A 72,089-nucleotide genomic window follows, 5' to 3' on the forward strand; every position below is an offset into this window, starting at 1 on the left:
ATTTGACCATTAGCAAACCAAGAAGAAACTTACTTAACTTGAAAATATAATGTTTAGAAAGCACAACAGAAACTGACTATACATTCCAACCTCAAATGTTTTCAAAGATAACTTCATCCTTTTCATTCTTACATTTAAAAAAATCTATTGTCTTAAGATAAAAGAGCCACAAAACCCCAAGATGTAATCCCTGCTTCGGGCTAATGACAAAAAATATTTTTTATTTTTAGTTCACATCCTGAAAAAAATTCCCTTGACAGAAAATGTTCTGAACTAGATTCTGAGAGGCAAACATTTCCTTTACTAAAGTTTTTCCGGATGACAAAAGGAGAGAAGAGGGGTCAAAAAAGAAACATAAAAGTTCACCTAAAATAGATCAGCTTCAAATGTTAAAATACTTTTTAGTACATTAAACAGCTTTTAAATTTCAAATTTTATACTATAAATACTTGAATCACAGAACACCTTACCCTGATACACCCGGCATTAAAATAGTCTCATATTTATTTCTAATCATGTCACTGAACTGCTACTGTTTCCTGGGCTGCAAATAAATGATTTATTCATTATAGTGTGACACAGTTATGTATGATTGATTGGTATAAAATAGAAAGGGACTTTGTCCTCCACAGGAGTTTTGAACAGGGCCTGTCCAGTGCATGCTGTCTGTCCATCTGGAGCTACCCAGCTAAATTACTGCTTGCCCTTCTGGTAATGGACTCAGTGGATTTTTCACAGCATAATTTCCATTCTGCAAAAAATTACTAATCCCAATTGATTCTGTTTTAAGGCATTTCTAGATTCTAATTCATTATAATACAACGACCTCTACCTTACCTTAGCCTTTTCAGAATCTCATCACGGTTTTTCAAGTTCCAAGAAAAAAAAGGCAGGCAGGCAATTTTTGTTTGTTTGTTTCTTTTAAAAAAGAAACTACTACTATTGACAAAACAATGATAGAATAGAAATCATTCTGACTGTAAATACCTTAAAGCCTTTCCTTTACTTTTCCTCCCATTTCAATAATTAGGCCAGGGAAGGAAGAAAGGAATTTCTAGGCCAGTGGTCATGCTCCACATTCTATGATTTTGTCGCTGTTTTTCCCTTAGCGTAATAGCTCCATTAATCAGCAGAAAATTTTGCAGCAAACTATCTATACATTTTAATATTATCCTCAGTGGAGTACTGAGAGTTAGAAAGTTGCTTCTCAAAGAACTTGAGTTACATTAAAGAACTATGGTGGCAAGCCACAAACCTCAGAGCAGTATCAGTGTTACTTTGGGTTAGTTTGCATTTTGATCATAGTTAAGTATACGGAAAATTTAATGACTTTACTTAATGAATGGACATTTGTTGAAAAATTGCCTTTCTGTATAGCCAAAGTCTTACTTCCAGAGTAACTGAATTCAGTCTGAGACATATTTTTACCCAGATAAGTTCAGTTAATTTTCCTACTTATGAGTTTTATGACTAATTCTTAAAAAAAAAACCTAAAAAAAGACTTAATCTACTCCTAATATTTTATCTTGATGTGCAGTTTAGTTTCACACACTGTGATTTCTATCGATTGCTGTATTTCCTTTGTTTCAGATAACTTGTTCCTTTAATTACATTGATTCTAATAGTTCAGTTATTTTGGCTGGTATCATACGGATACTGCTTTCTATTACTCTACTATGCAGTGCTAAAATAATTATTTGATTATACGAAAATGAGTTTAAATCTTAAATTATGCATTTTAAGCATTTTAAAATAATAAATGTACTGAACCTTCAGTTTTATTCTCAAATTCAATGCATTTGAATACTGATTCTGTTACTGAATATTTAATCTAGATATTCTATATGACACACATGTGAAAGAACAGTTGTATCGGTAGCAGTTTATTCTGCATATATGCCATTGTGTTAGTAATTCAAATAGTGCCCGATCTCTAGTTCGCATTAATATTTTAGCTACGAAACCAATAATGGGCAAAAATTACTGGTAAGTGGAAAAGGCTTTATGTGTAAATTCTGCATATTAAATATATATAACAATAGAGATTCACAGGACTTAGAATGAGGGTAGACAAATAGACTAAAATAAGACAGAACTGAGGTCATGACAAATCCCAATAACCATTTCCCACTCTGTATTTGCATATAAAATAGATTGCAATTCTCTGCCACCATTCATTTTTTTCTTCCTAAGCAAAAATAATTGATTACTAATTTCAATATTAAAAAAATAAAATTAGAAATTACCTTTGAAAATTGCAAATTATTTAAACACATGGCAATTGCTATATATCCTGAAGGAGAGTGTTTCAACTTTGCTAATTTCTGAAAAATGAGGGTGTTAACATATACAAAAAAAGCTATGTCTAAATAAGACTTGCTCTGAAATAAGACTTGCTGAGGCTCTGCTCTGAGATTTAGATAAACCTAAGTATTCTACCTTAACATTAATAGACAAATGAATTCAACTACAACCACAAAAGAAAGCATGGTTCTAACATTAGCCCTCACTATTTTGAAATATATCCCCAAGTAAGTTTTCTTCCTTTCCCTAACCTACTCCAATCTAGGGCCTTGTTGAATTGTTGCAATACACTTTTATTTTTATTTGTGATTTTTAAAAATTTCCAGAGGTTATTGGGGAACAGGTGGTATTTGGTTACATAAGTTCTTCAGTGGTGATTTGTGAGATTTTGGTGCACCCATCACCTAAGCAGTATACACTGCACCCAATTTGTAGGCTTTTATCCCTCACCCCCTTCCTACTCTTTCCCCGAGTCCCCAAAGTCCACTGTGTTACTCTTATGCCTTTGCATTCTCATAGCTTAGCTCCCACTTATGAGTGAGAACATACCGTGCTTGGTTTTCCATTCCTGAGTTACTTCACTTAAAATAATATTCTCCAGTCTCATCCAGGTCATTGTGAATGGCATTAATTCATTCCTTTTTAGGCTGAGTAGTATTCCGTCACATATATATATATATATATATATTCCACAGTTTCTTTATCCACTTGTTGACTGATGGGCTAGTTCCACATTTTTGCAATTGCGAATTGTGCTGCTATAAACATGCATGTGCAAGTATCTTTTTCATATAATGACTTCAGGAGTAGCTATTCTTATATCAGTCAATACACTTTTAGACAATAGACTTTCTGTCTAGTCAGAAATGGTAACAGCAGAAAGATAAGCGATGTTGGAAATTTGGTAGCAACACTAAGTATGATCTAACCCTAACTACTACACTGTTTTCAGTTGCAGTGTTTCAGGCGACCAGAGAAAATGCATCCTGATGGCTGTTAAGGAGATTATATACCTCATTATCCACTGGGGATTCATATCCCCATGGATAATTTGTTTCCTTATAACCAACATTGGCATTAACCAGAAAATGGCTTCAGGTGCCCCAGACTTTATGGGCACACAGTGAAAAGTAGGAAAACTTTTACACATGAAGGTCCTCAGAGGAACTCTGTCAACAGACATTTTATGATTAGAGAAGAATTACAATGAAAGCAAGCACCTTTGTTAGTGGAAGAGGCACCAACATAACTGGGCCAATAAACTGAATGTTTCTTCCTATGTGTGTTTCATTGGACCCAAGGTAAGCTACAACAAAAAAAATGAAAAGTATAGTGTATCAGTCCGTTCTTGCATTGCTATGAAGAAATACCTGAGACTGGGTGATTTATAAAGAACGCAGGTTTATTTGTCCCATGGTTCCGCAGGCTGTACAGGAAGCATACTGACTTCTACTTTTAGAGAGGCCTCAGGAAGTTTCCAATCATGACTGAAGGCAAAGCGGGTGTGAGACATCTCATATGGTGGCAGCAGGAGCAAAGTGGATTAAGTGCTATACACTAATAACCAGATCTCAGGAGAACTCACTCACTATGGCAAGGACAGTACTAAGAAGAATGGTGCTAAGCTATTCATGAGAAACCCACCCCCGTGATCCAGTCACTTCCTATTAGGGCCCACCTCCAACAGTGGGGATCACAATTCAACGTGAGATTTGGGCGTGGACACAGATCCAAACCAAATCATATAGATTAGAAAGAATAGGACAGCTTGAGGTTCAGGGGCATATAAGAAGCCTGGGAGCACGGTATCTACTTCTCCTTTTCCTTCCTTTTAGAAACAAAATCAAACCACAGAAGAACTCTTAAAATTTGAGTAACAAGACAAAAATCACCTTAAAGGGCTAACACACCATTTCTAGATATTAACAATTTGAATATTTCAAACCTCATATTTTCCACAAGGATCTGTTGTAATATGTACCACTCACATATGTATCACTAAGATTTGATTCTAAGATATTCTGATCAAATCTCAGATGGCTGATCAATTCTCTGTAAGTTATTTGCTTTCCTGAAGATATTTCTGTGCCAATGTCTGAAAAGAAAACATAGTAATTACTCACGAGGAAAAGTAAATTCTTAATAAAAGAACTACATAAAATATACCTAAATTTAATATGACAGTAAATTCTGGGCATTTCTTAATTATATTTTTGAATGCTTCTATAAAAAATATAAATTCGAACATAACTTATTGAAACATTTTTGAACAAGAAAATGGTTACATAAAATAAACACGTAACAACATGCAATGTATCAAATTAAAACTACATTTTAAGACAGTTTAAAGCTATTCGTGCCTTTCACTAAAATAGAGTATAGCAAATACTGTGTTCATTTTATAAACAACCAAAGTAAGAGGTTAAAGCAATTTAAAGTGCTCCTACACAATCTGAAAATACGTTTCCAATAATTGAATTCAAGGTTTTTGAGATCATACAAATATGCAATAAGAAAGTTTTAGGATCAAATATAATAAAAGTATAATTTATGCCTATCAAAAACAAAAAGCTTTTAAGGCATTATGATAGTTAAATTTCCTTCAGTGCATTAATCCTCTAATAACAGTTTCAGTCAAGGAAATGTTATGAGGTCAGATCTGAAGTTTTTTTAACTTAGTTTGAAATCATACATATTCTCTTTGAATATAATTTGCTTCGTGTAGCACCTAACTCTCCAGGAACTCAAAACACTTCATAGATTTATATCCTGATCTTAGTTATCTTCATTACTGCTTTTTTGTTTTTTGCAGCGGGATGAAACACTAGTTCGGTGATTTGTACACCAGTAAAACCAGTCTTACCAGTAGGTAAAAAAATGCTGAACAAAAGTTAAACAATCAATGATATCTTACCAACTCTAAAAATTCTATTTCTGTTTGGAGAGCTTCATAAACACTTTCCATGTCATCTTCCTTATAAAGTTCTAATTCTTTTTTAAGTCTATTTTAAAAGAAAATTTCACCTATTAGTTTAATAATAAACTGTAATTTTATTACTGTACAGAGAGGGACAAGCTTATAGCTTCTATAATCAGAATTTCAAGACTAAATAATTTGCATATTTTAATTGTCTATAATTCCATGAAGACTATATAAAATTTTGTGGTAAAAATTTTCATAAAGAAATTAAGGTAGATTGACTAATAGACATTTAATATTTTTGTTGTTGTTGTTTTTTGAGATGGAGTCTCGCTCTGTCATCCACACTGGAGTACAGTGGTGTGACCTCTACTCACTGCAACCTCTGCCTCCTGGGTTCAAGCAATTCTCCTGCCTCAGCCTCCCGAGTAGCTAGGATTACAGGCACCTGCCACCACACTCAGCTAATTTTTGTACTTTTAGTAGAGATGGGGTTTTGCCATGTTGGCTAGGCTAGTCTTGAACTCCTGACCTCAAGTGATCCACCTGCCTGAACCTCCCAAAGTGCTGGGATTACAAGCATGAGCCACCATGCCCAGCTGACATTTAATAATTTTATCATAACTAAAAGAGCAACATGAGCTGGTGGATAGCAAATATATAGTACTATGTCTTAACATCTGTTTGAGTCCTGGCCACTAGCAAACTGAATAAGCTTAGTTGAAACATTTAGCTTCTCTGAACCTCACCTGAAAACTTTTAAGTGTAGGAAAAAAAATGACCCTTGAGCTTTTTTCTTGATGTAAAATTAAACTATAACTTTATAATATACACGCATAATTAAAATATACCTTAATTTGGGAGTGAGAAAGCAACATCTTTCTTTTCCCCAATTAAGTTTCCTTTCTCCAATTAAGTCTTTAATTTTTTGAATATTTTGAATTTTTTAACATGAAAAAGAACATAAATTTTATTAACATGCATTGGGAATCACAAAAGAAAAGGTTGGTTAGAACTGAAGAGGTTAGATTCAGGTTTATTACCCTCTTAATGAAGGAAAGAGGGTTTGGAGTTGGTAAAGTTTACGAGAGACTGTCGTTTGACATGATCAAACCAAAATGGAGTTTCTGGAGCTAGGTGCCACGTGATCTATCTTGAAAATGGGTCAGTTTCCCAAAAAATAGGAGATTCATAGCAAACAATCTAAGGGGCTTGAATCAACATAAGGCAGTCTCCTCTGAATTATGACTGTAAGAAATTAACTTTGAAATGATTCTAGAAAAATCCAATTAAATATTTATACTGATTTTTTGTATGTTTGGTTTTTCTTTTTTATCAGACTTTTAAAGGAACTACACTATATGGAAATATATGGGTGTAGTAATGGACGATAAGGGCTATTTTTATTAAAATCTATTTATGCATACTCATCTTGGTATTGGCTCTGTCTTCAATGGTAACAGTAATTCCTCTCTCCCTGGTATTAAGAGTGTCACCCTTCTCATGCCTTACTTTTAAGCAGATAGAGCCTAAAAGGGTAGATAATTTTTCCTGTATTTATTGAATATCAATTGCCAAGATAATCCTTAAGAAAATGTGGCATAATTTCAGGGTGGTATATTCTGGTCCCTTCAAAGCAGCTCCGATAGGCAATAGAAACAATAAGTTTAAACAAAGAGTCAACAATTGTACTAATATCATACAAGTTTGATGAGTACAAATGTGCTCTGGAAATTTATTGCCAAATCAGCATGGACTTTGAGGAATTTTTTAAAAATTATTTTATGCCTGTATTTAATGTGGAAAATAGTAAAAATAAGTCTTCCATTTTTGCCATTATGACTAACGTTTTTTCCTGAAAAGACAAACATAAAAGCTAGGAGCTGTGATTGAAGAGGTACAAAGCTAGAGGCTGGAATTGGGCAGCTAGGAGGTTAAAGCTGCCCTGAGAGGAGATATGAGGAACATTGCTCTCCCAAACCTAAGCAACTCCTGGGCCGGCAACAAGGTGAGAAATATAGATCGACTTGAACCTTTGCTGAGCCCTGACCCTCAAGGGGAAGCGGAAGGAGTTGTAAGATCAGTGGCATTTCCTGGATACCAGCAGATGCAAAAGAAAAATCTCTATGACTGCACAGTATTCCATGGTGTATATGTGCCACATTTTCTTTATCCAGCCTATCATTGATGGGCATTTGGGTTGGTTCCAAGTCTTTGCTATTGTGAAGAGTGCCGCAATAAACATATGTGTGATGTGTCCTTATAATAGAATTATTTATAATCATTTATAATCCTTTGAGTATATACCCAGTAATGGGATTGCTGGGTCAAATGGTATTTCTAGTTCTAGATCCTTGAGGAATCGCCATACTGTCTTCCACAATGGTTGAACTAATTTACACTCCCACTGACAGTGTAAAAGTGTTCCTATTTCTCCACATCCTCTCCAGCATCTGTTTCCTGACTTTTAATGATCACCATTCTAACTGGTGTGAGATAGTATCCCGTTGTGGTTTTGATTTGCATTTCTGTAATGACCAGTGATAATGAGCTTTTTTTCATATGTTTCTTGGCTGCATAAATGTCTTCTTTTGAGAAGTATCTGTTCATATCCTTGGCCCACTTTTTGATGGGGTTGTTTTTTTCTTCTAAATTTAAGTTCTTTATACATTCTGGATATTAGCCCTTTGTCAGCTGGGATGAGTTCATGTCCTTTGCAGGGACATGGATGAAGCTGGAAACCATCATTCTCAGCACACTAGCACAAGAACAGAAAACCAAACACCACATGTTCTCACCCATAAGTGGGAGGTGAACAATGAGAACACGTGGACACAGGGAGGCGAACATCACACACCAGGGCCTGTCAGGGGTTGGGGGGCTAGGGGAGAGACAGCATTAGGGGAAACACCTAATGTAGATGACGGGTTGATGGATGCAGCAAACCACCATGGCACGTGTATACCTATATAACAAACCTGCATGTTCTGCACATGTACCCCAGAACCTAAAAGTATAATAATAATAAGAAAATATTCTCTAAAGGAAACCTTAACAAATTTAGACCCACAGGCCTCTCATAGATTGAGAACAATGAGTTTGCTGCAAAATTTCATGAAGCACCCAACAAGGAAAGTCATTATAAAGTAAAAGCAGAGACACGAAGCAATAGATTACACCCAGGTTATTCACAAAACTACAGATTATTCACAAAATAAAATGTCCAATGGCTAATAAAAATAGGAAATGGTATTAAATTTCATTCTAAATCCAGGAAATACAAAGAAAAGCATAAGGAAATACCATTAAACATTGACCAGAATAACTAAAATGAAAGATAGACAATATCAGGTGTTGATAAGGATATGAAGAAACTACAACTTCCAGACCAGTAGCACAGGATATTGCTTTCCATTCTTTTTTTAACCTATCTACATCTTTATATTTAAAGTGGGTTTCTTGTGGAAACCATATATTTGTGTCTTACTCTTTTATCTAATGTAATAATCTTTTACTTGGTATATTTAGACCATTTTCATTTACTATAGTTATTCATATGGCTGAATTTAAAATATAAGATTTTTCTAATCATTTTCTATTTGTTCTATCTGTGCTTTGCTCTTTTCATTCCCTCTCTTTCTACCTGCTTTTGGATTTTTTTAATAATTGCATTTTATCTCCTCTATTGACTTATTATTTATACTTACTGTAGTCCCCCTTTATCCATGGGGGCTACATGCTCCAATACTCTCAGTGGACACCTGAAACTGTAGACAGTACTGAACCCTCTATATGCTATGATTTTGCCTATACATATATACCTACGATAAACTGTAATTTATAAATTAGGCACAGAAAGGGATTATTAACAATACCTAATAATAAAATAGAACAATTATGACAATATACTGTACTAAAAGCTATATGAATGTAGTCTCTTTCTCTCAAGATATCTTATTGCACTGTAGATCTTAGCAACCTCAGCATACAGTTTTTTTCCTTTCCTTATTAAGTCAAAAACTTTCATCTTTTCACTTACAGGAAGCACTTTACACCTTCTTTTGGGCATATATGCATTGCCAGCATCACTACTCCCGTGATTTGGGCCCATCATTAAGTGCAATAAGGGTTACCACAAAGACTGTGATTGCACAACAGTCTATATGATAACTCAGATGGCTACGAAGTGACTAGCATGCAGGTAGCATATACAGTGCAGATACACTGGACAAAGGCATGATTTACGTCCAGGGCAGAATGGAGCAGAACTGCACAGGAGTTCATCATGCTACTCAGAATGGTGTGCAATTTAGAATTGTTTATTTATGAAATTTTTCATTTAATATTTTGGAACCATGGGTGAATGTGCATAACTGGAAAAAAAGAAACTGGAAATAAGGGGGGACTACTGTATTTTTTAAAAGTTGTAATGCTTGCATTTGGGTTAACACACATCTTCACTTTATTGCTGTATACTTTCAAATAGTGTAACACTGCTTTACTTGGCCGGACCACAGTGGCTCATGCCTGTAATATCAGGACTTTGGGAGGCCAAGGTGGGCAGATCACTTGAAGCCAGGAGTTCAAGACTGACCTGGCCAACATGGGGAGAACCCGTCTCTACTAAAAATTCAAAAATTAGCCGGGTGTGGTGGCACACGCCTGTAATCCCAGCTACTAAGGTGGCTGAGGCATGAAAAGAGCTTGAACCCCACAGGCAGAGGTTGCAGTGAGCCAAGGTCGGGCCACTGCACTCCAGTCTGGGCGACAAAGAGAGACTCTGCCTCAAAAAAATAAAAATAAAATAACACTTGCTACACTTACAGGATAAGAAACTTAAAACAGTTTATTTCCAATTTCTCCCTCCCATTTTTTGTTCGGTCACCATCACACATTTTTCTTTTTACATATGCTATAAACCTAAAATATATTCCTTTTTGCTTTTATCATTTATTTGTTACATCAATTAAAAGTGAAAAAGGGGCCTTTATATTTACCTTTTCATTTTCAATTTTATATTTATCTTCATTATCTTTAATTAATTAATTTATTTTTAAGTAGAGATGGGGTCTCTCTATGTTGCCTAGGGTGTTCTCAAACTCCGGAGCTCGAACTCCTGAGCTCAAGCTATCTGCCCACTTCAGCCTCTCAAAGTACAGGGATGAGAGGTGTGAGCCACCATGCCCGGCCTATTTGAACCATTTCTGAAGTTTTATTATTTCTTTGCATAGCTCCAAATTTCTATCTGGTATAGTCCTTCTTTCTGAAAAACTTACACAGCCCTTTTTTGTAATGTAGTCCGTTGGCAAGAAATTCAATCAACTTGAGTTTGTCTAAAAATATCTGTATTTGCCTCCATTTGTGAAGGAGATTTCACTGACAATTCTGAACTGGCAGCTCTTACTTTCACTCTTTAGGATGTCATTCCCTTATCTTTTGGTTTGCATGATTTCTGATGAGAAGTCTTCTATATTTATTATCTTCATTCCTTTGTATATATAATGTGTCTTTTTGTCTTTTCTCCTTCTGCCTTCCTTCCAGATTTTCTCTTTATCTTTGTTTTTCAGAGGTTCGAATGTGATGTGTATAGCTGTTTGCCTTTTTTCTTTAATGCTGCTTGGGGCTCTCTGAGCTTCTTGTATCTGTGCTCTAAAGTATTTCATTATTTTTGTAGAATTCTCTAACATTATTTCTGATATATGAAACAACATAATCTCAAATACATTATGCTAAACCTAAAAAGCCAGACTGAAGAGGATACATAGCATATTATTCCATTTGTATGACATATTGGAAAAAGCAAAACTAGGAAAACAGATCAGGGGCTGGGGCTGGAACGCAGGCACTGAGTATAAATAGGCAGAAGGGTACATTCTGGGGTCATCAAAGTATTCTATATCTTGATTACAGTGGTGGCTACATAACTGAATATTTTTGCCAATTCACTGTATACTAAAAGGTAAATTTACTGTATGTAAGTTTTTAAAAAGGCAATGACAGAAGTCAAAGTTCTTATAAAATAACAATTAAATTTTTTAATTTAAAATTTTTTAATTAAAAATTTTTAAGTTTCCAAAAGGAAAAATAATGTAAAAAAGACCTCTCAATACGAAAACCAAATAAAACCACCTATAAGTTATGTATACAAGCTAAGAAGGAAATAGAGGATTTTGCAAAACTTGAAATTACATGTAAGTAGGGAAATAAACATCCAACTTCAGCTCTGAAGCCTACACCAACGCAGAAAGAGTTAAGTAACAATTCAATGGTAGAGAGAAGAACCGAAAAAGGGTGCCTAAGGGTGATGAAATACAGATTAAATGACCTTCAGAAAGTGAAAGTCCTTCCCCGTGTGGGGAAACACTGAGAAAAGGTCGGAGGCCTCACAGTTGAAAGTAATGGCTTCTGCAGGGCGGAAGAAGTTTGTTTCAATCAATGGCTCTCTTATCTTTTGGGGAGAGACAATTGTGGTGTTTTGTGGTTTAATGATGTTCTTTTTGTCTTTCCAGTGCTTTTCGTTTCCATTTCTTGATTCCTCCTTGTCTTTAAATGTCACAGCCCCTGCAAATTTGTCTATTTCTCACCCAATAACCATATCTGAAATGAAGAAAGTTTTTGTTCTGTTTTGCTGATGAAGTTTTTTAAAAACGGTATTATGAACAAAAAGTAAAACTACTTTGAGACACCAGATAATCCAAAAACTATATAAATTGATCTAAAATATAAAGATACAAGGAAAACAGTGAATTTCTTTTCCTGAAGCATGCATAACATTGATACCAAACTTGATCAAGTTAGTGAATACATATACACACACATGCACATGTCTATGAATACTAATGCAAAAATTATAAATAAAATATTAGTAAAAAGAATCCAATACCACATTAAGTAAATAATATACTGAGATCTATTAGGATTTCTTCCAGGAATTAATGTATGGTTAAATATTAGAAATTCATTAACATAATAGGCCATATTAATATTTCCAAGGGAAAAATAATATGATTATCTTCAGAGGTGCTGAAAGGGTGTTTAAAATATTAAAACTTATCCCTGATAAAAAAAACTTTCAATAAAATTAGAATTAATAGATATGTTTTTACCCAATAAAAAAATACATATGTCAATCCCAAAGTAAGCATCTTATTGCTGGGGAAACACTAGAGTCAATCTCTTTAAGGTCAGGAATAAGGATGCCCATTACCTTTATTACTTTTTAGTATTAAGTTGGAAGAACTGGCCATTAAAATTAGCCTAGAGAAAATAATTAGAGGCACAACAGTTTGAGAGACAAAATAAAGTTATTTTAATTTTCAGGTAATATGACAATATAACTGAAAACTCAAAAATATCAATGAAAGAAAGCAATTCAAATAAAATAATTTAGTAAGGTGACAAGATATAAAATTAGCATACAAACATAGCCTTAATTTTCATCAATAATAACTAACATGACTTTTTGTTTCATAGGACATCATAAAAATGTTAATTATTTCTACATTATATCAGACCGAATATGATCCTGATAAAAATACAAATTTTTTCCTTAGTGCTAGGCAAATTGATCCTAAAGTTTATATGGAAAAAATAAACATTCAAGTAAGGTTCTTTAACATTTTTCTTTTTAGAAAAGCCCTGAGAAAGAAAAAACAAAAAGGAGTGACTAGCCCCACCAACCACTAAATTCTACTATTTATCTTTTATAATTAAAACAGTGCAATACTGGCATATAAATAGAACAGTGGGATATAGTAGAAGGCAGACAGAGTCAAGTATAAATGGAAATATAGTAGATAATAGAGGTGACACCTCAAACCACTGGGAAAAAGAGATAGACTTTTCATTAAATTGGGTTGAGAAAACTGGATAGTCATTTGCAAATGGATGTAAATGGATTGCCAAAGCTAAAATTGGATCTACATTACACAGCATATATAAGAATACCCTAGAAACGGATCAAAGATTTAAATGTAAAAAATGAAACCATAGAAGGTCAAAGTGAAAGCATCAATAAATTATTTGATAAACTGGGTGTAGGTAAAGATTTTTAAACTATGGCTCAAAACACAAATGCAATAAAAGAAAAGAGTATTAAATTCAATTATGTTTAAAAGGTTGTGTAGCAAAAACCACCATAAGTAAAGTTCAAAGATAAATGACAAGCCATAAGAAAATATTTGCCACATATGTCACAGATAAAGGACTAACCTCCATAATATATAAATAAATTTTCTAATCAGGGACAAAAAAAGGCCAAAAGCCTGATAGAAAAATGGGAAAAAATCATACAGAGGTAGTTAAAAAAATTTTTACAAATAGTCCTTAAAGGCATAAAGAGACACTCAAATTCACTCATAATAAAGAGCTGCAAATATACTACATGGGAATATTGTTTCTCATCTATCACACTGGCAAAACTTCAAAAACTTGACAACAAACGCTTTCGGCAAGATTATGGGAAAAAATTGTGCTCAAACATTGCTAGAGGAAATTCAAATGGTAAGACCTCAATGGAGGAGAATGTGGCAAGATCCAACAAAACTACATTTGCATTTTCCCTTTGACACTGCCACTCCATATCCAGTAAGATGCTGTATAAATATAAAACAACATATACACAAGATTATTTATTGCAGCATTATTTGTAATCACAAAATATTGGAAACAATGTGTCTGGTTGCATAAACTGTAGTACATCTATTACAATGAAGTATTATATAGCTATAAAAGTGAAGATAATCTCTTTTAACTATTATAAATGAATTACAGGATATATTGTTAAATAAAAAACAGAAAGATACAAAAGACTATATACAATGTGTTGACGTTTGTGAAAGAGAAAGGGATATGAGAATATATTATTAAATATCGGTTTATTTTTGGAAAAAGAAACACAGGAAGGATGAATCAAAAACTAGCAAAAACGGTAACCTACAGCAGTGAGTGAAAATGCAGCAGGATAGAGAATGGAATGAAACGTCTCTGGACGTATCTCTTTATATACTTTTGCTCTTGAATTATGCTGATGTTTTACTTATTTATCAAATAAAAATCAATAAAGCTGAGAAAAAGAGCCCTAAAGTTAGATGAAAAGAACACTTGAGTTAAACACAAATAGAAAAGCATAAACCTAACTGCATTTCAAATTTGTAATCACAGGAAAAAATAAAAAAGAATTAAAGTGATTTTTTGAACACAATAGTCTATACACCCTCAGTGGGATGTGTAGTAAGGCACTAAGAATTACAGAGGAATCTCGTATTTTATTTAGTAGGCTTGTTGTTAGTGGGGGTACATGGCTAGTAATTCTAAAATTATTTTGTGATATTTGTAGGAGTCAGGATATTAATAATTACATTGATATAATTGAGAACCAGAGTTTTAACTAGAAAGAAGATACACACACAGAATGGAGGGAGGAGAAGAAAAATCAGTCATTGTGGATTTGAGTTGGGGGAGACTGTGTAAATTTACCATTTAAAAATGGTAATTTTAGTTGTGTCCACTTAAATTGCTTAGAAGCAATGACATCCAGTAGCAATGAGCACATCTAGTACGGTGGTCTGAGTTTCTAAATACTATTCCCAACTCAAAGATAATAGGGCTTCTTGACAAAAATAATTGGTTCCAGGATTGAGGGAGGTCTGTATAAGAAGAGCCTGGAACCCCTTCTTGCACCAGAAAGAAAGTGGTTTTTAAAAAATCACGCAGAAATCAATTTCAGAGGGATTGCCTCTGGCCAAACTTGGGACAATTGGGGTATCAAAAATAATAATAACAGTAATGTTACAGTTACACATGTAACTTTAAAAGGTGCATGAGTACATAATTTTTTTAAAAGGAGAAATAAAAAGGGTGGGGGAAGGAGGGGAAAAGGAAACCTCTTTTTAAAAGAATTTTACCAATAAATAAATAAATAAAGAATGCCATGAGTAGAAATTACCATTTTGCAGTCACCATTGTAATAACTGATTCAAGGAGGAATCATTAGTGGATAATAAATGATAGAGAGAAGGGTTATTGGAGAAAGGATATGTACAAGGTATCAAAGGGTCATCCTATATATTACTTAGCACTACCAATGGAAAAATAGTGCTTTCTCACCAGAGAAATCTGGCAGACACAATCTCAACTAAGGGATCAAACTTAGCATTACCAAAAATGAAACTAGCTGACATTATGTGCCTCCTGATATAATGCTCTGAAAAAGACACAATATCACTTACATGATATTCTTGCCAAAAAAATTTAACTTGCATATAATCTCAAAGGAACAAATAAGTAAAAATTGAAGAACACTGTATAGAACAACCAGCCTTGACACCTCAGAAAAAGTGTCAATTTAATGAAAGGAGAGGAATTGTTCTTGAATAAAAGAGCTTAGAAGAAAACATAATTTGTAATCCTCAATTGGTTCCCAGGTATAAGAAGGAGAGAGAGAGGAGGAAGGGAAAGAAGACAAGAAAGAGACAGAAAAGAAGTGAAAAAGAAAGAAGAAAAGTAACTACAATGAACACTATTAAGATAACAGAGGAAATACTAATATAGACTATTAGGTAACAGTACTGTACCAATGTTAAATTTCCTGTTTGTTAATTTTCTAATTTTTTTTTTTTTTGAGACAGAATCTCGCTCTGTCGCCCAGGCAGCAAGCTCCACTTTCTGGGTTCACACCATTCTCCTGCCTCAGCCTCCCCAGTAGCTGGGACTACAGACGCCTGCCACCACACCCAGCTAATTTTTTTGTATTTTTAGTAGAGATGGGGTTTCACTGTGTTAACCAGGATGGTCTCGATCTCCTGACCTCATGATCCACCTGTCTCGGCCTCCCAAACTGCTGGGATTATGGGCATGAGCCACCATGCCCAGCCTCTAACTTTGTTTTTAATTGACATAATAATTGCACATATTTTTGGGATACAGTATGATGTTTTGATACATGTATACAATGTAAAACAGTCAAATCAGGGTATTTTGCATATCCCCATCACCTCATACATTTATCATTACTTTATCATGAGAACATTCAAAATCCTCTCTTGTGGCTATTTTGAAATATACAATAGAATATTGTTAACCAAGAAACAAAAATGCTAACTATAAAAAATGATTAAAAATGTCAACCACAGCGAAAGTAGGAACTCTTCAACTAGAACAGCCTAAAGCAAACAACAAAACCCCATCAACTTGGAGAAGACATTTTTAATTCGTTACCAGGCAAAATTCACAACTATTGAAAGACCAAATATTTAAAACTTCTGGAAATTAATAGGAAAAAGACAAGTTACTCAAACAATCTAGTAGAGAAATGAGTTACTTTCCAGAAAAAAAGATGCATGGGTCATAAACAAACACAAAAGATGCTCGATCACATACGTAGTCAGGGCAAGGCCATTAGAGACCATGAAATACCATCTTATGTCCACAAGATTGGCAAAAACTAAAAAGTCTTTAAAAAGCATTGACAAGCGAGGAGATCAACAGGAAATTTCATAATGTGCTAATGAAAATATAAACTGGCTTAATCACACTCGAAAATAGTCTGTCATCATCTCGTGAAGTTCAACATTCACATGCCCTACACTCAGCAATTCCAACAGGCATCTATCCTGGAACAACTCTTGCATATGTGCACCAGCATGTACACAGCAGCATGTACACAGCTCTGGGCACACATCTACACTCACCAACGTGGGTAAATCTTAGAAAAAACATTGAATAAAATACAAGTCCCAGATAGTATAATTTTTACACAACTCAAAAACAAATAAAAATAACCAATAGATTGTGCATGTATATACAGATGATAAATGCACGCTGTAAACTATAGTTATATAATAAAGAAAAGTATACATAGACAATAATTCAAATTATATAATGAATCACATTATAGAACGACATGCACAAGAAAATGAAATACAATATAGGACATCAACTATATCTGGGGTAATGAAGGGAGTATGGGATAAAGGAGAAGCCATAGCTAATGCAAGTTATTGGTAATATTCTAGTTTATTTCACGGACGATCATTTTTAGCTCATATTTAGCTCATATTTAGTTCACAGGCGCTCATTATATTAGTATACTTTAGAAATTACATATAGTTTACATATATTATTTTGAGGACCACTGGGGAATAAAAACATAATATTTATAATAAGTGTGGATGGTGAAATACCCTATTCAGTCATAATTGCTAAACAACAGGAATATATTGTGAGAAATGCATAGTTGGTGATTTTGTCATTGTATAAACATCATAGAGTGAACTTACACAAACCTAGATTGGATAGCACACCAGACACCTAGGCTATAGGGTATAGCTTATGCTCATAGGTTACAAACCTGTACCACATGTTACTGTACTGAATACTGTAGGCAACTGGAACACAATGGCAAGTATATGTGTATCTAAACATAGAAAAGGTGGAATAAAAAGTGCAGTCTTATAATCTTATGGGACCACTGTTAGATGTGTGATATGCTGCTGACTGAAATATCACTATGCAGCACATATGTATATTGAAGTTCATTGTGTTCTGTCTGAACTTTTAGGAATTTAATAGTAAATGAGAAATCTAAAGGAATGCTTAATAAGGAAAGATAACAAGTAACTAATTTTAAGCATCAGATATTTACACATGTATAAAAACCCTTGTAATAAATATTTTTAAAGAGTAAGTGGAAAATTAAATGGAGAGTTACAATACACTATGGATGCTGCTATTGAAATGTACATAAACCTTCATTTTAATAAATTTATTTTTCAAATAAAATGGTAGAGATATTCCCACCATTCCATCAACACGTGCTCATCCACCTCTTCAGTTCAAATGGACTACAGGTTCTGTGTGACTTCTCATGCCTATCAGAATTAGGTGGTGACCACTCACCCATTTAGTTAACTAAAAATAAGAATGAGAGACTGCTGAAATTAAGGAGGGCATTCAGAGCAAATTATAGGAAGTATTTCCCGATTTAGCATATAATCAAGCTGTAGAATTTAGATCTGCACTTAAAGAAAAGATTGCTGTTGCTAGCTTCAAAAGAGGCCAGATGATAATAGCATGAATATTAATACATTTGCAGCTAGCCAAAGCAATATAATGGTAAGTAGATCTCACGCTTCAGTGCATAGACTGATTGCCTACAGGAGTCAAGAAGGACTTCCCTCACTCACCGAACTAAGGGCACTTTGCGCTGGTTATTGTCACCTTTCTCTGAGTCATCAAATAATGACCATGATAGGCCAACGTTGCTAATTAGTTTAGAAAAACTTGTGTTCCATGTATTTTTATAATTTCCTGCATGATTATAATTTTTTTTCAGTTACCTCTCAGAGATATAGAAAACCCTTAACAACATACTCATTTTAGCTACAGAATTGTACACACTACTATTTAAAGTAGAAAGGACAGATTTTACCCAAAGTCCTAGTGCTCAAATGCAATACTGTTAAAATTTACGTATATTTCATTGCAGTCTCTAGTTTTCATAGAAGTGATTATACAATTTTGCTTCCTAGTTTTGCTTTTGTGTGTGTGTATTTGTGTATGTGCTCAATGCTATTCTATAGATTTCCCCCAGTTAAATATTAATTGCATACCAATTAATACTATTTAAGATAAATATGTAGTAATCCCAGTGGTTACACCATTAATTAACAATAATCATTTCTTGTAGGAGGGCATTTCAGTTGTTCCTTTTTTTTTTTTTTTTTTTACCATAAATAACATCACTATGAACACCTTTGTGAGCATAAAGCTTCTTCTGTACTTAGCATTGTCTTCCTTAGAATAGAGCTCACAAAAGGAATCATTGGGTCAAATGGCATAAGCATTTTAAGATGCTTATAATAATTTGTATGTATTAAATTTCATTCCAAATACATCTAAGCATGTATACTGCTACCAGCCATGTATAAGTCATCTCTGTAGCACACACTTGCCAGTTTTGATTATGATCATTTGGTCTTTCAAAAACTGACAGAATAAATAATATTTAGTGGTTTTAATTTGCATTTCATTAATCATATAGCTCAATTACATTGTCTTACTCATTTTGGTATCCCCAGCAACTAGCATATTGTACGGTACAAAGTAGGTGTTGAATGCATGTTTGATAAATGCATGGATAAAGAACCATTACTTTAACGTTTTCTAATGGATTTTTATCAGTTGATTTTTTTAACAAGCTGTTATCCTTTATCATAATGACTATAATTTTATTTCAGTTTACCATTTAATCTTGATGACTTTTATTGACACATGAAACTTTAAATCTTTTATTATTATTATTATTATTATTGAGACCGAATCTTGCTCCTGTCGCCCAGGCTGGAGTGCAAAGGCGTGATCTCTCCTCATTGCAACCTCCGCCTCCTGGGTTCAAGAGATTCTCCTGCCTCAGTCTCCTGAGTAGCTGGGATTACAGGTGTCCGCCCCCAGCTAATTTTTTTTTTTTTCTTTTGAGACAGAGTCTCGCTCTGTTGCCCAGGTGGGAGTGCAGTGGCACCATCTTGGCTCACTGCGAACTCTGCCTCCCGGGTTCTCGCCATTCTCCTGCCTCAGCCTCCCGAGTACGTGGGACTACAGGTGCCCACCACCACGCCCGGCTAATTTTTTGTATTTTTAGTAGAGACGGAGTTTCACTGTGTTAGCCCGGATGGTTTCGATCTCCTGACCTCGTGATCCGCCTGCCTCGGCCTCCCAAGTGCTGGGATTACAGGTGTGAGTCACTGCGTCCAACTGAAATTTTAAATCTTATACGTTAAATTTATTAATCTTGTCCTTTTTGGTTTTCTTAATCACACTAGAGGTTTAATAAGTAGTTCTTTCTACTTTCCACTGGTTTTTCCATGGATTGACTTTTTACATATTATTTCTCTATCTCTATATTAATTCGTATAAAATTATTTTACTGGCATTTAAACACAAAATTACTTTTTAAAGTACTATCAGTAATCCAATTTCATATATAATTTATTCTGAAAGTGGGTATAAAAGTTGAATGTGTGATAGTAGAATTATCAGTTTTCTAATTCTGCTCTCCTTCAGTCCAGGCCACCAGCCGATAGGTAAGAGCCTTCACAGGTGTGTAAGGCTAGACCAGAGGAATCTGCGGAAAAATGGCTAGAAGAGGGAGCGGTCCTGCCAGCATCTCCCTTCCTCTGAATCCTCTGTTGGTTGGGGTAGGCATCTCCTTTTACCACATATTTTCTGTCATCTTCCCAAACCCACACCAAAAGGGGTTGATTTATAAAGACAAACACAAGAAAATGAAAAAAGAAATCTGTATGATATTAAAGATACCAATGAATTTAGAAAATAATCACTGTAACATTTTGTATGGCTTGTATCATAAAATTATTTCACAATTTAGGGGAAAAGTTCCATTTATATCAGAATATAACTTTTAAAATAATCAATTGAGTCTACCATAAAAATTTCCTCTGTATTTGCTTTGAAGCTTAATAACTATAGTATGTGCCAAGGATTCACAAAACAGGGGATCTCTATTAGCTTGAAGGCTACATAATCAATGCTGCAGAGACACTTCTGTTAGTGAATAAATGATGAAGTTTTACCAGAAAAGATGCAGAGTCAACAGAAATATTCAGCAAAATATAGAGCTAAAAAATAATCCTGGAATTAAATGGGGATTCTCATATTTTATAAATGTTAAAAAAGTTGGAGATAATACAGGTAGGGCACAGATACACAACTATTTGACTAATATTTTGAAGACACTGTAGAACTGAGATCTTGTTACTCATGTCTACTTTGAGCTTTTTTGTTGTTGAAAACAAAGAGCAAAGATAATGTAGACTATTTTACAAATGGCGCCTGGATAACAATTCATATTACTCTACTAAATGGTGCTTATTCTAAATGTTACAGAAAGACTCTTGCAAGTATTTAAGGATACATTTATAAAAGTGTGCCTAATTATGAATATTTAGAAACTATCTTGTACATCCATTAATGAGAGACTGGTTACATAAATATGGCATCTCCATATAATAGCATTAAAAAGAATGAAGATTAGTACAAACTAAAACGTTTACATTTTGATAAATAATCAAGCAAACTGCAGACCAGTAAGTGTGATCCATAATTCCATTTTTGCTAAACACACACAGACATATCTATGTACATGTGTTTACACACACAAACAGAAATAAATTCTGACAGTATACACATCAAACTTTTAACAGTGGTCACACTTAGGGGTGTCAGAGCAAGGGTATGAAAAGGGAGATTTTGACACTTCATATCTTTGGAGTGTTTAAATTTTTATTCAATCAACATAGGCTATTCTCATAATTTAAATATATATATATTTTGTAAAATAAAAAATATATACATGTGTAAACATACATATTTATCTATGTATCCTTGAAAGAGTTTGAAAACATGTTAATATCATACTGAGTTTATGCCTTCTTACAAGTCTAAGGACCAACAGTGTGACCTCTATGACCAACTTAACTAGATGACTTTTTCACTGAAGAGGTCACTGCACTGCTTTACCACATGACATTAATGCATTTAGAGTCTCTTGTAGCAGGGGTATATTAACTTTTGTGCAGCTTACATTGCAAACATGCTCTTCACAAACCATACTATTTTTTTTTATTTTCTTTTTGTTGTTGTTGCCCTGTCTTGTGGTGCTGAAACAAAACCACACTACCTTTAAGTGCTCAGAAAGAAAATCTCATGCTGTTGCCTATGCAGATTTATTCCCAAAACAAGCTTCCTAATTGCATTAAACAAACACAAATATCAGTAATACAAGATATACAAGCATTCTAGAAAGACGTTTTGTGGTGAAAGAAAATTCCTGAAATGTTTAAAGTTGTCTGTTATGCTATAATTTGGAGTAAATAAAAAAAAAATCATGATGAAGAACTGTGCATTTTGGTAACCCTGGTGTTGGGTAATAATAAAAAATAATAGGTTTGTGGCCAGGCGCGGTGGCTCACGCCTATAATCTTAACACTTTGGGAGGCCGAGGCAGGTGTATCACTTGAGGTCAGGAGTTCGAGACCAGTCTGGCCAACATGGTGAAACTCTGTCTTTACTAAAAATACAAAAATTAGTCAGGTGTGGTGGTGCATGCCTGTAATCCCTTGCTCTAGGATACACAGCAAGACTTTGTCGCAAATAATAATAATAAGAATAATAGGTTTGGGGGTTTACAGAGCCCTAATATATAACACTCTTCTTTCCTGCCTGAAATCTGCCCAATCAAAAAATAAGAAAGGCAGAAAGCATGCAAAAATTCCACATTTATTACTGATATAGCAGACACTGGAAAATGTGGCTTAAATATGTAGGAAAGGGTTTGCTAATATCAAACCCCACTGTTAGACTAACTTAACTCACACCATTAAAGGTAGCAGTGGACCCCACAGGCTTTTTCTTGTGGAGTCCAGCAACGATAAAACTTAAGAGATGGAGAAGCAGAGTGCGAAAACACGCTCTCTGAGGCAGGCCATGTTTCAAAGAGACAGGGAAAAGAAAGGGGCTGGGCTCCACGTTTTCCAGTTTGCCTTTCCAAATTCACCGATCAGACTGTGTCACTCCTCTCCACATTAGGATAAGAGAATGAGGGACTAAGGGGAGGTCAGCATGATTAAACTTGTAAAGCTTTTTCCACATTGAAGAAAAACATAGGAGTGAAAACAATCCCTTCGAAAGTGGCACTATCCCAGTGGTTGGAATACATCATGTCTTTGCAAATAACACTGAAAATATATGAAGAAGAACTTTAATCTTTTCGTAGTGAAAATTCAATTATATGTAGACTCAATTACCGGAACAAATATTTATTGAACACCATGTGCCCTGGACTGTGCAAGATGCAAAGACTGAAAGAAAGATGAACCAGAAGTGGAGGGAGACCTGGGATTCAAAAGGGTTTAACCACTATGCTTACTGCCTCTTAAGACTCTGATCTTTATTATTTCTGTTCTCCCTACACTATATGAAAAAAAACAGATCAGTCATAATCAATCAGTCACACCTCTTTGGGAGGTTTCTGATGAATTAACCTAACCTATGACTTAAGTGTTAATCATAGCAATATTCTGTAAGTTAGCTGCTTAAATGTGTGTTACACATTTACTCTTCAAAACAGAATTTTTAAATAAACAAACATCTTGATACTTATAAATAAAGACAGATTATCTAAAGCAGAGACTATTAAATCATTCTGAATGTGAACCATTAAACCATTGTGAATGCAGAGGTTACCTAAAGCAGAGACCACTAAACTGTGAAACACTGGTTCTCTACACTAATACTAATGGATAACATCAAGATAGAGTCCAACAAATAACCTGAACATGGCATACTAAGCTTTAAAATATGAACCATAATCATTATAAAAGAATTTCAATATACACAAAATAAAACATATATTAAAGTTGTCTAATTATTAAAACTGGAAACAATAAGCTCATAGAGATTAACTAATATTACAGATTTCCTCTGTAATTGCTGTCTTACTGGTTAAAGTTAATGAACATAGAAGTCATAATAACCTTAAAATAAAGCTGGTTCTCAGGTTGGGGGTACTTTGCCACCCCCTCCCCCAGCGGACATTTTGCAATGTCTGGAGACTTTTTTGGTTGCCACAACTGGTGAATGCAGAGTGCTACTGTATCTAGCGGGTAGAGGACAGGGTTGCTACTAAACATCTCACAATGCATAGAACAGCCCCCGACAACAAATAATAATCTGGTCTAAAATGTCAACAAGACAAAGTTTGAGAAATCCTGCTATAAAAATAACATCTACTCCATTAGAAGTCAAACCTGAGAAATTAAGAGAAATGCAACTATTATGGAATTCCATATACATTTGAACACAGAGATGAAAAAGACTATTCTATCCCAAAATTCACTAACAAAGTCAACTTAATTTTGGCCTTCATGATGAAGCTGAATGTCTTATTGTTTTTTGACATCATTAGTTTCTTGTTATTGCATTAATTGTAAGACTGATAGTCTTCTTTCCTAAAATATTTATACTCAGTACTTTGACTTCACTCTTCACACTTGGGAAAACTTATGAAACATGCTAATTGGGAAACTAAGTACACATATCAATAAATGAAAAGTAGGAATTCATAAATATTGGCATTTAATTTAATAACTGCTAAAATGCAATTAATGGACTAAATACATGCACTGATACTTCTTTCTATCCAAATTTCCTAAGTCGTCATTTGTGAAGGAAAAAGCATTCTCTAACAGACTTTGTGTGTTTAATTTTAACCCAGAGCACATTTTTATGACTGAGTGATAAACCCGCAAAACTGGAGTTCAGATTGGAAGCCCTCACACTACTAACTTTAATGATACCAGTGGGCATCACCATTTTTAAAAGTGCAAAAAAAATCAATGAGCAGATTGTCATTATTGAAACCCATTTTGCATCACACATATCACCCAAGAGATTGATAGTTTATGCTTATAAAACTTAATATAAAATTAAATTGCAAATATTTTCTCACAATCTACTAAAATTATTGCCTAAGGTAATACACTGCTAATATGAAGCATTTGTTCGGCTCTAGTGGACATATTTCCTATACAATTTATGTGAAAGAAGCCTTCTTTTGCTTCTTCATAGATCCAGTAACGAGGTTTCTTTTCTTATATGAAACCTAGAAAGTACAGGAACTTCTTTAAAATTAAGCCAGCAAAGGTAACACTAAATTGTTAATTAATGAGAGTCAAATTTTAAAACTTGAGGTCTTTTCTCCTTGTGTTTATGACTATGTCATTTCAAATATCATATACTTATTATCTAAATGCATAAAAATCATCTAAATAATTCACACAGAAAATACATTTTCACTTTTTAAGAACAAAACCAGAGAAATAAATGTCAAGTAAAATAGCAGTCTGATTTCCTCACACCGCTGGAATCCAGAAAGATGAAAAGTAATTTCATTCATTTGCCGCCAAAAGTTAGGAATAACAGAAAGGAGAGTTGTCTTATCTCTTGGGATGTGAAAAATACTGAGTCTCAAGAAAAGATAAAATTAATTTCACTATTATCAATCATCAACCCAATGCGTCATGAACTTATGTGTAGCACTTTCAAGCCCCTGAAGGGTTTCCTTATTAGCATGCGTCAGAATACACAGAGAAAAAAATAATGTGTTCATCTGGAACTTTAAATTAGTAATTGATGCACTTAGCTTTATACTGAAATCTATTTAACTTGAAAAATTACCTGATTTATGCCAAAATATAATAGGAAACTCTTACCTTAAGCATTCTGCGTCATTTTGAGGCTTTTCATTGATTTTTATTTTTTCTGCCTCTAGATATTTGGTAGTACAAATGGATTCATTCTTTTCATCTTCAAAAACTAAACAAATTAAAAAATAGTTGCAATCTTTTGAAAATTAAACATAAAGATTATCTTTATTCACTCATAAGAAAAATACCCTAATTTTTGGTGCTTGCATATAAAATTTATATACTAATGATTTTTATTTTCTACGTTAATATAGCAATTACATGCACAAAAAAGATCTTTAAAAGATTTGCAACATTAAAAATACCAGATCTCACACTGATGACTGTTTTATCTATTTCTTTTTTAGTACCAATAATAGCACTATATCACAACAGGTTAATATATTTTAAAAGAATAATATGCCCTTACCATGTGTATATAACTATATTTATCAGCAAAATAAGCTAACTCATGAAGGTAATACCTTTAAGTTTTCTTTGGAGAGTAAATAATTCTTGTATCAATTCACTCTTTTGTTTTTGAAGTTCATTTAGCTGGCTACTATCATGTTCCATTGACTTCATTTCTAGAAACAGATACAAAAGCATCAAAAATAAAATACTTAGAAATAAATTTAACCAAGAAAGTAAAAGACCTGTACACTAAAATCTACAAAACATAGATGAAAGAAAGTGAAGGCAACACAAATAAGTGAAAAGATATTCATGTCTATGGATTGGAAGAATTAACATTGTTAAAATATCCATACTACCCAAAGTAATATACACAGTCAATGCAATCCTCATGAAAATTCCAATGGTATTCTTCACAGAAATAGAAAAAAATCAATCCTGAAAACTCTAAAAAGAAATAGAAAAATAAACAAATGCAAAAAATCTATTTTAAGCATTTAGACTTTGCCTTACATGTCAGCAATTATTAACATTTTCTCATGTAGTAAAAATCTAAGCAGTGTATGGTTAATTTTAAGCCCCAACTAGCTTCCCCTGGCCAACTAGTAACTCTTTTTAAGAAACTGACCAGAATTATTAATCACCAGCTGGATACAAAAAAGTTAGCAGATGGTCAGTCTACCAAAAGAGAATTCAAAATATGTAGTATCACTTAGTGAAATAAAGTTCCAAATAAGAAAATTATCCTTCATAACTAAAACACATTTAAAATGACATTGCATAGTACTCACAATATGGCTACAAGCTTTCACAATATTGCTAATATTGTTTATTCTACCTAAAATGCCCTTGCTCCCTTTATTCTCATGACAAATCCCAATTCATCCTTTAAGACTCATCTCCTAAATTTTCAAATATTATTTCTCTTCTGCCATAATTTCTGGAACTCCACTTACACATTTATTAGATTCTTTTATATTGTTCCACATGTCTCTGAGGACCTTTGTAGTTTTTTGAAGTCTTTTGTTTCCCTCTGTGTTTCAATTTTTTAAGTTATCTGTAAATTCACTGGTCTCTTCTTCTGCAGCCTCTGATCTGCCCTTAATCTCTTCCAGGAAATTTTTCATATCAGATTGATTGATTTCCTTCCTTCTTTCCTTCCTTCCTTCCTTCCTTTCCTTCCTTCCTTCCTTCCTTCCTTCCTCCCTCCCTCCCTCCCTCCCTCCCTCCCTCCCTCCCTCCCTCCCCCCTTCCTTTCTCTTTCTTTTCTTTTTTTCTGAGATGGAGTCTTGCTCTGTTGCCCAGGCTGGAGTGCAGTGGCACCATCTCGGCTCACTGCAACCTTTGCCTCCCGGGTTCAGGCAGTTCTCCTGCCACAGCCTCCTAAGTAGCTGGGATTACAGGTGCTCGCCACCACGTCTGGCTGATTTTTGTATTTTTATAGGCATGTGGTTTCACCATGTTGGCCAGGCTGGTCTCGAACTCCTGACCTCGTGTTCTGCCTGCCTTGGCCTCCCAAAGTGCTGGGATTACAGGTGTGAGCCACTGCATCTGGCCCAGATATTGTATTTTCTAACTTTTAGAGCCCCTTTGGTTCCTTTTACAAACAATTTTTATTGATATAATTCACATACCACATAATTCATCCTTTTAAAGTGTACAATTCATTGGGATTTAGTATTTTCACAGATATGTGCATCCAATTGCCATTATATAATTTTGGAACATTTCACTCCCCCCACCAAAGAAACCCCATACCTGTTAGCAGTCACTCCAAATTTCCCCTAGCTCTGCCAGCCCTAGGCAACCACCAATCTATTTTCTGTCTATACAGATTTGCCTATTCTGGACATTTCACAACAATGGAATCATACAATATGTGGTCTTTTGCGTCTGGCTTCTATCACTTAGCATAATGATTGCAAGGTCTACCCTTTTGTAGCATGCGTCAGTGTTTCATTTATTTGATGCCTGAATATAATTCCACTGCATAGATATGCCCATGTTTTGTTTTTGGATTCCTTAGGTGATTGACATTTGGGTTGTTTCCACTTTTTCGCTGCAATGAATAATGCTATGAACATTCATGTACAGCCATGTGTTGTCTGACAACAGGGACATGTTCTGAGAAGTAAGTCCTTAGGTGATTATGTTGTTGTGAGAACAACATCAAGTGTACTCACACACACTTAGATGGGATAGCCTACTACACACATAGGCTATACTGTATAGCCTATTGCTCCTAGGTTACAAACCTATACAGCATGTTACTGTACTGAACACTAGAGGTGAATGGAACACAGTAATAAGCATTTGTGTATCTAAACATATCTAAGCCTAGAAAAGGTACAGCACAAATACAGTATAAAAGATAAAAAATGGTACTCCTGTGTAAGATACTTACCATGAATGGAGCTTGTAGTACTGGAAGTTGCTTTGAGTGAGTCAATAAGTCAGTGGTGAGTGAATGCACAGGCCCACGACATTACTGTACACTGCCCTAGACTTTACCAACACTACGCTTAGGCTACACTACTTTAAAAATATTTTTCTTTTTACAATAATAAATTAACTTTCACTTTAACTTTTTAAAGAAACTTTTTAAAAACATTCTGACTTGTAATAACACTTAGCTTAAAACAAATATACAGTACAGGTGTAAAATATAGTATTTCTTACTTCTGAAACTTTTGTTTTGTAAAAAACTAAGACACAAATACACACAATTAGCTTAGGCCAACACAAGGTCAGGATCACCAATACCACTATCTTTCACCTCCACATCATCTTGTCCTGGAAGACAAGCCCCTACTGGAAGGTCCTCGGGGGCAATAACATGGGGCTGTCATTTTCTTTTATTTATTATTATTATTCTTTTTTTGACATGGAGTCTCACTCTGTCACCCAGGCTGGAGTGCAGTGGCACGATCTCGGCTCACTGCAACCTCCGCCTCCCGGGTTCAAGCAATTGTCCTGCCTTGGCCTTCCAAGTAGCTGGGAGTACAGGTGCATGCCACCATGCCTGGCTAATTTTTTGTATTTTAGTAGAAACGGGGTTTCACCATGTTGCCCAGGCTGGTCTCGAACTCCTGAGTTCAGGCAATCTGCCTGCCTTGGCCTCCCAAAGTGCTTGGATTACAGTCATGAGCCACCAAACCTGGCCCGGAGCTGTCATCTTCTACGATAACGATGCCTTCTAGAATAATTCTTACAGGACCTGCCTGAGGCTGTTTTACAGTTAACGTTTTTTTAATAAGTAGGAGGAATATACTCTAATAATTATAAAAAGTATAATAATACATAAACCAATAACATAGTAATTTATTATCTTTATCAAGTATTATTTACTGTTCATAATTGTATGTGCTATACTTTTATATGACTGGCAGCACAATAGGTTTGTTTACACTACAATCACAAAAACATGTAATATGTTGTGCCACAATGTCACTAGGCAATAGGAATTTTTTCAGCTCCATTATAATCTTATTGCACCACTGTCATACATGGTCTTTTATTGACTGAAATGCCGTTATGCGGTGCACGACTGTACAAGGTCTTGTGTGGACATGTTTGCAATTGTCTTAAATACCTAGAAGTGGGATCACTGAATCAGAAAGTAACTCTAGGTTTAATGCTTTGAGAAATGGCCAAACTGTTTCCAAAGCAGTTGCATCATTTTACATTTCTCCAATTTCTCCATATTCTTGCCAACACTATTACTGTCCACCTTTATTATAGTCACACTAGTGGGATCTCACTGCGGTCTTGATTTGCCTTTCCCTCATAACTAATAATGTGAGCAACTTTTCATGTTGCTCAAAAAAATATGTCATACAGTTGTATAAAAATATTGTTTTCTTTTTAAACTTTGTTGTAAATAAGACTCAAACACATATAATTAGGCTAGGCCCACACAAGGTCAGGATTATCAATGCCACTGTTTTTCTCCTCCACATACTGTCCTGGAAGACAAGCCCCTACTGGAAGGGGCTTTGTATAGCTTTTTTGGGAAATGTCTATTAAATTCCTTTGTCCATTTTTAAATTGGGTTATCTTTTTATTAAGTTATAAGAGTTTTTAGTATGTTCTGGATACAAGTCCCTTCTATATGATTTGCAAATATTTTCTCCCATTTTGTGGTCGTCTTTTTACTTCCTTGATAGTATCCTTTGAAACACAAGAGTTTTTAACTTTAATGAAGTCCAATTTATCTATACTTTATTGCTTGTGCATATCTGAAATAAACCATTCCCTAATCCAAGCTCATGAAAAGTTACACCTGTATTTTCTTGTGTTTTTCATTTTTAGCTCTTACATTTAGGTGTCTGATCCATTTTGAGTTAATTTTTGTGTATGGTATGAGGTGGATGTACACATTCATTCTTTTTTTTTTTGGAGACAGAGTCTCACTCTGTTGCCCAGGCTGGAGTGCAGTGGCGTGATCTTGGCTCACTGCAAGCTCCACCTCCCAGGTTCATGCCATTCTCCTGCCTCAGCCTCCTGACTAGCTGGGACTACAGGTGCCCGCCACCATGCCTGGCTAATTTTTGTATTTTTAGTACAGATGGGATTTCACTAGGTTAGCCAGGATGGTCTCAATCTCCTGACCTAGTGATCCACCCACCTTGGTCTCCCAAAGTGCTGGGATTACAGGCATGAGTCACCGTGCCTGGCCTTGTTTATTAGCTCTAATAGTTTTCCAGTAGATTCCTTATGGTTTCTATATACAAGATCATGTTATCTTTGAATAGAGATAGTTTTACCTCTTCCTTTCCAACATGGATTTTTTTTTTCTTTTTTGATTCCTAATTGCTCTGCCTAAAACCCCCCACTATAATGTTGATTAGAAGTTGTAAGAGTAGATATCCTTGTCTTGTTCCTGATCTTAGAGGTGAAACATTCATTCCATTGTCATTAAGAATGACATCAGCTGTGGGTTTTTCTATAGATGCCATCTATCAGGTTGATGAAAGTTCCTTCTATCCCTAGTTTACTGAGTGGTTTTATTATGAAAGTTATTGAATTTTGTCAAATGTTTCTTCTGTGTCTTTGGTTATTTTTATATCTTCCATTTAGTTCCTCATTATGCTCACGTCCTTGAGTACATTTAGAATATTTCTAGAAGTTTTAATTATTTTTCCTTCTAATTGCATCATCTATATCATTTCTAGGTATGTTACTATTGAACAAATTTCCTCCTTGCTCTGAGTTATAATTTGTGGCTTTTTTACATGTCTAGTAATTTTTGACTGTATACCAGACATTGTGTTTACTATTTTGTTAAATGAGTTTTGTTATCTTCCCATAAAGGACGTTGATGTAAGCTACTTATGGGTCATGTGCAAGTTCTGTTTATAAGAGTTTTTTAGGGTAGGTCTAGAAGAATATTTAATTTAATTTAATCCTGCTATTAAGGCAGAGCTCTTCTGTTTAACGAAATATTTCTATTATGACAAGATGGAACATGAATGTCTTCCATTCCCATATGAGCTCTTAGAATTGTCCACCTTATTGCTCCCCAGTAGTTTTTCTTTACTCAGCTCAGTGGAGTTTCCCATCTGTATACGCAGGTTCAAGCACATCCAAAGACTCAAGAGGATCTCAATCCAGACTTCCGGAGCTTTTTCTCTGTGTAGATCTGTCCTCTCAAGTACATTGTCCTGAAAATTCTAGCTAACTTGGCCTCCCTAAATTCCAGTCTTTGTTTCCACAACTCAGACCATTTTGCACTGCTTAAGTTCCTCCTCCCAGTGCTACTATCCAAAAACTGTATCCAGTGAGAAGGCTTGCACAATTAGGGCTTACCTCATTTGTTTCCCTTCTTTCAGGGATCATGCTCCTGTACTCTCTTGTCCTCAATATCTAAAAGTAATTTTTCATATTATTTTCTTCAGTCTTTTAGTTATAACAGAAGAGAAAATTCCATAAAATTATTCCTCAAGACGATAAGTAAAAGTTCTCCACATAATATTTAAATTATCCTTTTACTTGTCTCTCTTCCACATTAGATCACAAGCTCCCTGAAAACAGGAACTATGCCTCATTCAACTTAAATCCCAATTTCTGTACAGTGCCTGATGTAGTATATACAGTAGATGCTCAAGAAAGCATGTTGAACAACACTAAAATAAATCATTTAATTGACTTTAAATATTTTTGATTATTCACAATGTTTTTGTCCACTAGTATAGGTAACTGAAAGTGGACAATTCAATGAAAAGAAAATACATTCACATTCATGCTTCTGCTCCCTTAATAAACAAAAGTTTAAAATATAAATATAACTACACACTAATATTTAATAGAGGGAATCCAGAATACCATAACACAATATTCAACAGATTAAAAAAGATACAATATTTTACTCATTATTAATCGATTTATCAGACATTCTATGACAAAAATATCTTTCTAAAACTTAGGCAAGAATAATGGAGAAATACTGGATTTAAATGTTTCTGAAATATATTTTTCTTAATCCTGACACTTTAGGCTAAATGAAAAAGGTAAGTCTAAAGACTAACCCTTTAAAGAATAAAATAAAACAAATATGCCAATTTCTTATGAGGCTTACAGAACAGAAAAGAATAAACACTGTGTTTGTGCTGATAACTTTTTTCCCACTTGTTTATTGTCTCACTATTATTTTGTTGTTATTTTTATTTACAGCTTTATTTAGGTATAATTGATGTGGTAATCACGTTTTAATTTCTTCCACGGCCTAAAACCCACAACGTTCTAATCAACAGCTAGCTTTTATGGTTATGAATATTAAACCAACTAAGACAATCAAAATTAATTTACATCTTTTAACATGTAAGTTGTTTTTCTCATATGTACATTGCCAATCATTAAAGGATATTGCCAAGCAAGGAAAAAGTGTCATATATTGCTTATCTCACATCTAAGAAAAATGAATTCAACAACTGGGAGAAACGAGTAAGAGGAACATTTTGAGAAAAACATTATGACCAACATTATTTCGAAGCCAAAAGTGATGAACTTTTATCTATGAATTACCAGATGTTTAAAATAAATATTCAGTCATTTTACAAACAGATATATTGAATATCAATTATTCCACCTTTCTAGTTTCTCAGGTCAAAAACCTTAAAGTCAGCCTTAACACTTCTTTCTCTCATGTTCCACATCAAGTGCGTCTTGAAATCCTGCTTGCTACCTTCAAAACATATTTCGAACCTGAATACCACTTACCACTTCTATGCTGCATCCCTGATCCAGCTACTCATCATCTCTCAACTGGATTATGGCCACTGTTTTCTAGGTTTCTGTTTCTGCTTTTACCTCCCTTAAGTGTGTTCTCAATAGCAGTCAAAGTAATCCTATTCAAATGTGAGACCCTTCGCTCCTTTGCTTGAGTCCTCCAATGGCTTCTGATCTCACTTCAGTTAAAGTCTTTAGAATGACCCACAAGGTTTCAAAATATCTGAATTCCTGTCACCTCTCTGATCTCATGACCTCTCTTTTTACTCTAAATGTCTTAGGCTCTGCCTTTCCTCAAAAACGATTAGGCACAATCTCCCTTCAGGTGATTTGCATCAGATATTCCTTCTCTGTGAAATGCTCTTCCCCCAGGTATTCACTTGGTTTATTCTATTACCTCTTTCAGGTCTTATTCAAAACTTGCCTTATCAATGAGGCTTTTCCTGGACATCTACGTAAAACTGTACCACACACCCCACTGCACCCCACCCCTTATCTATCCATCCCTCTTCCCTCCCTTATTTTTCTCCTCTCCCTCTCTTTCTTCCATCTCTCATACTGGACAAGGGCAGGGATTTTTTTCTTCTTTTCTTGGTCACTACAGTAACACCAGGTCCTATAAAAATGCCTGATACACAAGAAGTGCACAAGTATTACCGAATGAGTGAATAAACTAAGCACATTTCAGAAATACATTTGTAAGCAAATGTAGTTCCTCTCTCTGTGAAAGTTTATACTTTAGTGGAAGAAACAGACAGGAATAATCATACAAGTGTGTAATTACAATGCTTTGAAGAAAAAGCACAGAGGGCAATGAGAGAATATAACCAGAGGAGCTGACCTAATATGGAATTGGGAGGGTGGAGTATCACAGAAGTATTTCCTGAGGATGTAACATTTGAGATGAGATCAGAATGACGAAGTTAACTAGATCACCAGTCCCCAACCTTTTTTGGCACCAGGGACTGTTTTTGTGGAAGACAATTTTTCCATGGACTGGGGAAGGGGAGGGGGTGGCTTCAGGATGACTCGATTGCATTACATTATTGTGCACTTTATTTCTATTTTTATTATATTATAATCTATAATGAAATAATCACACAACTCACCATAATGTAGAATCAGTGGGATCCCTGAGCTTGTTTCACTGCAACTAGACCATCCCATCTAGGGGTGATGGGAGACACTGGCAAATCATCAGCCATTAGATTATCATAAGGAGCATGCAACCTACATTCCTCACATGCACAGTTCATGAGAGGGTTTATGCTCAAGAATCTAATGCCACTGCTGATCTGACAGGAGGCAGAGCTCAGGTGGTAATGTGAGTGATGGGGAGTTGCTGTAAATACAGATGAAACTTTGCTCACTCACCCACCACTCACCTCCTGCTATGTGGCTTGCTTCGTAACAGGCCATGGACCAGTACTGGCCCAGGGGTTGGGAACCCATAAACTAGATAAAGGATTAAAAAAGTATTCCAAATAGAACACAGTCAACGGTCCTGAGGCAGGAGGAAGCAGGGTACAATCTAGGAACACAAAAGAGGGCAGCATGCCTTTAGCACAAAGAAGCTGCTGGGTGAGGCTGGAAGGTGGAGATGCTGCAGGGATGGCAAAACAGGTTGAAAAGCTTGGTTTGCCATATTTAAACAGAACATAACCTAAGAGGCTTAATACAATAGTACAGTATTAATATTTTCATAAAAAATGGATGTTCACATTTTGGCAACCTCAAGGAGTAAGAACAGGCACTAATCCTGTAGTTAAAAAATAGTAAATCAAAGATAACATCTGGCAGTGGGAAAAACTACTGAGTAGCAGAAAATAGTATTAATATAAAAATAGCTATGAAGTTAAAAATGGAGATTATTCAAAACCAATGAAACTGGCTGACTAATAATCACAGTTGTGGGCTAAAAGCTCAGTGGGCAAGGTCAGAATGAAGGAAGAAAGAGGAGAAAAGTCAAGTGTCAGAAAATAACAGATGTGGCACAAATTAGAAGTGGGAATGGAAGAGCAAACACTGACAGGTAAGAAGACAAATGGAAGCTAAACTGCTCTGGGAAGTCAACAGCTCTAATATCTGCTTAAAATTTGAACAACTTATTTCTCCACCACCACCACCACCACCACCACCACCACCAAGAAGAGTTGCCACAGTTTCATAGGTTAATTTTTTTGAACTTTGAAGGAATAGGTAATTATAGTATGTGCATTTTTCCAAGCAGAGAAAGAAGCATCAGTATGCTTTTTGTGAAATCAACATAATATACACACAAAGATTAATCTCACATATACTGATGCAAAATCTTAAAGAAGATATTATCAAATAAAATTTAGTAATACATTAGAAGACTAAGAGTGCACAGCTAAGTAAGGTTAGTGATAGGATATATCTAAATAAAATTCATTACATTAATAGATGACAGTTGGAAATACGAACGTCTCAAAAAGGAGATGTAGTGGGAGGGAGGGAAGAATGGTGGAGGATACAACTACACATACAAAACCCAGTGAAATCAAGTTATATCAGTTTCAACTAATGGCAATTTTGTCTTTGTTTTCCAATATTTACTGTGTATCTAATTTTATAGTCTGATACTTTTAGAACACTGTTATATAACAGTGATGATATTGGATACCCTCCCTTATTACTGTTATGGAAATACTTCTAGAGTTTCACTGTTAATCATGATGCCAGTTTGAAGCTCGCTCTCTCTCCTTTTTCCTCTCCCTTCACCTCTCCTCTACCATTATTCCCTCCTTCCCTCTACATTGCCTTTTTAAAAACAATCACAAGCTTTTCCAATGGTAATCTGTTAATATAATGAATTTTATTAATAGATATCCCATTTCTGCTCTTCCTTCTGCTCAACTCCTTATAATTTGTCTTTTGCCCTGCTTATTATCTCAATCTGCTCCTTTTCCTGAAGGCCACCAGTGACTTCCAATTGCTGCTTTTTAGTCCTTATTCTAGTTGACAGTTCAGCAGCAATCAACATGGGCTGATCATGCCTTCAAATACTCTCTCTCTAGGTAACGTCAGCTCCCGCCCATCTTTCATGAAGCTTTCTTAGGCTCTTCACTCACGTTTTTGAAAATCCTGAGGTTCTGCAGTGTACTGTCCATTTTCTTTCAATAAATTCTCTCTAGGTGAGTCCCAAAATGTAATAGCTCTAGCCCAGAACTATCTCTGAGCTCTTGACTTAAATTACAACTATCTAACTGACATCTATACTCAAATCTCTCACTTGGCTAATCAATATCATTCTTCAGACCTCAGTCTGAAGGCAACTTGTTCAGGGAAATCTTCCTTAACTTCCTAGCCAGTTTTAAGTCTACTTATATGTGTTCTCATATCATCTTGTGCTTCTCCTTTTGAAGCAGTCATCGATTTATTATTATCTCATTCATATTGTTGGGGCCAGCACATTAATCAAAATAAAGTCCCTGCTATTAAGGAGATTCAAGTTTTATATGAAAATGTTATGAAATATCTAGAAACAGACTTTCTGAAAGAATAAAAAACCAACAATATCAGGTACTCTGAAAACAAATCTTTTAAAATAAATCCGTATTTCTGGAAAAAGGGAACCAAACTAGAGGGCTCCTATAGTATTTGTGATATCAGGGACTTTTTTTTTCTTAATTTTATAGAGGAATAACTTACATAAAGTATATTCATTTAGAGCATACAATTTCATGACTTTTGACAGTCACTGACACCTATGAAATGCCCACAAGCAAGGAACTGTACATTTCTATCAACCCCAAAGATTCTTTGTGACCCTTCACATTCATCCATTTTGACCCAGGCAACCACTGTTCCGCTTGCTATTACTGTAGATTAGTTTGCATGTGTCTAGCTCCTTTTAATCACCATATTATTTTGAAATGGGTCCATGTAGTGTGCCAGTAGAATTAGTCATTTTTACTGCCAAGTATTTCGTTCCACAGGTATGTCAATTTTGTTTAACCATTCACTTCCGGTTTTTTTTTTTTTTTCTTTTTTGAGATGGAGTCTGACTCTGTCGCCCAGGCTGGAGTGCAATGGAACGATCTCGGCTCACCGCAACCTCCGCCTCCCAGGTTCAAGCCATTCTCCTGCCTCAGCCTCCCGAGTAGCTGGGATTACAGGCACCTGCCACCATGCCTGGCTAATTTTTTTTTAGTTTTAGTAGAGACGGGGTTTCACCATGTTGGCGAGGCTGGTCTTGAACTCCTGACCTTGTGATCTGCCCGCCTCAGCCTCCCAAACCATTCACTTCTTAATGGACATTTAAGTTATGTTCAGGTTTTGACTACTGTGAATGGAACTGTAAAAATGTTAGGATATAGGTTTCATTTCTCTGGAGTATCTCATTGTGGAGTGGCTGGGTTGTTTGGTAAATGTACATTTAGCTTGTTAAGAAACTGCAAAACAATTTTCTAAAGTGATTGTACCATTCATTTTACATTCCCATCACTGCCATATGAGTATCAGATGCTCCACATTCTCATCAGCATTTGGTATGGTCAGTCTTTTTAACTTTAATTAAGTGGATATACAGTGATATATCACTGCCGTTTTAATTTGTATTTTCCAAATGACTAAAGATGTTATCTTTCACATGTTCATTGGTCATTAGTACTCTATTGTGAAGTTCAACTTTTTTCCCTTTTATAATTGGCTTTTTGCCCTTCTTGTTTTTTAAGTTGTTAGAGTTCATTATGTTCTGGGTAACAGTACATTGGAAGATATATTAGTGCAAATATTCTCTCCAAGACTGTTGTTTGTCTTCTAATTTTCTTAAGTGTCTGTTTTTCTTTTTACGGTTCATGATTCTTGTGTCCCATCTAAGAAATCATTGCCTATTCCAAGATGGAAAAGATTTTCTCCTATGTTTTCTTCTAGGAAATTCATAATTTTAGCTTTTGTGTTTAGGTGTATGCCTATTTTGAGTTAATTTACAATATGGTGTGAAGAGTTAAGGATCATTGTTTTGGAATGGATGTCCAATTCTTCTAGCACCACTTATTGAAAAGACTTTCCTTTTCCCACTGAACTGCTTTTCCATCTTTGTTGAAAACCAGTTGACAACATGCATTTCTATTTCTGGACTCTCTTCTGTTCCAGCTATTTATATGCCTGTTTTTAAGGCAGTGACATGTTATCTTGATTACTATAGAATTTTAGTCTATTTTGAAATCACAGAATATAAATCCTTAAAATTTTATTCTTTTAAAAATTGTTTTGACTTTTATAAGTCATTTGTATTTCCATATACAAAGGCATTGTTCTCATAGGAGATAATAGTTCCATGTCCCTGAAGACCTTCCAGTGGGACAAGATGTAGAGGTGGAAGACAGTGATATTGATGATCCTGACTCTGTGTAGGCTTAATGTGCATGTTTGTGTTTCAGGTTTTTTTTTTTAATTTTAAGTAAAAAAATAATTTCTAAGATAGAAGAAAGTTATAGAATAGGATATAAAGAAAAAATTTTTTGTATATTCATACAATATGTGTTTTAAACTAAGTGTTATTAGAAGAGTCAAAAATAATAAAAGGTTTGTAAAGTAAAAAAGTTACAGTAAGCTGAAGTTAATTTAATTTTGAAGAAAAATTCTTTCTACAAATTTAGTGTAGCCTAAATACACAGTGTTTATAAAGTTTACAGTAGTGTACAGTAATGTTCTAAGCTTCTACATTCACACACCCTTCACTCACTGGCTCGCCCAGAGCAACTTCCAGTTCTACAAGCTCCATTCATGGTAAATACCCTATAAAGGTGCCCTACAGAGATTTAAAAAATCATTTATACTGCATTTTTGCTGTACCTTTTCTAGACTTATATATGTTTAGGTAGACAAATACTTGCCATTGTGTTCCAACTGCCTACAGTCTTCAGTATAAGTAACATTGTGTACAGGCTTATAGCCTAGGAGCAATATGCTATACCATATAGCCCAGGTGTGTAATAGGTCATCCCATCCAGGTTTGTATAAGCACAATCTATGATGTTAACACGATGATAGTGACTAAGAATGCATTTCTCAGAACATATCCCCATTATTAAAGTGATGCACTATTGTAAATGGATTCAACTGTATCATTTTATTATTAGTTTTCTGTCTGTTCTCTGTTTTTGTTCCTCTCTTTCCCTTTCCCACTGTCTTTCAGATTAAATGTATATTTTAGGCTGTCTTTCTAATTTCTATATTGTCCTTTTAGCTATTTGTTTTTGGATTATTTCCTTAATGGTTATTTGGAATTAAAATAAACAACTTTGGTAGCTTTTCTACAAGATGCCCTCCCTGCCTTCATTCTCACGACTAAGAAATGTCTTGAGAGTAAAGAAAAAATCCAATATTCTTAAGAAATCATAAAGACTAAATCTAGCATGTAAATTAAAAACCCTTTCCTAAGACCTCAGAAAAATCCAAGGTGATGCCTCAGAGAACCATTCAGTCAAACTATAGGGCCATTCAGTCAAACTACAGAGCCATATAGGGCCAAGAAGTTTAAGAATATTGTCTCAGTAGTTTTAGCAGAAGGCCAAAGTATAAAAGGGCTTATCTCAAAGAGATTTGTAGTTGTGGCTTTTCCCTAATGAAATGAGCCTCAGTAGGATTCATGTGAGACCCACAAAGTTTTTAAGAGAACCGTATTTACATAAACACAGTGAGCTTGGACTGAAATGGACAGAGGCAGTAAAAAAAAGAATGATACCCAACTTTTACAGAATGGAAGTAGGCAGAGAAGCACAATTGCAAACACAAGCTATCTTTTATATATATATTTAATATATATATAAAAACACAAGCTATCTTATATATATATATATATTTAATATGTATATTAAAAAAAAAAAAAAGGAATGACAAGAGAAGGGAAATAGGAGCACAAAGAGTGGTACCAAGTGTAATGGGGAATCATTCCCAGGTGGGAGGATGACTGAGTCCTAATCAAAGAATGTCCAGTACTTGCTTGGCTCAATTTCAGAAATGCTATGTAACAATGACTCCAGTTTTTCCGCTTTCTGAACAGAAGTATTGCTAGTGATTATCCTATGTCTATCTCACCATAGTATATTGGGAATGTGAAGGGCAACTGTTTCTTTGACTAAGGTCTTCAGATCAAGAGGACATGTACTCAAGGAGTTACATAAAGAACTACATCCAAGGAGCCTCATGTGCAATTGAACCTAGTTTAGATGAGGAAATACTAGACGTTAAACGAACGCTATAATAGAATCTCTGAGGTTTGAAAACTGATTTATCCTTGACTTTCTCTATTTGGCAACTGCTTTTATTCAGGATCTCATCAAAGACTGCAATAACCCACATACTAGTTGTATGTTATATTAGTCCATTCTTGCACTACTATAAAGAACTACCTGAGACTGCGTAATTCAGAAAAAAAAAAAAAAAAAAAAGAAGTAGAAAGATTTACTTAGCTTATGGTTCTGCAAGCTACAGAGGAAGCATGGCTGGGGAGGCCTCAGAAAACTTAAAATCATGGTGGAAGGCGGTGGGGAAGCAAGAACATCTTACATGCCCAGAGTAGGAAGAACACAGAGAAGCAGGAGGTGCTACATGCTTCCAAAGAACCAAATCTCATGATAACTCACTCAATCTGATGAGAATAGCACCAAAGGGGAAATCTGTCCCCATGAGTCAATCACCTCCCACCAGGCCCAACCTCCAACATTAAGGATTACAATTTGACATGACATTTGCTTGGGGACACAGACCCAAACCTTACCACTAGTGTTCCTGAAATAAAACTCTCTGCACTCCACTGTGTAAACTTATTTCCTAGCTTATACTGGATTGTTGGAGGATTATGGCGCCAATCCTAACCCCTACTGTAGCTTCCATCACAATGTGCTGTAAATGTCTGCTTACATATTTTCTTCCTCCACTGTTTACTTTTATATCTTCAAGACCTAGAACAGTGCCTATCACATAATAGATATTTATTTATTAAATGAATGGCCAAATGCTCATGTCACATTTACTTCTAAATCATTTGAAACTGCTCACAATAGAAGATACAGTCTTCATTAGATCAATTAAAGTAAAAGAATCGCTATGCAGTAACCCAATTTGCTCATGAAAAAGTTAAATTTTTGGAAAATTCATTCATTCAAAATAAATTATTTTCATTAATGCAAGACAAATGAGGTGATAATATTTATTCATACCACTTTTCAAAATGTTTGCTTGGTCTTCTAAGTCAGATATTTCAATCTTGACAGTTTCTTTCATCAAAAGCTCTCTTTTCTTTGTTAGTTCATACTCATTATTAAAGTCTGTAATTTCCTTAAAAAATTTGTCTTCCTCCTCTATCATTTGTTTCTTTATAGCCTCCTGAAAAACATAAATAAAAGATCAAATATAGGTGTTAGTTGTAATAATATTTTTCCTGAATTATTTAAAATATAATCTTTTGGAATTATTAACAATGAAAGTACATAACTATACTTCCTGGTATTATGGCAAAAATGTTTTTTTCTCATAGTAATATTAATAAAAAACTGAAGCTATTATATAGTAACAACTATCTTCAGATGAAAGATTTAACCTTAAAGTTTGGGGAGATTTATTGAGGTAGATATCCTACCACTCATCATTATATCTGTTATTTGTGTATTAAAATTCAGAATAATATTACATTTTATAATTATAACATAAAACTGGAGAGTAAAGTAATTAAATGGCCAAACTGAAAATTTAAAATCTACACTTAAAGGAATTACTGCCTTACAGGAGAACAAACAAACAAACAAATAAGGATAGCCAAGAAAACCTTTTAAAATGTGGATGATGAAGGCAAAATTATATATTCACTTCAAAATCAGTTTTAAATAATAGTTTACATTTTATGAAGTATCAACATGGTGGAGAAATAAGAATTTTCAAAAACTGTGGACAATGCAAAAACCTAAACTCTTTGACAATGCTAGAATCTAAACATCACCATATTTTTCTAAGCTATGTCAATCAATTTTAAGCCACATTTTCAAAGTGGCCATGTCATTTCAAACCACCAAGTGTTGGTTCTGACTTCAGATATGTATTTTTAATATCTTTAAATGTATTTTCTTTAAAATGTCAATTAATCACAAGTCATATTTCTAAATTGGCACTGTCATTCAAAACTATTGCTCAGGCTGTTGGCTCTAAGTTAATAAAAAAATATTAACAATATCCATCCTTTTAGCCACATCCATAAATATGCCTAAAGTGTGAAACTTTCTGCCTTTCAAAAGGATTTTATCCAAAGTCTCAATGCTTGAGCAATTCAAATCAGTTCCACTGTTTCTTTTGTGCTTATTACAACTGCAAATAATTGCTATATTACATCCCTGCCCATACACTTCTTTCAAACTGTATTACTCTACCAACTGGTTTTAAATAGCACTTAATACTTTCCTGTATCTGAGCAGGACTACCTGCTAATATGCACATGGATAATTTTCTAAAAGCATACTTAAGTATATTTGAAAACTTTTTTACATAATTAGTGTAATAGATTTTTCTAGGTGGCTGGAAACTTACAAAGGTTTGAAGAAGCATATTCCTGTGGTTTGTAATTTCACTGTACTGTTTTTCTAAGGCATTTTCATGAGTTTTCAAAAGCTGTAAGAGGAAGGATTTTTCAAAAAACTGTTGAACCTTCAAAGTACAAAAATAGAAATCAGAATAAAACAATTAATTAGACATTTTAGAGTGCCTTAGGTAACAGATTTGCCTAGTATAAAATATATTCTGTATTAATCTTTAAAATGCAAAATAAAATCAGCATCAAACATCTTATTTTATATACACTATCTTGTATTATTTTGTCAGTACTTTATAGTTACAATTTTATAATCTCTTCCCCCAATAAGACTATAGGCTCCTCAAGGGCAGAGAATGTGCTTTCTTTTTCCTCTCAATACCTAGAAAAATTCTTAGCTTAGGTACTAAAACTTTTTCAATACACACATTGAAATCTGCTTTAAGACTGTTTGTTTTTAAATAACAAGTTTCTATTTTCACAGATTATAAGGAATATATGAATGAATAAATCATGTACATAATATGACTAATAAAATAATAAGATAAAATCTAGAAAGCAGAGGCAAAAACCCAGTCCCATTATTATAGTTATATCAAATGGGTTTTGAGAACTCATTTTTTATTTTAATACTTCATTTGGTTCTAAGTAGCAAAGGGTATAATAAACATTAATGTTAGACATGCAACTGTTATTTCATTTGGACCTTAAAAAATAACATCTCCTGAGAGATGAATATTGAAACGAAGTCAGGAAGCTTTAATATATAAAAACTAAAAATGATGCTGGACTGGAAATACTGTAATTTTTCTACTATGTTCAGTGCTAGCCCTCATAAGAAAGCATCATTTCCAGTTTGGGTCTGTTCCCATCTCTATAGAGAAAAGAAAAAGGATATAAATTCAACTTAAATTGCAGAAAGCAAGATTTATGGTAGTTATAAGAACTTCCTCAAGGTGAGAGACAGGTTGTGAAATCTCTGTCCCAGAAGATATTGAATAGTAAAGAGCTTAGAAATAGTCTAGTCCAGAGGCAAAAGGGTTGGCTTAAGAGACAGTTTGAAATATTATGGCTAAAACGTCCTAGAAATATTGACATTTAAAAAGTAGCTGAAATAAAACAGAAAATATGATCTTACATTTATGTAAGATCGTAGCCCATCTGCCCATGTCTTCAGTACTTGGTACTGTTTTCATTAACCCAATTTTAAGAAAGGCATCAACAGAGAAAGATTAGAGAGGTACAATTCACATAATCAAAGGAACTGAGATCATATTTTAAAGATTAGGGGAAGGAATAATAGGGTGGTTAGTATTTTCTCTCAGAAGACAGAAATTAGAAAACATATGTCCATATCTATAAAATAATGTAGAAATTTATAACAAGGGTAAACTACAGTATGATCTTGAAATCCACCACATTTATTTAGAATAAAATATATTTCATGACTATTTAATACTTATTAAGTAAATGAGAATAAAATGAGGTCCAGAGAAGTTAAACACCTTAACAAAGGCTGTATAACTAATTAGAGGCAAATCCAGGATTAAAATCCAGGTCTTCTGCCTTTCTTTCTTCTAAATCATGATGTTAACATGGAAATGTCAGAACTATTTCAAAGTAATGAAAAGGTAATTCTAGAGCTAAAAAGGGACTTCAAGGTGTGATAATGAGTTGAAAATATATAAGTTTAATAAACATTTAAGGAAATTACCAAATCCTAGATCCACCCGAGCTTACTGAGAAGGGTGTTCGCAGTATATACCTAACTCTGAGTTACTGTTGTGGACATTGCCCAGGAATGTCCACAAAATATGCTTTAAAGACCAAATAATGAGCTGGATAAACGTGGGTTTAATCTACTAAGGTATTTCAAGTATGATGCCCTTTAGAAACACAATTCATGAATTGTAAGTCCATGTATACCACTGGTCTGTTGTAAAAGACCTATGCCAAACCTAGAACTCAAAAACTAGGAAAATATTACTTATTAAACTAACAAATTTCTAAATCAGACTTAAGCAAATCTATTATTCAAATTCAGAAAAGCCTTATGTTAAGGACTCAGAAATTAAGGTGCTATGTTTCAGCTATCAATGATTAAGAGCTTAAATTACCACTGAGCCCATATCTTCTTTTTAAAAGGGAGAATAACCAATATTAAGAAGAGCTAGGTGACATATTGGCACTTAACCAGAATATTTTACCATTACCTAAAAAATGAAATCTATATACCAAAAACTAAAAAGTAGACAGCTGTTCTAAAGATTTATAAAAAGGGCATATCCATAATTTTCCTCTTCCCTAAAATTTTATATAAATCATCCATTTTAAGTTCTCTGCTTGTTTTTATTTTTAGTATTAGTTTATCTCCTCTTCATTCCCTTTTTGTCTTACCTTCCGTCTTTATCATTTACTTCCATATTTGCCTCTTTTAATCCAGATCTAAAGAGGCCCAGAGAGTCAATAATTACAGAAAGATTATGGTACATTAATCTTCAAATTTACATAGGATCTATGGTTAAAAAATGTTAATACACAAAGTCTTGGTAAGTATGAGAAGTAGAATGATGGAGAAAGCGGCAGGAGTTTGGGAAAGTTAAAGTCAGGAAGGACAAGAATAGAGGCCTATAATATACTGCTTCACATTGTTAAGGACATCAATAGATCAAGGTTGCAGAAGCTAGATAGGGCCTATATTGTTAATACATTGCCTTTATATTTTAGTGGAACTAAGAAAACAAAAAAAAACACCTTGAATCTGCCCAGTTCCTCCTTGTTAAGTATAAGTTACTAACTCTTCAGAAATAAAAGAGCTTTTCATAGTCTCCTATTCGTAGAATGTTTCAGATGGTTCTTTTTGTTCTTATTGTTGTCCCAACTGATTTATTTTTTATGTTCCTGTGTTTGAAAACTAAATCTACTGATATGTAAAATTTAAGTAAATATTCCAAATATAACCCTGAATGTATTGATAGGATCAAAAGATGAATAAATAATCATCAGAAAATCCTCTTACCTCTTTTTTGTTATAAAGGTAATGGGTGGAGATCAGAGTTGGGGAGATAACACATAAAATGTTAGAGTGTGATATAAAAATATTTCTAAACATATCTGAGTCAGGTTTGAATTAAGGCATATTTTATGTCTATGTAGCTTGAACCATTTATTTTATAGTAAATAAAAACTTAAAAATCCATTGCTTCTGTGTCCTAAGTTATCCACTAAGATCCCAAAAGAATACAGACAATATAAAGAAAAGGGTGGGAAGTTTCTAATGACAGTGATAAAATTTTCTCTTTTTCATTTCTATCTGATCTCCTACTAGAAATGAAAAAATATATTTGCATATAGCCTTAAAGTGATAGGCCGGGTGCGGTGGCTCACACCTCTAATCCCAGCATTTTGGGAGGCTGAGACGGGCAGATCACCTGGTCAGGAGTTTTGAGACCAGCCTGGTCAACATGGTGAAACCTCCCTCTACAAATCAGCCAGGTCGGTGGGGGCACCCGTAATCCCAGCTACTCAGGAGGCTGAGGCAGGAGAATCTCTTGAACTCAGGAGGCAGAGGTTGCAATGAGCCAAGATTGTGCCATTGCACTCCAGCCTGGGCAATGTGAGTGAAACTGTCTAAAAAGAGAGAAAAAAAAAAAAAAGGTTATATTCTAGAATCTGGAATCAAATAGCCAAGCTTTGTCAGAAAACATTACTGTTTTGGGAAATTCTAATTTACAGTAGTGCCAACTCCCTGGTTAATTCTGCTTCTCTCAGCAATAAAGACTGTTTTTCCTTTCCTTGTTTTATTCCTCTTGGGATATTTGATTTTTTAATGGCACTTATAGTTTTCCCAGTGAGCTGACTTATCTGGTCAACTAGGTCAGTTTCCAGCAAAGCCATGATTTGTGACTTTTCACTACTCTTGCTGCCTGGGTGCCTTTAGGTATTTTTCTGCCAGGAGAACTTAAAAATTGAAAATGACTGAGGATTTAAAATTAATGTTAGGGTCCAAGCTAGCAAAGTACATAGGTCCTCTTTGTTGTGGTTGGTGTTGTTAAAAATAACCTCAGCCTTGAGGAACTGACATTTTGCTGATTAAATACTCTGCCCCATAGCATAATAGGCAACTTTACATTTTAAAAAACTAAGAGTTATGTAGAAAATTTCACATTCCTAAAATCACAACAACTGGGAAAAATATATCATTATTATGACTATATGATAAAAGACATTCTAAATACTAAGGTACATTAATGAATATTGTATTGATAGCAGACATTAAGGTTTTTATAAAAAAGATCTCTCTTTATACTTTTCCAAATCACAGAGGCAATGCTTAAAGAATAACTTACTATGACATAGTAATCCTAATATAGTTAGTAAGGAAGGAAATAACCGCCTGACAATGGCTTATAAGGCTTTACCTGATTTTCACCTCCTCACTCCCCCTCCAGCCACCTCTCCTGTCACCTCCTCACTTGCCCCATTCCAGCCACAGTGGCCTTATTATTATTACATAGGTACCATATATAATATATATAATATCACATATAATATATACCACATACTATTATATATAATATAAACTATAATACATATATTTATACATATTAAATATTATATACAAATAAATATTTTTGTTGTTGAAATGGAGTCTTACTCTGTCACCCAGGCTGGAGTGCAGTGGCACGATCTTGGCTCACTGCAACCTCTGCCTCATGGATTCAAGCAATTCTCCTGCCTCAGCCTCCAGGGTAGCTGGGATTACAGGGGCACACCACCATGCCTGGCTGATTTTTCTATTTTTAGTAGAGACAGGGTTTCACCATGTTGGCCAGAATGGTCTCGAACTCCAGACCTCAGGTGATCCACCTACCTAGGCTTCTCAAGGTGCTGGGATTACAGCTGTTAGCCACCGCACCTGGCCCCATTATTATATATTAATCCAAGAAAATATATAGATAAACTGTGAAGAAATAAAAAAAGGGTTTAGTAAAGAAGCTATTAACAAAATAAATACCAAAATCTATTCTAGTTACCAACAACAAACAGAAAAAAGCATGGAAAATATCCCATTCGTGACAGCAAAACCAAGACAAAATACACAAATAAGAAATATCTGAGACCTGTATGAAAAACTTCTACTGAGGAACATAAAAGAAAATTGGAATAAACAGAAAAATATGTTATATTCTTAAATGTGACTCAGACTTATAAAGACATCAATTCTTCATAAATTACAACATGAAATTAGTGCAATCTTAATGAAAATTCCAATGATTTTGGTTCTTTTTTAATTTGACAAAATGATTTTCAAATTTATCCAGAAATATAAACCACAAAAAGAATCAGGAAAATTCTGAAAAAGAAATTACCCTTCCAGAGAGTCAAAGATATTTTAAAGCTAATATATTTAAGCCAATAATACACTGGTGCCAAAACAAATAGATTAATAAAGTAGTATAGAATATATAACACAGATACAAGTATAGACATACACATGCACATGCATACCACTGTATCATAAAGACAGTGTATGTCTGATCAATGGGGAACATGTGACATTTACTCAGGTGACAACATTTTTCTTTAAAATATTTAAAAAAAGAAAACCACTATAAAAGTATTAGAAAAAGATACCGTTTAAAATCTTGGAATGGGACAGGCTTTCCCAAGCCTAGAATGGATTCAGAAACTAAAACATTAAAAATTCTAGCAACACAAAACTCTAAACTTTTACTAGAAATCATGTCATAAAAAGCCAAGATACAAATAATAAAGTTTGCAACAAATGATAAAGAAAGAATATCTGTAATAAAAAGCTAGACGCCAACCAGAAAAGACTAGAACAGGATAGAAATAGGTAAATATACATACAAATTAAAAATACTAAGTTAAAAAATTCAAATTAAAACTAAAAAGATGTCATTTTTATATTTATAAAACATACTAATTTCTAGTGTATGAGTAGTAAAACTGTGAGAATAACACTGGAACAACTTTTCTGGAGGACAATTTAAAAATAATCAAAGCCTTAAAAATTACAGACCCATTGACAGACCAATTTGATTTCTAAGGCTTCACCCTAAAAAGCTAGGATAAGTGCACAAAGATGTACATATACAATTATCACTGCAATGATGACAGAAAGAAATAGTAATTTATTAATACAATAGTAAATACTTATCACTAGGAAATTAGTTAAATATAGTATACCATATAATGGAATACTATGCAGCAATTAAAATTGCTTATATATATATATATATTTGCTCAAATGTCTAGGTTACAGTAAATAGAAAAAAGCAAATTATTTAAGAAAAATATGAATGCATTTAAACAATTTTGAAAGAAAGCCTATGAAAATGTTAACTGTGTGGTGGAATTATAGGTGATTTTCACTCTGCTTTTTGCCAGTTTCTATTTTTGGAATAATTTGCAATAAATAAACACTACTTTTATAAAGAGTTAAAACAATAAAACTATTTTAATTTTGAAAAGTAATCTACTGCATGTTTACCAAATACAATGGTAGAAGGTCTCAGAATTTCGCAGGAATAAAACCCACTCTTTCAGTAGGAACATAAGCAAGAAATCTCAGTAAAGATGGGGAGAAGCAGGACCTCAGAATGAAAGGAATATTTTAGAGTAATAATCTGATCCATTTGCTCACTGTGGTGGTCACATCTCTCCCTTTCCTTCCTCTGTCTCTTTTGGGAGGAATTTTTAACCAGAAGAAATTAGACTATATTTGAAATCATGGAACTCATCTGAACAAAGGGAAGTGAGGTATACAGCCTTTCAACTTATCTTGAAATATTAATTCAGGCAGTAACAATCCATGAGACCATATATGCAGCAAAGCCTACATGAGAAAGTCTTCCTATCAGCATGAGCTCACAGGCACAACTGTTAAGTCGCCAGTTGCCTTTGATCCTTTCCACTCACCTTTTCAGAACTCACCTCTTGTTCCAAAGTCCAAAGTCAACTCTTTTCAAAATAACCCCTAAACTGCAAAAATTATTATTCCTCTTTTCCTCAAATAAAACTCCTATTCCTCCAAAGCTGCCCATCTCAGTGAAAGAGTAATCTGATTAGGGAAAGATGAGCAAAGCACAAATACTGACCGGTCAAGAACATTTTGTAATACTTTTTAATCTGAAAGACTCTTCCTGGGGAGCAACTTTAAAGTAACATAACTTCTGTGTATTTGGCAAGTCAGGTGGCAGTACCTTACCTTACCTATCACCACACATTTTAGGATATAAAACAAAGGGATGCTGAGGTAGAACATGTTTATTCATGCACTTCTTTTAATGGAAGAACTATACAATGTCGCACATTCTTTAAACCATACATCTTCCTCAACAAATAAGAAAACCTGGCACATGTACAAGAAATAATCATATCTCAGTCAAGTAAAGCTATACTACAACAACACTAGAAATTGGGCTGGGGGTACTCACATCAGCTTGTCAATCAGCTTTAGCTCTAAGAAAGTAGTTGATTCTTCCAGTATTCAAGAAAATGAAAACAGGACGAAAAACAATTTATACATTGCATTTATGGGCAAATTGTAGGTCTGAACAAATCTCACAGAATAACAACATGAACCCTATGAAAAACACTGTTAATAGAAGAGATAAAGAGAATTATCCAAAAGATTACAGTGAAGAGTACAGGATGAAAAAAAAAAATTGTAATCAATTACTTACTGTTCTTAAGAGGATGCAAACAAAGACATGTCCACTAGTAAACAAGAGCAAGGAAGGACATAGCAGAAAAAGATAAAACAAAACAAGCTGAGACTTTTTAAAAGGCAGAAAATTAAAGTGTTAAAAAAAGAGAAGACAACACATGATTTAAATTTGCAGAGAGCATTAAATAACTAAACTAATACTGCAAAAGATAGAATCAGGGATGTAAAGTATACAAAGTTTTCCCAGACTTCGGAGGACTCAACTCAGAGAAAAGAGAAAAAAGACCTTCTAAATTATAAGAAATGGGTATATTGAAAACAAACTCTATGTGGCCGGGCGCGGTGGCTCATGCCTGTAATCCCAGCACTTTGGGAGGCCGAGGTGGGCAGATCACAAAGTCAGGAGATCGAGACCATCCTGGCTAACACGGTGAAACCCCATCTCTACTAAAAATACAAAAGTATTAGCTGGGCATGGTGGTGGGTGCCTGTAGTCCCAGCTACTCCGGAGGCTGAGGCAGGAGAATGGTGTGAACCTGGGAGGCAGAACTTGCAGTGAGCCAAGATCGTGCCACTGCACTCCAGCCTGGGTGCCAGAGCAAGACTCCGTCTCAGAAAAAAAAAAAAAAAAAAAGAAAAAAAACCCCTAAAAATTAAAAAAAAATAGATATATCTGTATCAAATTTGTAATTACAGATTGTTTAAAATCATAAAAGCAATCAGGGAAGAAAACGAAACCTAACAGGTTACCTTAAAAAAGGATTTTTAAAAACGAGGTTGACTTCAATACTTCTGCATTAACAAATTTCAGAATATGATAGTGCTAGATCCACAAAATGTTGCAAAAAAAAGGTTTGACTCAGTAATTCTGTATAGACAAGTTTTCATGCAAGTGTGAGGATAACAGAAATTTCAGATATTAATATCTTAGAAGATCTATTATTCACAAATTCCTCCTACAAAATTACTTAAACAATTACATAGACTCATCAAAACACACACAAAAAATAAGAACTCAAGAATGACAATGTGAGGCATTGAAGAATTTTATAGTGCAGAATTATGGTTAATATGGCAGTAAAAGTGAAAGTAGAAAGGACTTACTTTTTACTCCAAACACAGAGAAATGCTAGATAAAATCTAACTACATTTAAAATATTATTTACGTAGCTAAACAAAAAGGAAGAGAGGGAAATCTTCATGCAAGAAACAAAGAGACAGCTCAGGGTAAGGATGGTGTGTTAAAATTCAAGCCCACAGGAGCATCCTTCAGAAAGCATACAGGCATTAGGGATTAGGCTTTAAATGCCCACATAAGAACAAAAATCACAGGCAAAGAGAGCCAGGGCTGGACGCACTGTACTGTCAGGAATTGAGAAATACCTATGCCAGTTACGAAAGATGGATAGCAAAACTCCACCTATTGCCCTAGAGATGCAGCGTATAAGTGAGCTATATCCCACTGAGCCGTGAGTGGAAAAGGACTCACATCCTGTGAATCTGAACCCTGAGCCTAATCTGTGGATGGGTGTAAGATTCAAAATCTCTTATCCATACAGTGCAGAAATCCTGAGCTCAGAATTTAACATAAAAACTGGTCCTTAACAGGGAAAACTTGCGAGGCCCTGGCAGCAGGGGTGAAACTGCTTCTTAAGGACATCTTTTCTATCAAAGGAATAGGTCGAACAGCCACGAAAGATAAGTTCTTCTAAAGATAGGTTCAATAAAATAAAATCAATAAATTCTTAAAGTTAATAAGAAAATCTACCACCATGTAAGAAAGGCATCAAATCAAACAAGTAGAATTCAAGGCAGAGGAAAACAGAAAATAGAATTCTATGAGAAAAATTTTAAATTAATTTATTCATTCACTAAATGTCTGTTTAATACCTACTATTATTCAGGCACTGTTCTAGATACTGGGAATAACAGCAGTGAACAAAATAGATTAATTTCTATCCCTTGTGGAGCTTACATTCCACTGGAGGGAGACAAATAATAAGTAGATCAATATAAAACATGCCAAGAGGTGGTACGTATTACACAGCATAGAGATAGGGAGAGATGGTAATGCTATTTTACATAGGAAGGTCAGGGAAGGGCCTCTACCGAGAGGGGGACTCAAATTTTTGGTCTTTTGACCTCTTCATAGTCTAAAACATTATTGAGAATTTCTTTTTGTTTGTTTTCATGAATTATATCTAGAAATATTTTCTGTATCAAAATTAAAATTGAAAAATTTTTAAACATTAATTTAAGAATAACAATAATCCTATTGCATTTTAAATACCACATTTGTATTTAAAAATGACTTTCCAAAACAAAAGCAAATTAGAAAAAGGAGTTGCACGTAGATTTTTTACAAATCTCATTAACATCTGGCTTAATAGAAGACAGCTGGGACCAGGTTTGGTGGTTCACGCCTGTAATTTCAGAACTTTGAGAGACCGAAGTGGGAGGATCACTTGAGGCCAAGAGTTCAAGACAAGACTGGGCAAAATAGCAAGACCCTGTCTCTAGAAAATAATTTTTTTTTAATTAGCGAGGTAGGGTGGCAGAGGCCTGTAGTCCCAGCTACTCAGGAGGCTGAAGCAGAAGGATCACTTAAGACCAGAAGTTTGAGGTTGCAGTGAACTGTTACTGTGCCGTGGAGCTCCAATCTAGGTGACAGAGTGACACTCTGTCTCTTAAAAATAAATAAATAAAAACAAATTAAAAATTAAAAAAAGAAGATAGCTGGACTCTCATATCTACTTCTACTCAATCTTTTGTAGTATGTTTTTCAATTGCAGAATAGGGAGTGCACAGATACGCAGTTGGAAATGATTGTGCATATTCTTCTTTGATACTATATCAAAATTCACCATGTGGCGGCTCCTTAAAGGTTAGTTGCAATGTGGAATCTGAAACCATTTCAATGAACTTTTCATTCTATGTTATAATAAAATCCATTGGTCTAGATTGCACTTTGAGTCTACCTTTTCTCTATGCACAGTTTTGTAACTATGCATTACTTACTGCTTCCCTGAATTATGCAGATCCTCCAAATGTTGATATATTTCATAATATGCTTTCAAAAGTAACATTCTGAAACATTTTGAAACATACTGTTTCAAAAGTAACATTCATATTCATTAATATCACTAACCAAGTCACCAGAAAAATCTTTTAAGTACCAGGAAGCTGCCAAGCTTATGGTGACAGATAGATAGGAATCCTCCAAAATTCTAATTTTTGTTTGAAAGCTTGCATATTATCACTAGCAAAATAATAAAAACAATGTCAGATGTTTGCCTTGACATTTTAGGCTTACTTCATTTATTTTTGAGAAAATTTTTGCCAAACACCCAAATCTAAATAACTACAACTTGACTGTCAATTATTTAAAATGTTGTTTCAGAAAAAGAATAGCTAGCTCATACTGCATCTCGAACAACTGCACACATGCTCTCCCTTGAGACAATCGTAGCACTTTGGAATATAAAAGTACTTTAGGTATACTTCCCATGTAATCGTACACAATATTGAAAATGAATATACTCAATGATCAGTTTCAATAAAATATCTTTGACAATTCAATCAAAGCATTAAGTAAAACTAGCGGTTTTTGTTTTCTTACTGAGGGTGCACGGCAGTGAAGAATACAATGACTACTAGTACTGTTTGGTGCCACTGCCTCGATTTGTGTTAAGGCGCTAACAGTTTTACTCACCACTGTTTTTGCACTGTCAATGTGTGCATTAGCACAGTGAAAATGGCAAATGGTACCTTTGTATAGTATTATCATAAAAATAGCTTGATCTTACAAACTCCTTGAAAGTGTCTTGGGGACCCCTTTAAACTCAGAGATCACACTTTAAGAATAATACTCTAAGGTGACAACTGAGCAGAGACTTAGGCTAACCAACCATCAAGATTTGCATGGGGCTGTCCTAATGTTGGCACTAAAAGTTCCACATGATTCTACTGGGAGAGATCTAAATGAAGCGAGCGTGCATGACAGAATAACAGCTAAGGGAATCAGCATTTCAAGCAGACGAAACAGCTAGTGCAAAGGCCTTGGGGTCAAAGAATGATTGGCATATTCAAGAAATAAACAGCCCAGTACTAAGGTTCACACCCCTATAAACCTGACTGTCCTGAGGCAGGTGAGCTACTGGACAATGCCTAATACAATAGTCAAAGGACACTCAGTGACCTCTTTTGCCTATTTCCAAGTTTTGGATAATTACTCATGACAAATGTGATAAGGCTTTCTCTATAGAATTTCATAGAGAAAATGGAAACAAGTTTTTTCTTTAAATGAGAACATCAAAAATTTTGAGTTTATAGTTAGGTTTATATAGTTGAAGTTGCTTGATGTTAATCCTGTAATTCAGGAAGACAGATGTTATATAATTTATTTGCCAAGTATTCATACTGTGATTTAGCAGTTGCTCAATGAATGTCTGTTGAATGAGTAACTGCCGACAATAAAATTAAATTTAGGTAGGATCTAAATTTTTTTATTAAGTTTAAAGAAAGAAAAAAGTACTTCAATTACAAAACTCCATTTCAATATTATAAATGATAATAATCTGTGATTTTGTTCTTTCTCTAGGTAATACGGTACTAAAGGATATGACTTTGCCTGCTGTTCTGGAGGTTTCCTAACTTTTACCAATTTAAAAAAAAAGAACACATACATATTGAGGTTAAGAAGTAGACGTAAATGGGGCCAGCTTAAGTTACTTTTTTATTTCAATACAATTTTTCTTTAAAATTTCATGAAATATTCTTTTATTATTGTCATAGTGTTTACACAACAAGTTAAAATTGGAAACAGAAAAAGTAAACAAAATATTCACAAAAAACCCTCAGATTTTTCTCCATTTACTCCCTGTTAAGGGAATATGGCATTATATTGAGTTTTATGTAATATGTTTATAAAAACTAAATGTCAAAATTTTAACTATATGCCATTTTTAAAAATAGAAGAACCTCTTTTAGACGTTTAAAAGAAACTACCAATGTTCTGTGAGTCCTTAATTTTGGTTTGCCCTGTCATCAATACTATACAACTTCTCCTTAACTATCAGAAGTTTTATGTGTATTGGTAAGCACGAATGCAAATCCAGGGCATGTTCTCATTTTTTTGTTTTCATATTACCAAACCTAACCAGGCATAGTGTAGCTGTCCAATTCATAAAGTACTCATACTATATAACCTGAGATTTTTGCAACCATGTATTTTAAAAGACTCATTGAGCCCTGCAAGGCAAATGCTATCATTCAAGTTCTAATTACATGCTATCCAGGTTTTACATAAAAGAAAAAAAATGAATACTGTACTTCCAAAATGCATTTATTGACCAGAAGCAACATCCAAAATAAATGCCCCCCAAATTTTCTGAATGTATCACTGTACAATAGCACAAGCACTACTCTATTCAAATTATGTTCTATTAATAGCTTCTCCTTGTGCTGCTACTGTTTGATAAATGGGTCAATAAATGCCAAGTCAAATATTCAAGTAAATATATTTTCATTGTCATTGGCAGACATATATTTAACTCAGAATAAAAGAAACAAAAAATCAATTTAGGATTAGTTCTTCAGTTCTTCCCATTAGTCATTTGCATTATAATTGTGATTCCACTTTTAAAATCTTTATGCACATATACATACCATCTTGACTATAATATAAATCAAACTATTTTAATTATAAATCAGTATTGTATGAACAGTAACCCTCATATGTTAATTTTATTAGTAAGATACAAACGTATTATTACCTACATATATGAGCTGGTTAAAAAGCAATGCATGCTTATGAAACTATATTAATTAGTAAGTTCAACAAATGTTTCTAAACAATGGTAGGCCTTTTCTCTGTCTTCTTTCTAGCACAAACAACTGAATCAACATTTCTTAATGTATGTGTATATATCAACAAATTATATTTCCATTTGCAGACAAAACTTTGCTAACAAAGAAAATACTACAGAGTAACATTAAAAAATATGTTATATCAGGTCAATATCCTCACCAATCCAGGAAAAGTGCATTTTGTACAAAAACTTGTACAAGCAACATTTAAAAAATATTAACCTAAACAAGATACAAAACTTTAGATATATTATTATACATGAATATCACGAAGAAAAATGTTTAAAATGAGCTTAAGAAATCTACTTTAATAAAATATGCTGTTATTGTTACTTTCATTATGGTAGTTTGTTTCTGAATTATATATCGTGGACAAGTCATTTACCTCTCAGTTTCCTCACTCATAAAAAGGGGATAATGATGGGGTCTCATCACAAGATTGCCATTAGGATTAAAGGAGTTAACAGGAGAAGCATTTAGAACAGTGCCCCTGCATACAGTAAGTGTTTCGCCCATTTTGCCCATTACCTCTATTAGCTTCTAGGTACCAATCCTGAAAGTGTCTTAATTCTTTTTCAAGAAAAAGAAAATTGCACCATAACATTCTTAGTGTTTTGCCCATACCACCAGCTTTCAGCATTGCTGGTAGCAGCTAGTTTACCTGCTATTCACAGGCAAAACAGGTAGGATCTCACTGAACAAGTTACAAATCCTATTTCAAAAGACTCTCCTTATTATCTATCAAACTATTAGTACTCATTAATTCATTCAACACACTACTGTATACTATACACTGTTAGATAACAGGCAGTGGGAATAAAAGATGGATAAGGAAAAAATTCCAGATACGTTGCTCACACAATAGTGGGGTATACAAACACAAATACAAGTATGTATCATTGTTTAATTTTAAAATTTTACCAAGATGTCTATGGGAAGGCTTTATTGGTGATGTTTTAGCAACACCTCGAAAGAAGAGCTGAAATTTGCCGGATGGAGAAATGTTCTCTGTTTCAGTCCCAAAAACTGAAAATTCCTCACAGTGATAAGTTAAAATAGACATATTTGAAGCAAACAGACTTCATATTACATAGTGTTTGTTTAGTCCATCATTGGGTACTTAATAAATATTTTTGAATAACTCTGTCCCCACCCATAGCGAGGCCTTCACTGTGGCACACTTAAATAACGTTCTTAGCTTTCTAATTGTCTATTCCCATCTTCCCAATCAGAGTTCAGAAAGATCCTCCTAAAGCTACCTTTTTTTTTTTTTTTTAAGACAGGGTCTGGCTATGTTGCCCAGGCTGGCATTAATCTGAACAACTGTCTTCTCACCTTAGCCTCCTGAGTAACTGGAACTACAAGCATGCGCCACCATGCTAGGCTACCTAAACCCACTTTTACTGCTCCCTGATCAGAAACTTGCAATGGTTTCCTGCTATTCCCAGACATCAGCCCTCGGCTTTGACTAGATTCCTTTCCCAATATGCGTTGCACATATTTGCCTCCTCCCTCTGTCTGGAATGCTTTTCTCCTGCTACTTCCTTCTGTTTGCCTCTTCAAAATTCTACCCATCCTTCAAGAAGCCATTAGACTCTCCTGCTTCTTTTTACAATAACAGAACATTACAAACGCTGCAGGAAAAAGAAACGCTAATGGAAAAGGTATACTCTGGACGCAAGGCATGTCTAAAATGTGGTAGAGAATTTTAAAACGAAAGGCAGGGGCTTGTTTGAAATTTACATACAATTGTCCTATCAACATAGCACACAAATTATTTATCATTCAAAATGTATATACTGCACCAACTACTTATTAAATAAGTACAATAATGATTCTTCTAATGACATTGTGCTCTTTTAAAACCTTAACCATCCCACAAAATGGACAATGAATTCTTCATTACCTTAGTTTATTTAGGGCAAATTCATATTAGAACTGAAGGTGTCACTGGATTCAGAACTCACCAGGCACCATGGAACCAAAACAGCCAGCACAGAGTAATGTGCTTCCTACTTGAAGGACAACTGGTTAAACAGTGAAATATCCCCCAAAAGTCAAGTTAAGGCAGGCTTTTTCAAGTGATAGTTTGTATGCTCTACATTTCCATACCTTAGATTCCAGCTTGATTTTCTCTTCATTCAGCTCCTCCGTTGCTTTCTTTATTTTTTCACGACATCTGGTTATTTCCGACCTCACTGTAATAAAAATTAAATCTTTAAACACATCAATCTTTCTAAAGTCCCCATTTTGGTGCCGTCTGACAAGCCACCTTTCAGCTGTCTTTCCCTCAGCATGGCAAGCAAGCTCCCCTAACGGCTCTGACCACTGCCTTCGGGATTTCCTTCTCCTCCAAGCACCCAGCATCAGAAGACAAAAGCCCCATGCAAAGAACAGAAATACCCCGACCTTCTCGCATCAAACGGCGACTCTCCTCCGCCTGATGCTCGGTGAAGATGATGTGCTGAAACAGGGACTCCAAACTCATCTCAAGGCCTGGCTCCTGCGATCCTTTTCTCGCCCTTAAATATTTTATAACCAACCCTGAGGATCCTGGAAAGCAGAATAAAGAAGATGGCTTCTTCTAGAACTATTCCCAGCTAGACCTGTCTCTAACTCTCTGTCGCCAGCCCAGCGAGAAGATGGAGGCCGACGCCGGACGCGGTCTGAGAGGTTTGAGGGGTCTGAGGGTCTAGGAACGCTGGCCGCGACTGCCCCTTCCTGCCCTCAGCCTTTGGTTCCCGTTACAGTTTACAAACCTGGCTTTTCTCCCTCACGCCCTAAGAGGGCAGTTTCAAGGTCTGCCTTTTTCCCAGGCGGAACCCCTGACCCAGGCCTCTGTCCCTCCGTGGGTTTGTTTTTTGCTTTGGCGACAAATAAAAATGGCGGCCAAGGCCTTGGCTTTTGAGGGCGTCTGGGCAGCAGCCATTTCTGTAGTTAGCCTTTCAATCCGAGTCTGCTCTCATTTTGGGGATAATGTCCTCAGGGTGCTCTGTCTTTCAACAAAATGGTACGTGCCAAGAAAACCCACGGCCAAAACCTTTCCTAGGGCTAGACGCAGTGCTTCAGGGCGGGTCTTACCTGTGAGAACTTAAACTACGGCGGCTCATTGGGACCATCCTGTGGTGGGCAGGTTTGCCCTGGGCATGTGAGCCCTAAAGGTCTTAGGCCCAATTGGAGTTGGGATGCCCAGTATCCAAGGCGCAAACACTGAATATTATAAAGTACAAAGTAACTGTGATTCTAAATATAAACTTTTACAAAGTCTTATCCTTTGACGATGGCAAAGACTGCTATAAATGTGCAATGTCTGACATTCCGCCTTAATCATTCCTTTGTAATCAGGGCATATCTTTTTTGTCTGCTTTAAAATTAATCATTGCCTTTTGTAATCAAGCTGCAGTAATATTAACGCTTCAATATCTGCGCAATATGTGTCAGAGACCAAAGTGGTTGCTAATTAAAGCTTAAACATGAAAGGCACCTTTGGGACTTTTGCGTGGGATTTTTTAAATCAAAAATTAAAATATTTTTAGTTTTAGTAGGTTGAAATATTGACATTATAATAAACATTTGACTTTATTTCTGAATGTAAAATTGGCATTGGTTGAACTTTTAAAAGTAATTTGTTATTAGAATGTTTTTAAAATTAAATAAAATAAACATTTGACTTTATTTCTGAATGTAAAATTGACATTGGTTGAACTTTAAAAAGTAACTTGTTAGAATGTATTTAAAATTAAGTGAAATAAGGTAAATGTTAATTCTGTCACATCACAATAGGCTTAATTAATATTTCATTAATGCTGCAGTCTAATCAGTTATACATTTTAACCTATTTCAAATTTCTGCCTTAATTTCCATCAAGCCGTTGATGCATAAAACTTAATTCTTTGGCTTTATTTTAAAAGAATAAATACTGAAAAGTAACAAAGAAGAAAAGAACTGCCCACAATCATGTCATTTAGAAGTACATATTAGCATTTTACCAATTCCCTTCCAGGTAACCCTCCTCACTCTTCATTTTTCCTTTATAAACTTGAAATTATTGTGAATCAGTAATAATAATAATAATTTGTTATTGATTATTTGCTAGGCACTATTTTGAACACTCTGTATCCTTTTGAGATGACTTTTGCTGTCACCTTCATAGCATAGTTGAGGAAACTGAGGCACAGAACAATTAAGCATATTGCCATAGTTGCGTACCTCATATATGGCAGTGAGAACTGAAACCAAGAAATCTGGAATCAGAAGCCACGAATTTAATTTGGGATTCTGCTCTTTTTTCCTCTTATTACATCCCAGACATTTTACCATTTCATTAAAAACTCTTCATAAATATATTTTTATAACTTCATAATCCTCCATCATAGAGAGGCATGTGTAAAATTTAGATGTACCAAAATAAATTTTACTGTTTATCTGTTCAAGGGTGAAAACAAAGCTTAAATTGTGGTTTGAACCATTTTCGTTGAGCACTTGTTTAGAGGCTTATAAACTGTATCACAGCGGCCATCAAAAGAAAGGGATTCCAGAAGATAAATTATATTACTAATTAATATCACTCCCTTCAGAATTATTTCCCATGGACTTGCACAAGGAACGTCCTCACAAGGAGGCTGGTTTTCAAAAGCATGCTTCTATTTAACATTCTAATTTTATTAGTTACACTCAAATTCACATGTATTATTTAACATGCTCTTTCTGTGCTGAAACTTGGCAGAGTAAAATTTGGGCCGGTCTTTGGGGAGTACGGTTGCCTCACTTACACAGGAGTATGAAAGAAAGAGCTGCTGGAAATTCAAGAAAGCGGGTATGGGGAGAAATGGCTTCTTCATCTTCTGCAGTCATCTTGGCATACCAGAATATTCTGGTGCTTTTAAATCCAAAGCTACACTCTTCTTAGAGGTATCATAACCATACACGTTACCAGGAATTTTACATTTTATTTTGTTTGTTGAAGCAAATAGGATTTATATGAGCTCACAACGCAAAGTTTAAGTGTCCTATAATAATAAAAGTGACATATTAAGATAATTAAAAATACTGTCATTGTGTATCTAGGTTTATTTATACATTTTCTGTAGTGTTAAGATAGTTTTTCTTATAGATATCCATGCTCATTACATTTTATAATGTTCAGGGCAAGAGTAGCATTACTTAAATTTATGCCAAATAAAAATGGTATACAATGTGGTAAAACTTGGGCATACAGTTTTCTGAAAATGTGCCTTATAAGTCTAAAAAAAAGAGATGATTCATTCAACAACTGTTTAATGAGTTTCTGCTATTCATTCAACATATATTATTGAGCATCTTCTATGTGCCATATTAGAGAAAAAACAACAAGATTTAATAAAACAGAGCTACATAAAAAAGTATTTTTCTTCCCCCGGATATTTCTAACCTCACTGGAGAATTATTATATTTTTTAGCGTTTTGGCAGCCGTATAAACAACTGCTTTCAGATGTTTCAACAGATGTTCTTTAGAAGGAAGGCCAATTATTTGCATTATAATACACAGATATGATTCTCAGATCTACAGCTTCCATCTGTACATGTTTCATTGAATTGCATACCTATGGAATATAAAAGCTGATATCACTCATTGTTTCTCACCTTTAGACTTTTGTTCATAATAACACTAGCACCTGGGTTATTGAGCCATTGATAATTGCTTTGCTAGAAGGCCTTATATAAGACTATACTGCTTTTGTGATTTAAAATGTATTTCCTCTCCTTTCCTAGATTGATGACTTCCCTAAGTTCTAAACCAGGCTTGCAAATACACACTAGCCCAGGGCATATATATTGCAATGGAAATAAGAAAAGTAATTCATTTATTTTATGTTTTGTCTTAGGGCATCTGCCACAAAGAAAAAAAATTATGTGTGTTCAACCAAGTTTAACAACCATTTATTGAGGATCTACTAAGTGTAAAATTCTCTGCTGGGTACTATGGGGGATACAAAGTTGAAAAGATACAGACCCTACTCTCCTGGAGGTGATAGTCTACCAAATGGGACATAGTGCACACAAATAACTCCAAGGCATGCTGTGTTTAAGAGACACAGTATGCACAAATAACTCCAAGGCATGCTGTGTTTAAGAGACACAGTATGCACAAATAATGCCAAGGCATGCTGTGTTTAAGAGTATCACCCTTGTGCTTTGGGAATATAGGGGATGGAGTGAGAAGAAGTCTGACGTGGGTGATCTAGGAAGACTATCAGTAGGATATAAAATATGAGCTGAGTTTTAAAGGAGGGTGGTACTTCAACAAATATAAAGTAATGGAGAAAAATAGCAGAATGTTGGATGGGGTCAACAGTTGGATGATGTTTAACATGTTTATATATGTGTTGGAGGACTACTTAATGTTTGTGATCAGGTAAGTGATGGGTCAGAGTTGTTTTATGCAGTCTATTCATGGCAGGAAGTTAGAAGCACTAAAAAGAAAGAGACTAATGGGTTGATGGGTGCAGCAAACCACCATGGCACATGTATACCTATGTAACAAACCTGCATTTTCTGCACATGTATCCCAGAACTTACAGTATAATTTTTAAAAAAGAGACTAACATGTAGCATGTGTTGAATAGCTCACTGGCAAAGTCCATTCAGGATGCTATAACAAAATGCCATAAACTAAACAGCTTAAAAACAATGGAAATGTATTACTTATAGTTCAGGGAGCTATGAAGTCCAAGATCAAGGTGCCAGTGAATCCAGTGTCTGGGAAGGGCCCATTTCCTTGTCCATAGAAAGGGTTTTACTGTGTCTTCACATGGTGGGAGGAGCTAGCTAGCATTTTGCTATCCCTTTTATAAGGACACCAATCCTAATCATGAGGTCCCTGCCCTCACAACCTAATCACCTTCCAAAAGCCTCACCCCTGAATACCATCACCTTAAGAGTTGGGATTTCAGCATATGAGTTTGGTGTGGGGGTGACACAAACATTCAGGCTATAGCCCTTGCTGTGAGACAATAACCATCTGAGACTTTGATGTGTATTAATTCTTTTAATTGACCCAACAACCATAAGAGATTAATGCTTTTATTATTTTGGAGACTGAGGAGACATAGCCAAGTAACTTCTCTAAGGTCACATATAGTAGCTAGGAAGCAGCAGAATGAGAACTTGAATCCTGATGGTCTCTTAAAGCGAAGGCCTTAACCACCTCCCTTTACTGCCTCTAAAAACTAGAGGCAGGAGAAAATAAGACAATTTAAGTAGCTGTGTTTTGTTTCAAGGTAGATACATTTTCAAAAAAATGCCTATTACCAACAAATTAATATTTTTTCTAAAGAAATTTCAGACTTCTAGAATTTGGATTAGTAATGCGGTATATTCATAATGAATTAAAATAAGATGTGATTTAAGGAAAAATAATTGAAACTAGGTTATGCCTTGTTATAAATGCTTATTCCACCAACCGTATATCTAATATATAAAGCAAAAAATGCAATGCATATGCAAAATATTATATTTGTTTCCTAATATTTATATTTGTTTCCTGAGGCTGCTATAACAAAGTACCACAACTGAGTGTTTTAGAACAGAAATTTATTCTCTTACAGCTCTGGAGACTGAAAGTCTAAAATCAAGGTGTCAGCTCAGTTGGTTCTCAGTGGGTGCTCTTAAGGAGAATATTCCTTGCCTCTTCCCAGGTTCCGGTGCTTGCTGGTCAACCCTAGTATTCTTTGGCTTATAGACAGTCACTCCAATCTTAGCGTCTGTTGTCATTTGGAATTCTCCCTGTATGTCTCTGTCTCTTTCTCTCTTCTCCTCTCTTTATAAGGACGCCAGTCACATTGGATAAAGGGCCTGCACTAATCCAGCATGACCTCATGTTAACTAATTATATCTGAAAATGAACCTATTTCCAAATACGGTCATGTTTGGATGTACAGGGACTGTTCAAGTTAGGACTTCAACATTTCCTTTGGGGAACATAAGTCAATCCATAACCAACCTTAAAAGATAAGTTGCAGGAAATAGATATGATTTTAAACAAAATTTTAAGCAAGACTGATTTATTTCTATTATGGTCAAAGCATTTTTAGTGATTTAAGGGACTGTAGAAAACATCTTGCACAATTATTTTCTTTTATAGGTGTTAACATAAATCCAGGGAGGTTGATAAATTTCCCCAGTGTTGTACATGCAGTTAATATCAGAGCTAGGTCTGGAACCCCCCACCTATAATTTTTCCGTTCCAATGAAAGATATTTGTTGTTCACCAGTGGCTTTGAACCACTTCAATTAAAGTAACTCCTCTTTAGTCTGTTTTCTATACTGAATTTTTTTATAAGAGTTTGAAGAAATGGTATATAACCAGGGTAAAGGGCTGGCCTGGAGCAATTCATCCTCCACAGGGACCCTTCCCCATTAAGGAGATTAGGGAGATGATAATATTACTAGACAGACAGATAGATAGAGATATTGAGAAAAACACATGAATGCATACACATATACATATACATACATATATACATACAAACATGTATAATAAAAGCATCCATTTTATCTTCAGTATTATACTTCTACGTAAAAATGAAGGTAAATGGCCAATTCTTAATCACTGATTAAGAAATGCAATCTCTTTTTGGTCATGAAATGCATTGCAGGAAGACATTCCATTCACTTTAGGAATCATTAAGTATCAAAATATTTGGAAGAAAAATCTGCAGTGCACCTGGTGAACTTGGATTTTTACATTGTCAGAGCCCAGAGCCCAGCACGGGAGCCAGGAAGGCTATCTCAGGTACTGTAGCCGAGACAGTAGATTGTCAGCCCCAGAAAACAAAAATAAAACAAAACTTGAAAAATAAAATTCTCTACCATGTGTAATTCATTTATGTATTCAATAAATGTTTATTGGGTATATACTATATGTACAGCAAGTAAGAATTTGGCATTACAAGGATGAATAAGACAAGGGGCTTAAAATCTAGTTGTTATGAAGTTGCAGTTTACATGGCTTAAAATCTAGTTGTTATCAAGTTGTAGTTTACATGACAATGGAATGGTTTGAGATTATTATATAAGAATAATTAAAAGATAATTGTAAGACAGTATTTTAGTCATTAAATAAGTAATGACATTTAATCATTATTTGTCTACCTAATTAACACATGATTACTTACCTAGTAAATAATTGACTCTTAGTTGTTGAGTAGGTCTAAACTTAAACCAACAGTTAACATATTCTACTCTGTCTAATCACGTATCACAATTTCTATGAATGAAGATTTCTCTTAATTTAAGTGAATTAGTCATACCAACTATTTGGAAATTTGGGATAAATTGCAATATTTCTGTTACTTTCTATGAATTATTTACAGTGACTGGAAAGCTTGAAAAATATTTAATGTACATATACACATATATGCATAGATAGAGTGAACCATAATTCTGTTTCTTAAAACACTTTGCTAAATTGCTCATTTATCAGGATAAAACTACTTTATGCTGTCAATGTTTGAAATGACTTTAGTGGCCTTAGTACAATAGCATTGCGTTATAAAAACCAGACACTGCCATTATTTTCCCGCCAGGATGTCATAGACAGTTCAAAATGTTTTATCATAGTTTACATGGCTCATAAACCTTATCTTTTATTTGACATTGCAGGTGTGCTGTTAATAGAATGCAGAAAACCCCTTAAGAAGCTTAAAGAAAATAATTAATTAGCATTTAGATAAAAGAGCTCACTAAGAAACATTTGAAACAGAAAATAAGCTGATTATTTCATAGGTAATAGTAAGCAGTTCTGGAAAAGAACTAAATGGAATGAATAAAAAGTGGAAGGAATTGAAATTATCTGAAGACATATAACGAAATATTGCAAAATTCTAGAATTACTGAATAAATGTATGTGTCATCATTTGAAATTTGACCATCTTATAATTTTGCGCTCATTATATCTCATTATTTTGCTTACAAAATGTGTACATGCACAGGTTTCGTAAGCCATTAGACAATCTATCCTTTCCTTTTTCAAGGTGTTAAGACAGAGAAAAAAGCAGGAAATGGGCTGAGATCCCACACTGTTTTGTACCATAGCCTCAAGTGAATAAATGCAAGGATTGTGCATGAAGGATCCAAACACTCATAAAAAAGATTCATGGTGATATTCTTAGAAGAAATTAATAAAACCTAAGAGAACTTGTCAGAAAAATGTCCTGAAGATGATTTTATTTCAGTAATTGTTGTATTTTAAATGCTTTCATTTTCTTTTGTGATGTCTTTCATCTTACTTACAGTTACTATTACTCATAAAATATGATATTTTGGTCCAGAAGGCTGTAACTGTAAATGAGACATAATATTCTCATCTAGGAGTAGATAAGGGGATTCAAATCTCCTGCTTCACCGTGTAAGCTGATTACCACAGAGGTCAGAAAGCTAGTTTCCACTTCCTTTAAGTGCCAGCTGTGATATTTAATGTAACCAACCAGACACCCGTTTTTCTTTTTTTCAGTCCCAGCCTCTGATTGGCAGCCTGTCTCAGTGGTTTGTAAGATGGATTAGGAATTCCGTGCTTTGACAGTTGTATTAGGGCTTGAGGGTGAGTCTGTGAGGAGTGACCACAAACATCTTTTAGTGTTTATTGGAGATCTACTGTGTGCCAGGTTCTGTGCCTCAACAATGAACAAGATAAATGAGCTCTCAGAACTCAAAGAGCCTGCAGGAGCAACAGGAAACAAGGCTTATTAGTTCATTCTCACGCTGCTAATAAAAACATACCCGAGACTGGGTAATTTATAAGGGAATGAAGTTTAAGTAACTCACAGTTCAGCATGACTAGAAAGGCCTCAGGAAACTTACAATCGTGGTGGAAGGGGAAGCAAATACATCCTTCTTCATATGGTGGCAGGGAGAAGAAGAATGAGTGACCAGCCTAGGGGGAAGCCCCTTATAAAACCATCAGATCTGCTGAGAACTCACTCACTATCACGAGAACAACATGAGAGTAACTGTCCCCGTGATTCAATTATCTCTACCTGGTCCTTCCCATGACACATGGGGATTGTGGGAACTATAATTCAGGATGATATTTGGGTGGGGACACAGCCAAACCACATCATTCTGCCCCTGGTCCCTCCCAAATCTCATAACTTCACATTCATTAATTCACACTCATTAATTCAATACAAATGGAGTAAGTGTAGGTATAAATATAACAGCATAGAATGGAGACCTGCTGTGAATGATGTGAACAACACACTTATGCTTCACAGTCTTTCAGGCTGGAAGAACTTGGCATCTGCAGAGCAGAGAGGAAACCAGTGGAATTGGGGCACAGATGGGGTTGTCAAAAGGGTCAGATCATGCAGGACCTTGAAGGCAAAAGAAGGAGTTTGGATTTTATTCAAATGCAGTGGAGGGCCATAAAAGGGTTACGTGGGAGGAACGGTTGCATTTTAAGAATAAGAAGATGACAACTGTGCACTGCTCCCTTGGTGGAAGAATGGCTGCACATCACAGTGGACTGGCTGGAGTGTGTCTACCTGGGTCTGGGGCTCATCCTTGATGGAAGAGTGGCCGCACATCACAGTGAACTGACTGGAATGTGTGCACCTGGGTCCAGGGCTCATTTGGCTGATAACTAGCCATGTGACCTAGAACAAGTCATTGACTCTCTTTCTCCCTTATTTTACTTGTTTTCAAATGGGGATAGGAGAAGCAGAGTAAAAGAAAGGGAATAAATGGGAGAGAGGAAAGAAAAAAAAGAAAAACAATACTTACAGATGGAAATTTCAGATAGTAAATTGGAAAAGAAAATCCAAAAACTAAGAATTTAGTAATACAATCCTTTAAGCAAAAAGGAGTCATCTCACTTCACTCTTTGGAAAAGCCCCAGACAGGACACATGGAAAAGAATCTAGAAATGTATCGGGATCATTGCCTTTGGTTAAGAATGAATATCACGGTCTTAGGGAAGAAAAATTCAAGATTTCTGCCAGAATTCTCTCTATATCTTTCAGATTTCATCGTGTGTAAGTGTGTACACAATAGAAATTCACTGTACTCCCATTCTATCTGTAAATATATTGAAATGCTCTCACACAGATTGGCAAATAATTGCTTCCCAGTCCTCCAAGACCAACCCTCATCACTCTGGCTGTTCATTAGTGTCTTACGGCTGCTGTAACAAATCACCAACTTAATGGCTTAAAATAATATAAATGTGTGATCTCACAGTTATGCAGGTCAGAAGTCTGAAATAGGTCCTTGTAAGCTAAAATCAAACTGCTACTAGTCTTTCTGGAGGCTCTGACAGGCAATTCCTTTCCTTGCCTTTTCCAGATTGTAAAAGCTGCCCACATCCCTTAGCTCCTGGCCTCTTCCTTCTTTAAGCCAGCAATGTAGCATTCTCAAATCTCTCTGCTGCTCTGACACTTCCACTTCCCTCTTAGAAAGACCCTAATGATCCCATTGGGCCCACCCAGATAATCCAGGGCACTCTCGCCATCTCAAAATCCTTAATTTAATCACATCTTCAAAGTCCCTCTTGCTAGGTAAGGTGACATGTTCACAGGTTCCAGGGATTAAGATGCAGATATCTTTGGGGACCATTATTCTGTCTACCACAGTGGTTACACACTTTAAATATTGTATTTGAGTATATACAATAAACTACATAGAATTCTCATAAAAGTTTGTCACAGTCAAAAGGTGAAATATGAAAGGAAAGAATCTGAGTCGTATGGAAAAAACATTAAAAATAGGTCCATGTCTCAAGAACTTTCTGGAACACTATAGACCTTTAATTCCCTCCTCTACTTTAATAGTTACCAGTACCAAATGGATGAAATAGTTCAAAGGAGAAAAGAGTTTGGACAAGACAGAAAAGAGGAAGACAGAATGGAAGTATCACTTGTAAGTCCCAATCTTCTGTCAGTACTCCAGAGAAGAGGATACAGGATATAGATCCTGGCAAGGACAAGAAGAGATTTCAGAATCTATCCAAATGATCCCAGCAAGGACAAGAAAACACTCTAGAAACTGATAGTGAGTTTGTATTAGGTAATCACTAAACATTCCAGAGTCAACTGTCTCCTAATCTAGAATATTAAAGGAAAAGAATGTGGAAAAATAATGATCAAAGGAATTAATGACAGTTTGAATGTCCTCTGCAATTAAATGCCCATGGGATTGATTTGATGAGGTTTGGAGATAGCTAATCTAACATAGTTTATCAGCTCTTGGAGGGCAGTGAGTTCTCTGCTGAGACTCATCATATTTGATGGGTCTTTGTATATCAAACAGTGGTGTGTATGTAATGGGAGTAAATATCCTGAAATAAAATCCAGGAGCCACCATCAAATGGTAGCTTCATGAGGCAGTCTTGGGCACACCAGTGATTCCCAGCCCCTAGAACAGTATCAGGGAAATAGCAATTTCCCAATAACTCTGTGTTGAATGAATGAATAAACGAAAACGAATGTATGAAAGGGTTGGCAAGAACAATAGTTTTTGGTCTAACAATGAACATTTAAGTGTTCATTTTAATAACTAGAAAATGCTAGAAACCAATACTGAATTCAGTGTATCGGCATTGTGATACGCTGTATCAAATCCTAAGTGATCCAAAGAATTTAAAAGCCTATATTCCTGTCTGTAAATACGATTGCCAAGATTTAGCAAATAAAAATATAGAATTTCCAGTTAAATTTGAATGTCAGGTCTACAATGAGTAAGTTTTTAGTGTAAGTTTGTCCCAAATACTACATGGCAACCTATCTATAATGTCATATTGTATAGTATTTTAGATAAATTATAATTTCATAAAGATACTAGCTTTGTAATGATGGCATTCTTAAGGAAGATAAAAGAGGTGCTTTCACTAGCTTGTGTTCAAGGTGGGGGTATGAGAAGGTGGAGACCTGCTGTGTTGTATTGTGCTGTTTTAAAAGCATGCTTTTCTGTGAGCCAGGGCCCATGGAGGAGGAACTGAAATTTAGCTTCTCATAAATTCTGCAGAGCTACCAGGGAACAGTAATCAGCAAGGATAAAATCTGCAGGGAAGGTCAGTGAGGCAGGTAAGAGCTGCTGCATCCATATTACCTAAAACACACAAAACTCCACAAAACAGGACTAGAAAAGCAAGCAAGGGTGGAAGGCAAGAATCATCCCATGACAGTAGTGTTAGATTGCCTGTAGGAAAAAACAAAAAAACCCTTGTCAGCCCCAACAGCTACTTTAATTGTATGTGCATGTTGTATTAGCTTAGTCAGTAAAATAAGAGTTGAGCATGTTCTATGTACTTTGTGGTCTCTCTTCATAATATCCTGCTGCTGTCAAAGTAATTCACTATTTTTCCTAGGAAAGGCATGGTGTTGTTGTGTTCATTTGTGCCTGATCCAAAGAACCAGTATTGTTGCTTTTTTCTTCTATTAGGCATTTACATGCTACCTGGTTGTTAGGCCTAAAAATACCAGATGGAGCTTGGAAGCAGAGCAGATACTGTTGTCATAGAAACGAGATGCTATCCCAGCTCTACACAGCTGCCATCTTTTTTTTTTTTTTTTTCTTTTTTTTCACCATGAGGAGTTCTGATAGGAGCAAATGCTGATAAAATAGAGAGATTCCCAACCCCCAACCCCCCGCTACTCATACATCCCACCCACCTTGGAATACAGGCACCATGAGTATATCCCTCAGCTTATTGAGAACCTAAAACTACAGGAAAATGATTTGATTTCCAGGTCTTTTGGTCAGAGTGTCACGGGTAAGCCCATGCTTTGACATCATCTTCTTCCCTTAAACTGCAATGATGTATTTATCCTGTCCCAAGATGAGACAATATCCTTTGTAGCCAGGGAAGCCTCAGCTTTGATATTGCTGGAAATGCAATCTAAGTGTTTGTAATCACTGTGCAATGTCAGTACTCAGCAGGAGAGAGGGCAATGGCCTCTTCTGACTCTCCAAATTCCCCACAGTGGCTAGCAGAATGCTGATCACACAGGAGGGATATGATGAATTCTGTGGCTTGATGTTCAAACTTGAGGGATGCAGTTATTGGCCATGGTCCCACACTGCTGCCCTGCCTCTTCTGGTAGCTGTGGGGCATTCCCAAGGGAGTGTAACACGGAGGGGAAGTGCTCAACACAAATGGCAAGAGGGGGCAGCAAAATTTCCAGCGGGCAATGCTGCTTTTGTGTCCCTCCATAGTTGGGAACAGGTTAAATTCTAGGGCCTTAAAGTTCTGGCTTGAAGAACTGTGTTTAGCAATAAAGGGATATTAAAATTGACATGGTTTTGGCAATGGTTCTTGTCTTAGATTCCTATTGTTGCTGTCACAAACTGCTACACACTTAGGGGCTTAAAACAAGACACATTTATTCTCTTACAGTTCTAAAGGTCAGAAGTTCAAAATCACTTTCACTGGGCTGACGTCAAGGTATCAGCAGGGCTGCTTCCTTCTGGAGGCTCTGGAAGTGAATCCTTTTCCTTGCATTTTCCTACTTTCAAGTCCACCTATATCCATTGGCTCATGGGCTCTTCCTCCCTCTTCAAAGTCAACTTCATAGCATCCTGCATCTATCATCACTTTACCTTCTTTTTCCACAGTCAAATCTTTCTCTGCCTCCCTCTTATATACTTTGATTACATTTAGGGCCTACCCAGATAATCCAGGATAACCCCTCCATCCCAAGATTCTTCATGTAATCACATCTGCAACCTCCCTTTTGCCATGTTAGGTAATTTGCCATTCACAGCTTCCAGGAATTAGAACACAGATATCTTTGGAGACCATTGTTCAACCTACAACAGTTCCCAAACTTGGATGATCACCACTTGGAAAGTTTTTCAAAAATAGATTGCCCAGGCCT

General features: G+C 35.0%; 1 protein-coding gene across 1 annotated transcript; it reads right to left on the minus strand.

The window, feature by feature from the left end:
* Positions 1-3,687: 3,687 nt before the first annotated feature.
* Positions 3,688-59,319, minus strand: CCDC172 (coiled-coil domain containing 172). Its single transcript, XM_012001133.1, has 9 exons — positions 59,134-59,319; positions 58,647-58,790; positions 58,350-58,435; positions 42,673-42,789; positions 41,316-41,481; positions 25,971-26,072; positions 25,513-25,615; positions 5,219-5,306; positions 3,688-4,399 (listed from the first exon to the last, which is right to left on the minus strand). The coding sequence occupies exons 2-9, from the start codon at positions 58,723-58,725 to the stop codon at positions 4,364-4,366; spliced, it is 777 nt and encodes a 258-aa protein (XP_011856523.1). The 5' UTR covers positions 58,726-58,790; positions 59,134-59,319; the 3' UTR covers positions 3,688-4,363.
* Between the last annotated feature and the right edge of the window lie 12,770 nt (positions 59,320-72,089).

This window comes from Mandrillus leucophaeus, unplaced genomic scaffold, assembly GCF_000951045.1.
Source record: "Mandrillus leucophaeus isolate KB7577 unplaced genomic scaffold, Mleu.le_1.0 Scaffold65, whole genome shotgun sequence".
NCBI lineage: Eukaryota > Metazoa > Chordata > Mammalia > Primates > Cercopithecidae > Mandrillus > Mandrillus leucophaeus.

What these genes read in the sequence shown, in the direction of transcription:
- CCDC172 (XM_012001133.1), bottom strand. Translation starts at nt 58,725, where the DNA reads ATGAGTTTGGAGTCCCTGTTTCAGCACATCATCTTCACCGAGCATCAG. An exon ending in AAATCAAGCTGGAATCTAAG is followed by an intron (nt 42,790 to 58,349) that starts GTATGGAAATGT and finishes TGTACTTTGAAG; the next exon opens with GTTCAACAGTTTTTTGAAAA. An exon ending in TCTCCAAAGAAAACTTAAAG is followed by an intron (nt 25,616 to 25,970) that starts GTATTACCTTCA and finishes TAATTTGTTTAG; the next exon opens with TTTTTGAAGATGAAAAGAAT.